Source organism: Labrus mixtus, chromosome 8 (genome assembly GCF_963584025.1).
Source record: "Labrus mixtus chromosome 8, fLabMix1.1, whole genome shotgun sequence".
In the NCBI taxonomy this organism is placed as follows: Eukaryota; Metazoa; Chordata; class Actinopteri; order Labriformes; family Labridae; genus Labrus; species Labrus mixtus.
In genome coordinates this window covers 3,969,790-4,041,878 of record NC_083619.1, presented here as the reverse complement: position 1 = coordinate 4,041,878, position 72,089 = coordinate 3,969,790, and the positions used below count along the sequence as shown (strand labels likewise).

General features: G+C 39.1%; 1 protein-coding gene and 2 long non-coding RNA genes across 3 annotated transcripts; all 3 read right to left on the bottom strand.

The window, feature by feature from the left end:
- Positions 1-3,960: 3,960 nt before the first annotated feature.
- LOC132978649 (uncharacterized) lies at positions 3,961-6,719 on the bottom strand. Its single transcript, XR_009673969.1, has 5 exons — positions 6,558-6,719; positions 5,528-6,023; positions 4,464-4,499; positions 4,182-4,256; positions 3,961-3,989 (listed from the first exon to the last, which is right to left on the bottom strand). It is a non-coding gene; the product is annotated as an uncharacterized LOC132978649 (long non-coding RNA).
- Positions 6,720-21,015: 14,296 nt separating this feature from the next.
- Positions 21,016-65,045, bottom strand: LOC132978648 (uncharacterized). The gene is made up of 11 exons (XM_061043899.1): positions 64,971-65,045; positions 44,992-45,027; positions 44,704-44,778; positions 24,727-24,762; positions 24,439-24,513; positions 24,165-24,246; positions 24,012-24,075; positions 22,821-22,934; positions 22,575-22,727; positions 21,552-21,842; positions 21,016-21,458 (listed from the first exon to the last, which is right to left on the bottom strand). Exons 8-11 carry the CDS (start codon positions 22,910-22,912, stop codon positions 21,191-21,193), a joined length of 804 nt encoding a protein of 267 aa, XP_060899882.1. The 5' UTR covers positions 22,913-22,934; positions 24,012-24,075; positions 24,165-24,246; positions 24,439-24,513; positions 24,727-24,762; positions 44,704-44,778; positions 44,992-45,027; positions 64,971-65,045; the 3' UTR covers positions 21,016-21,190.
- Positions 65,046-65,054: 9 nt separating this feature from the next.
- Positions 65,055-67,351, bottom strand: LOC132978650 (uncharacterized). The gene is made up of 3 exons (XR_009673970.1): positions 67,237-67,351; positions 66,324-66,820; positions 65,055-65,300 (listed from the first exon to the last, which is right to left on the bottom strand). It is a non-coding gene; the product is annotated as an uncharacterized LOC132978650 (long non-coding RNA).
- Between the last annotated feature and the right edge of the window lie 4,738 nt (positions 67,352-72,089).

Below are 72,089 nucleotides of genomic sequence, written 5' to 3'. Positions count from 1 at the left end.
AAATCATGAATTTTGCATGTGGGACTGTACAAACTGAACCTTCTGTGTGCCGTGTTCTGTGATATAAGGCTGAACAACACATCAGTTTTCAACAGTATAGGGTAACATTGGGCTGAACTATCTGTTACATGTTCTGACTCAGGTGTTAGACCAGCAGACAGGGTTAAAGGGGTAAAGGCAGTAGCCATAGATAGATAGATAGATACTTTATTGATCCCGAGGGAAATTCAAAAGCAAACAGTAGCAGTTTACAAAAAGACATGCACGACATGAAACATTTGTTACAAATAAAACAAACAACTGCTGTCCCCCCTCCCATAAATATATAGACAGTATTAACCCAAAACAAAGATTTAAGTAAGCCCCTACATGAATTAAAATTAAACCTGTGCCATTAATAATAGATTAATACAAAGAAAAATGTACAAAGTAGAGACAGAACTAGCTAGCTGTAGCTTGTTAGCCCTACTCCGTAGAGGTGTTCTTAGCGTGGTGAAGAGCATAAGAACTGAGGGATGACTGTGATGGCAGCTGTATTTATGTGCAGGCAGAGCCTCACATAGGTCATCACAGATCATCTGCCTTAAAGGCGTGATTAGAGGTGTCTTCAATAGGACACTAGGGGGCGTGATATCCCATACTATAAGTGTTGTACCGAGTGAATCGACTGAGAGGGAACAAGCTCTGATGACATGCCGTTTGATTATACAGTGGGCTGGTAGGTAGTGATAGGCTGGCAGAGAATGGCAGAGACCCCGAGGTGGCTGTGGCTGGAGGCACTGAGGTGGTAGATGAGGAAAGCCGTTTTGCCTAAGACGTTACACTCTATAAAAGGTTTCCTTCAATACTTAAAGAGGACATATTATCCCCCTTATATACCTTTTCAAACAGTCCCCCTGTGGTCTAAATGAAACATCTGTGTGTGCTTTGGTCAAAATATAACATGAATCAAGCACCAGAGGAGGTTTGTGACCCTGTATAAACCAGCTCTCTCAGAACGCTCCGTTTTGGTGTGTGTGTCTCTTTAAATGAAATGACCCCCCCGAGTTTCCCCGTAGACATCACTCCTCTGTAGCGAGAATAAAAATGGCAGACCTGCGCAAAAGTTTTGTTCTAGGCTGGGTGTGGAGTCCATGGGTGGAGATACCAGGGGAGGGGAGGGTATTTTTTTGTACCAGAATCCCACTGTGACATCACAAGGAGAGCAAATTAGAAACAGAGCATCTCTGTGTTGTAAGACTTATGCAGACCACAAACAAAGGACTGGATGGGTTTATTTCACATTTTGTGGGTCAGTAGACACTCAGGTTACCCAAATATATGTTCAAAAGCACTGTAAAAAGTGGATTTTTCATGATATGTCCCCTTTAAAACCTTGATTTTAATGTCTTTAAATTCAAATAATGTTTTTAATTAGCAACAAATAAAATGTGTAGCCTCACTGATTGTACATTAACACTATGAAGTACCATTTACAGCTCAGAGATCAGTTTGACCGTCAACATTAGTGTTTGATCAGAATCCTGCAGGTGGACTCCGCTCTCAGGGTCGGCATATTAAAACAGTGACATGCTCATGTTTGAAGATATTTGTGTTCTTTGTAAAGATTTATGGATTTAATTGTGTCTATAGAGGAAAGGGGTTTATAGCTGTCGGGGTTTTATCTAGTCAACTTTGGTTATATTCTTTAATAATTCTATTCAATTATTAATAATATAAATAAAAATATCATTAAACTATGTTTAATCAACTCTTGGGGCACCACCCTGAAATCAGGGAAATATAACCAAAATATTGCTAAAATCAGTCTCAAATTAGTTACGTAATTACTAATATTATTAATAATTAATAACTATATTTAATAAATTGAAGGTAGTAAAAATATGTCGTGGAAGTAGTCAGCTGAATCCTCTGATGCTTGAATTCAGCATCTGAAGAGCTACCTAGACTGAACAACCTCAGCTCTGGAGTTTCATCTATGTAAGCCAAGAGGAGGAAAGAGTTTGTCTCGAATGCTGGAGTCCATCTTGTTGGAGAGTGTGTCCTCTGATCACTTGAAGAGGAGGAAGCAATGCCTGGTGATTGCTTTTAAAGACTGGAACTGCCTGTGGGTTAACCTCAGGCCTCCTCCAATGAGGGTAGAGAATTAATTTTACCCATTATTGTGAAAAAAGAGGATCATCCTCGGGATCACCCTCCGGATCCCCCTCAGGATCGCCCTCCAGATCACCCCCATGATCGCATTTAGGATCCCCTTCAGGATCGCCGTTAGGATCGCACTCAGGATCATCTCCCTCTGGATGATCGCTCATTGGATCATGGCCCTCAGGATCACCATTAGGATCATGGCCCTCAGGATCATGACCCTCAGGATCATCGCCATCAGAGTCATGGCCCTCAGGATCATGGCCCTCAGGATCACCATCAGGATCGCCATAGGGATCCCAGCAGCCAACAATGGATGATTCAGACTCCACCTGCAAACAAGAGGAGAAAATGTCACTAACTCCGATCATTTAGGATAAACAGAAATCTCAAGACAGGAAATAAATTGATAATATAGTTTTTACACTCTTAAGGAATCTGTGACGAGTTGCCATGGAGCTGTTCTGGAGGCCATCAGGATCACCATCAGGATCACCATCAGGGTCACAGCAGCCATCAATAGATGATTCAGACTCCATCTGCAAACAAGAGGAGATAATGTCACTAAAACAGTCAGGTTCTAACTTCAATCATTTAGCATACAGACATCTCAAGACAGGAAATTAAGAGAATATATAGTGTTTACACACTATATCTTTGTCAAGTTGCCCTAGAGCTATTTTGGAGGCTTTTGAGACATAAAGGCTGAGTGTGTGCTGTTCTTTACACCAGAGATCAGAGTAGACTTCTTGTTGTTACACACAGTCTTTCTTCCAGTTGTTATGATGCTGCTCAAAGTACTCGACTTATACACTGTATCATAAGACAGTATTGTCATGATTCACATCATGGCAGCCCTCCCTTCTCCTTTTGTGTTTTGTTTATTTGTCCCTGTCTGTTTGATCCTCATGTATGTCCCCCTCTGTGTGTGTTATCAGATTCACCCGTCACCTGATCGTTTGGTCAGCTAGTTGGTACTAGTAGATCCTGGTCCCTGTAGTAACCTCTTCAGTTCATGCTTAACCCTCCGTGCCTTGCTGCCCTGCCTGCTTGTCTGCTTGCCCGCTCATCTGCCTGCCTGAACTGTGTTTGTGAGACGCCGTCTCAATCTGGACATTGCCGTGTGGAAAACACGAGGACACCACAGAAAGAACCACGTGAAGGATTCCACGGGTTGGACACTGCACTCACTGGGACGCTCGAGCACGCTCGCACTGAGCGAACGATCACACCACTCCCCCTCCCCTGCACACTTATATTGTGTATTAAATAAATTGTGAGTATCTGTGTTCTTGTCGTGCTTTTGGTTCCATAATCATATACAAACTGTAACAAGTATAATATGTTTGTATAAAATATGAAGGCGTTTTCGGACAGCAGGGACATTTTCAAAGTTCAAGGAAATGATGGAACCCTCCCCCTTTTTTATTGATTCTGCACCGCAGGAAGCATTTAGTTCCTAGAACATTTTCAGCTCCTGCTTCAGAGTAGGTACTCTCCCAGCACAAGAGGGACTTAAGTACACTTTGATCTTTTGTAACATAACATAAGAAAGAGTAAGGACTTTTACATCATTTGGATAGTATGTGACCTTAAAGACTGAAAGTACCTGGTCTGTGGTCCTCTGTTGGTGGTGTCACTATGGGAGTGTTCTCCCTGGTGAAGAACCTCCTCTGAAAACAGTTTAAATTATGATTTTAGAAATACAACTCACAAGTAGAACACATTTCATAGATTATAAAGATGAACTATCCATATTTACCTAAGGGTCTCTGCTGCTCCAACACTCCTCCCACGTTGGGTGAGTTGTCCACATGATTCTGCTGATTGTTCCCAATCAGAGGCTGCAGCAGCACAGGGGACAGAGAGGTAAAGTCAGAGGGTCTCTAGCACACAGGAAAAATGCTGAATAATAGGGACGGCCTTGCAAACGAGCTTAGTCTAAAAGTGCTGTAGTGTGGGCCAAAGGTTTGCTTGATTTATACTTCCCATTATTCCCAAATAAACATAAAATTCAAGAAGATGTACACACTTACATTAGGTAATGGATATGTTCTCTCTCCAAACACCACGACTCCAGTCAAACCAGTAGGGTCATCGACACACTGGACCTGTAGGAGATCAAACATGATTCATATGATAATGAGAGGACAGATATCTTTATACTGTTTTAATAATGTTTCATGATTAAGTATCAAATACAGTTGTTTATAATGTGAGAGTGTGTGTGTGTGTGTGTGTGTGTGTGTGTGTGTGTGTGCGTTTGCGTGCGTGTGTGTTTGCATCCATAAAGGAAGATACAAAATAATCATACTCACCGGAGTAGATGACTCCTCAGGTTTTATTGGTTGAACCTGAGTATAAAACAACAAGACAATTATTGTGATTTACAGTAAAATACTGTATTGTGGGGAAATTTGACTGAAATAATGACCGTACTAAGCAAAGCACATTAAGATCTTAATTCATGTTCAACAACTGCCTAACTTACTATCAATGAGCAGTCATTAGGAGGTATTGAGGGCAAACTCTTAGTATGCTACGAATTAGCATGCTAATAAAAACTAGTAAATGGTGAATATTGTGACATTAATCTGAAGAGTTACCAAATTATTAAGAAGTTATTTGATTAAACTTTTGACCTCTTCTATCCTTTTTAAACTCTACACAATTCAATGTCCAGTTATAAAAATATAAACACAGAACAAAAGTCAACTTTACAAAGCATGAACACAAGATCCAAATCCAAGAATGAAAAGCTAAAGAAAACACACTTTTCCACACCGACTGCTTCAATGAAAGTTATGTCATGGACTTCCCCTCCGACATGACAAAATGTCCGATCGGCAAGAAAAATATGACTCCAATCTAATTCACCGAGCCCAACAAACACGCTGCCCTCATTAAAAATGACAAGATGAAGCAGCTCCCTTTGTGAGGACGTGTTATATAAAAGATCGATAAAGTATATTACCACAGCTATCGTCGTTAACTCTATGCTAATGCTAATTATTATTAGCTAATGCTGCTTCCCCGGTAAGTTTACATACGTTCATTCACACAGTTCAATAACACCTATAATCTTACCATTTCTTCAGCTGAACAGGAACAATGCAGAGTCGTTTAGTCGTTTACTAAACAGGCCTTTGGCTTTTTAACTTCAAGAAATTTAAAAATAACTGTACCCACGAGAACTTTACCATAACAAGTGTGGCTTCCTGTCCCCCTCTAAAGGATGATCTCATTGGAATAGGACAGCCTCCATAAATGTGGCGCATTCGCTACGCTGCAAATTTCTTCTTTGTCTTAGGGTGGATATTTCTCACAACTTTGGTTCTTTTAAAGCTCCCCAATCATTTCCCACAATCAGATTTCAGCTTACCTTAGATGTTGAGCTGTACGTTTTATAAAACACATTATCTTCTGTGGTTTCAAAGGGATTGGAGATACATGGTCATGAAGAAAATGTGGCCACAAATCCAGACGTTGTTGAATGTTCCCATGACAGAAGTGACTGGGAAACACTTTCATTGTGTCTTCATCTTGATGTTTGATGTAACTTTGTGTCTTCGTCTCATCCATGATATTTAAAGTCTTTTTTCACTTTTTTTGTGATCACATCTGCTTCACTTCACTTCAGCCGAGCTGCTTTAACTGCAGTCCTGGTTTTAAAGATTTCTGATCATTTGTGTTCACACCAGTTTGTTTCATAAGTTTGATTCCTCATTGTATGATCATCATTCAGTGTCCACTTCCTCCTTTGAAGACCAGAAAATAAAGATGGTTTTTGTGGGAGAGTGAGTCAGTGGAAGTCCCCCAGAACACACTTGAAACTACAAGAGTATCCATATTTGTAGTCCTTAAGTTTGCTGATATGTCTGTAAGAAATAAAGAGAATATGATTTAGAAAAAGAGAGATTGAATGTTTAGTTTTCTCAAGCTGAACTTTGAGTGTCTGAACTTGAGTCACATGTTGACTTTAAAATCTTCATGGACCAACCCTTATATCTGATCCTCTTAAATATAAGTTATTAAAGAGAAGCACAAGTAACCACTTATCACATACGGCAAATTCACACACACACACACACACACACACACACTGAAACATGAAACATTTAAGGCACTAGTTTTGTACTATTTCTACTGGTTATGAGAATATTTCCTCATAATAATGTAATAATAATAATAATAATAATAATAATGTATAGCAAAAGAAATGAGAGACAACAGAACCCAATAGAAAAAATCACGAACACAAAAACAAAGGAAAGAAATCTGAATTTAATAAGGTATAATATTTTATTCTCTCTATTTTTCCTGCCATTAAAACATTTAAATATTAATCAATTAAATTATCCTGACAGTGGTTTAGAAAACAGACTTTGTACTGAAAAATGAAGATCATTTACCTCGTTCAAAAATCCCAGAGTCCTCGTCATGTTTACCGACGTTCCTTCAGTGCGATCTTAATGTTCCTCTCTGAGAGAAATCACATTGATAAAGAAGTCAGTGGAGGTATGTCGACAGATTTGTCAGGGATTTCAAACTGTTTGAACCACTTCCCTGTTCCAGATTTTAGAGAAGTTCATCATCATCATGAGTTCTTTTTCAGCTCTCAGAGGGAGTGTGTGCTGTGAAACCTCAAACTAAAAACAGTCTTCACTCAGATAGAGATATATAGATGGATACTTTATTCATCCTTTGCAGGAAATCACAACGCCACAGCAGCAACTGTAATCACAGTCAAGACACCACATAAAAACTGAACACAGACCATTCAGACATAAAAACAAGACATCAGAAAATCTGTTTTTAAAAACTAGACTAGAAATGTGATTCACCTTTAGTCCCTATGATGGAGCTGGCCTTCCTAATTAGCTTGTTTCTGTTTTAGTCTGCTGTGTGGGCTCCCTCTCTCCCAGCACACCACAGAACAAGACACGAGCAACATCAGTCTGATAAAAGGTGCACACAAGAGGACTCTTTATTAGTCATAGTAAACAGATCCCAGCACCCTTACAATACTGCTGTGTGTTTATTTTAAAGACAAGAATCAAGTCGTCTCTGTGGTTTGATGAGTTGTCTGTCAAGTTCTCTCCTTAAATGATCCTGACAGTATGGGACAATGAGAGGCAGTTCTATGGCAGGTCTTTGGTGTAGCATATGGGCATAATGTACTTTATTCTTTCTGTTTTCACTCACAGTCTCAAAAGGTAAAACTTGAATTCCTCTCATAGTGATTCACATCTTCATGACACCCATACCGAGCATACCAGCTGTTTAATCTGATCTCTGGTGTCATGCTGAAGTAATCCACTGTCTCTGTGGAGAACCACAGTCTCACCTTCAGAGGAAATAAGTGAAGTAATGCCAAACAAAATGCTGACATATCATTAAGTGAGTGAAACTGCTGGAGTTCTGCTTTTTATTTCCTTACAGGAAAGAAGTCAGAATCGGAGCTGGGCGGCCAGTCTCTAGGCGGCCAGTCTCTAGGCGATTGTTGTTTTTTTAAAACTTTATTACTGTGGAGGGGAATTCTGGTTTTACACTCTGTTGTTGAAAGACTTCTCAAACACATAGGCCTTAAACACACACATACACATGCTCGGTGGACCCTAATCCTAACGGTTAAAAGAGGGTAAGAGACATAAAAAGTGCTATTATGGAGATATCGACTACACTGAAGTCAACGGTGTTTAAAGACTTCTGATTGGAAAAGAAAAAAGAAAATGCCTCATACTCCGACAGTCAGGGAAGAACTGAGTTGGGTGCTGCTGTAATTCATGCAGACCTGTTCCTCTTTTCTCCTCGGTGCAAATATCCTGTTGAGAAATAACTGTTTTTATATTTTCCAAACCGACACAGCGTGAGCAACAGTTGTCTTATCTGCATAGTTTGCATAGTTAAGTTAACAGTCTGCAGAGAGTCAGACAGAGCGGAGCTCAGACAGTCAGTGATGAGAGATATAACCCCGGTGTTTAAAATGTTGTCTGTGTTTTCTGCTCTCTCTCGGTTTTTAAAAGTAACTAAAAAGTCTCTCCACTCGAAGCTCACCTGTTGTGATAACAGGACCTTTAGGGATTAGGCTAAACAACGTTATGAAACGGAGGGGAGGCGATCATATCAGCGAGGTCCGGACCTCGGCTGTTAACAGGGTTGCAAACTTGTCACCGTTCGATAAAATTCATGGAAAGGACTTCCTAGTGTTTCAGTCATTTGTTCATTTTAGAGAGATGTATGTGCACAAAGGGAAACACATGTGTCTCTGCTTTTAGCCTGTTTAGCCACAGGTCAGAAAAATAACTGAACTTAGTTTCCCATGTATTCATCTCACTATGTCCTTCCTGCTCCTGTTTGCTCATGAACAGTGTTTGAGTATTATGAGAAAATATTTCATGTTGTGTTATTGTGTTGGAAAAATACACTGAACCGAGCAAATGAATCAAATATAAATGAAAATATGAATCTTACTGCTTATCTCTGTAGAATCTGTTCAACAGAAACAGAAATCATCAAACTCAAATTGTAACTTTTTTTTTAATTCACATGTTTTTTCCAGTGTGAAATGAATACAGGAATTTTTATTAAATACTGTCGATCGTTTCCCCTCCCTCGAGGTCAAGAGCCTGAAACCACCAGTTCTCTTTTCTCACTCTACATGCAGTATCAGTTAAACACCAAGGCGGCGCTATAAGGACGTTTTCATAAATGTGAATTGTTAATAATGATAGTAAATGTAGAAATGAACAATTAAAGAGTAAACATATGCATCAGTGAACCTTTGCCTTGTTTAGTCAGTGTATGACCTGAAGATGTGGACGTGTTGCAACCTCATCACTTAATGAAAGTTTTTAATAATTAACAGTCCAGCTGCTCTGCGGGGGCGATGTCATCCCCCAGTAGAATATCATGTTTGTCTGATGAGGTCTGGAGCAGTCACATGTGGTGACCATCCCCTCTCAGCTTGACAAGAAACTGAAATGAAACCTCAAAGGGAAACAGGAAGTGAGGTATATGGATTCAAACATCTTTTAGTTTTGAATACCAGTTACATTGATAGTGTGCTAAATAATTACTTTGAAGCGGGTTGATAACACTTCATTGTCACACTTTCACAAAGTAGGGGTTAAGATTGAGTTCCGGTGCCGACTCTGAATCCTTCATTTCCCATCATGCAACTCAATAAAGGTCCAATCTGTACAATATCTCCTGAATGAAATGTTAAAGGTACCTTACTATATGATCAGACATTAAGGAAACATGCTATGTTGAAGTGCTGGCTTCTCTGACAACAATGCAGCAGTCAGTATGTCCTCCTTCTAACTTTAGATTCTGGTCCTGAATGGATTTGTTTGGACCAGAGAAGGTAGACGGTTTTAAGACACCCCACACGGCCGTTTTGGACACCCCTCGGTTTGCCAGATATGAGAGCAGTTATCAGGTCAACAGGTGTTGCAGCGATGGAAGCGGGCAAGAGAAGTGGTTCAGATAGAAGTGATTGTACCCGACCTAAAAAGCCTCTGCATGTTTCTAATAAGCTCCACGAGCAGAAACGTGCTCAAACTAGGATCAATATTGGAGATGTTTTTGAAAAATGGAGAGAGGTTAGAACACAGAAAGGTTTACAGACCCATGCAGAGCTGGATAAACACTGAAGCTTCAGTGTCCACCACATGGAAACCTGTGTGAGCATCGACTCTAGAGAGGGGGGGAGACAGCGCTCTACAATGTTTAGAATTTAGACTGCAGTACCCATTTTAAACACTAGGTGTCAGGGTTACATATGCCTTTTTACATTAAGCTTTGATGTTTTAAGCACAGATAATATCACCAGAGCTGCAAATGATACACTGAGCTGTAATCCCATGCCCAGGAAAGCTCAGACTTATTGTATGTCAACTGGTGTCAGCTTTAGTCATGGAAAATAAACACAAAGTTGACAATGAGGTCGATGATCCAATGATTGACAAAGTCATCCAGAAGAACATTCCAGTTTCAACATCTCTTCCTCTTGAGTTCTGTTCCTGTATTCAACGTAGGGCGTGGTATTTAAATGACGATCGTTTCCAGTCGCCACACTTATCAACACCCGGTCTTGCGTACGATGTGATCAGCCAGATACGCACGTTTCATAGGTCCCACGTGGACTGACATGATTTCTACACCCAAATCTGCGCTGGTTTCTACACCAGATTGATAAGTGAGGGCCACTGTGAGTAGACTGTGCACACGACTCACGACTGATCACTTAGATGTGCTCATCTGTCTAAATAAAAACCCCACTAGGCCGTACATATATTATGATAAGCAGAGACATGCACTCTCAACTCACTCCTGAACGTGTCAATATGCTAATTTACCTACAAAGCAGAATAATTCAGTGTATTGTGAAGAGGCTCAAATGGTTTTATTTCACTTTAATACAGAACTTTATGTTGATTTTAAAAAGGAGTTTCATTAGCTCAGCCTTGTTAGTCTAGAAACTGCAGTAGCGCCCGATTGGTATTGCTTTGTTAAATAAATAAATAAGGACAGTCATACGTTTAAAAGAGAGAAAGCCATGTTGTTTTATTAGTTCAAACTGATTTTATTTAATGAATTAATGTTAAAAGTAACTACTGTGGTGCTAAAATGGTTTCAATAAAACATAAACTGAGAAAAAGACATGCATGTGTGGCTCATTAATTATTAATGATTAATCGATTATTGATTGTTAAGTCGTTCAACTATTGGTTAAGAAAAATGACTGACATTTGATACCCTAGAAGTCCCCATGAAAAGAAAAAATATTTTTTTCTGGTTTTAATCCAGTGACCAGAGGTCTTCTTCAGGTGATTTTTCTCAGATAAAAATTAGAGCTCAACCAGCCTGCCAATAATATCCACAGATTAGCATTAGCATATCCAGTGACTATTGGTAGCAGCTAATTTTATTTCAGATATGCGCCGATATTATGAGAGTTATTCACCAATCAATTAGTTTTTTATTTGAGTTTCATTGAATTACACTAGCAGTTCTCTTTCTGGCGGTCACCAGCAGAGGGCGCCATATGCATTACAACAATCATTATCATCACTCTCCAGAGTGTCGAGCGGTGATGCACGTACATGCACAGTTAGTTTCCAGTCGAGTGACCATCTTCCCTTCATTATATATCTTTTCCACAAGTGTTTGATAACTGCATTCAAGGGATTAACAGAATATATATGCTACATCTATCTATCTATCTATTGATATCTTACCCACCTCACTCCTGAAAGAGGTTATTGGTACAATTGGCCCCAGCTTACTTAACATCATTAACTGTTCCCTCTCGTCAGGTCATGTTCTTAATTATTAAAAAAAAAAAAGAAAGCATCCAGCCCTTACTATTTTGACAATCAGTGTGTGGGCATCACCGGAACCGCACTCAAATGGTTTGAGTCATACCTGTCAAATAGAAGATTTTCTGTCTCAATTGGCAATTTTGTTTCTTCCTCTGCCTCCATGATGTATGGTCTGCCACAGGGCTCAATTCTTGGTCCAGTCTTGTTTTCCCTTTGTATGCTCCCACTAGGAAATATTCTGAATCACTCTGAGGGGGTCTCCTATCACTCTTATGCTGATGATACGCAAATATATCTGTCCTTCAAGTCAGACAATATCAGCCACTTAAACAATTTAGTGGAGTGCATGGCCACCATTGAGAAATGGATGAGCTGTCATTTTCTTCAGCTAAATACAGGGAAGACAGAGGTCATTTTCTTTGGCCCCGATCATATAGCAAGCAAATTCAAGCCGCTCTTTGGTCGTCTAGCAGCCAATATAAAATCTACAGGTATAAATCTGACCGTTACTTACTGGGTTGATTTTAAAATTCTCTTAACAACTTTTAAAACACAACATGTTCTAGTCAAATCGAATCTTGACTTTATTTAATAAAGTATTTTTGAAAAGTTCAGTTTCTTGGGGACTTTTGAAATGTCACCCTAAAACCTCCAGGGAAGAACCAGAAATAAAATGTACAGGACATGTTCTTGGTGATATTTAATTTTTTTTAATTTTTTTTAATTTTTTTTAATTATTATTTAACCTTTATTTAACCAGGAAAGTCTCACGGAGATTAAAAATCTATTTTACAAGAGTGTCCTGGCCAAGACAGGCAGCAGCACAATTACAGGCTTTCAGACATAAAACACTAAACAACAATGAACATAAATAAAAGAATCACAGTCAGAACCATTCATCAGAATCTGTCATAAGTCATCAGCAACAAAGCGATCAAAAAGGGCAATACGAGTTAGCTCAAACATCTACAGTCAGTTATTTCTGCCTCCAGATCATTAAGAAGACCTTTAAAAACATTCAAGGAAACCAGCTCCCGAAGTATCGTGCAATCGATTCCAAGAAGAGGGAGCAGCATACTTGAACGCCCTTTTTCCCAACTCAGTACGGGCTTTAGGGATGGTTAGAAGGTGTAAATCCTGCGAGCGAAGATGGTAACTTCCATTACTTTTTTGAAGTATGTAGCTCTGTAGGTAGGATGGAAGCAGACAGAGAATACCCTTATAAACAAAAATATGCCAGTGATTTAGTCTACGGGCAGACAAAGAGCAGTGGTGAGTAAGGGCTTTAAGATTAGTGATAAACCTCAGCGCCCCATGGACATTTTAATCATAATTATAAGCAGGTGTATTGGATGAACTTAAACATGCTATTGTATTTAGTGTTAATGGTTGTCCAGTACTGACATTATGTTAAATGAAATTCATGAAATCTATTTTTTTTCTTTTGGTGTAAGGATTTTATTTTATTTTTTTAGTAACTTGAGGTTTTAGCAGTGATTACAATATTCATCTACAACATCATCGTCCACATCATCACTATTATCGCCACCATCATTGTTAGGAAACAGTAAGGTTCATCTTCTTCATCTTCGTCTGTTTAGTAAATGAATTTGGACTGGTTTTCATGGAGAGAATAGAGAATGGGTTTAATCTGTGGTTACTGGGTTGTCTTGAGGTGCGCACAGAGCGGTGCTGTGTCGCTGTTAAATGATGTAATAAGACTCAGGTGAAGCGGCAGCTGGCAGAGGACCAGTATGGACGCTGACTTGCCGACCCACACCCATCAACTTGTTTTTGAAACCAGTCGTATCTCATGTGATCCAACTACAACAAAAAACCTGAACTCATAGACAATGCCGTCGCCTGGGCTCGTCGCTCATCACAAAGCCGCTCAGTGCGATCCGGGGACCCGGCAGACCAGCGTGTAGGTGAGGTGGCCTAGCCTTATGTTTTCCCTGTCCTGAGAACCAGTCCTTTCTGTCCCTGTCATCTCTTGACCGCTCTGTCACACTTCAGGTTAGGGCTAGCGTTTTGTTGTGTTTATATCTGCAGCCGGTGCTAGCTCGTAACATATCATCTCTACCATCAACAACAAATTTGCGGTATTATAATTTCATTTCATTTCATTTCAAACCTTTATTTATTCTCCAAAGGACACTGAGGTTTCCCTCATTTCCAACGCCGTAGAGATTACAAGCACAGTCAAACAAGCAAAAACACAACAAACACTCAGAATCAGTGACAAAAAAACACTGAGATCCATCCAATGTCAATGTGCCACAAACCCTCCTATAGAAAAACTTTATTTCAGAGCCTCTCAGAGAGCTGGGGCTCTAATTGACGAGACCAGCAAGATCACACGCGACCACTAATACGTGGAGTCGGGGACCGAACTCTTGAACCCTCCACTCGAGAGACCATCAACCTCACCCTTCAAGCCACATTGTCCCTGAGCAGCAGCGGGAGCAAAACCAGGTCCAGTTTCGTGACACAGGACACATCAGGAGCCGTGGACCGACATCATATCTACAGCAAATGTGATATTGTGTCTGACCAGGTGATCTCAACCAGGTAGAAAAGATTTCTGGGAATGACACTTTAATTATTATTATTACTATTATTTATTTTTTCACACAGACACACAGACACACACACACACACACACACACGCGCGCACACACACACATGCGCGCACACACACGCACACACACACATACACAGACACACACACGCACACTTTTTTTTTCTTTTTTTATTGTGATAAGGTGAACAAGTACAAAACAAAAATGTGCACATAGACATGACAATTAAAGCGACGGCAAATAAACAAAAACAGGCAAAACAGAAATAAACAAAACAAAATCAAAATACGCAAACATTAGCAAAGACAAATACAATTGAAGTAGATATAATAAAAGTCAAGTAGTAAGTTGAAGTAGTGTATAAGAAACGTGTGAATGTGTGTGTGGCAGTATAATACATTAAAGTGAGTGGCTGAATGGGAAGTAGCAAGAACAATAAATAGCAACAAAATTGAAGATAATTGAGAGGAAGAGAAAAGAGGGGAGAAAAACAAAAAAAAGATATATATGTGTCAACATTAAAGGAAAGAAGAACATTTTAAATTTTAATTTCAGTTTGAGGTATGATTTTTCTGAGATTTAGGTGAATTATGAATGGATTCCAGGTGTTATTAAGGGCTGATATATTGTTATTCTTGCAGGCTGCGATTCTTTCTATTACAATGTGTTCTGTGAGTAGGTTGGTCCAGTGAGTTATGTGGCAGTATCTTTTTGATTTCCAGTTCTGATAGATGATTTTCTTGGCGATAGTTAGAGAAATGAGTAGCGGGTTTTTGTAGTTATTTGGGATGGTGATTTGTGATGTGTCTCCAATTAAGCAAAGTAATGAGGACTTGAGGATTCTGCAGCCCAAGATAGTGGAGAGATTTTCAATGACTGTGATCCAAAATGAGTGAACTGGTTGACAGGCCCAAGTGGCGTGAAGATAGTCATCTGTGAAATCATGAGTGCATTGTGAACAGATGTCTGTGTTAGCTAAACCCATTGTGAACATTTTACCTTGAGTGATGTGTGTCCTGTGGATGGTTTTGTATTGTATAAGTTGTAAATTAGTATTATTGGTCATAGAAAAGATGTTTTTATTGATTTGTGTCCAGAAGTCAGGGTTGGGGGGCAGCGTCAGATCCTTTTCCCATTTTTTGGTGGGGAGTGTAATGGAGGTTGTTGATGTGGCTATAAGTTTATAAAGTTGATTGTGGTAGGAAGGGAAGGTCTGCAATTGAAGTGGTTTTACATTGGTCTTGTTCCAGTTCTAGCCATTGGTTGTTGTGTTTTTCTTTTTTTTGCGTCCATTTGAATAAATATTGTAATTGATTTGACAGATGGTAGTAGAGAAAGTTTGGTGCTTCGAGGCCGCCCTGTGACTTATGGTTTTGTAATGTTTTTAATGAAATTCTAGCTCTTTTGTTTTTCCAGTAAAATTGTGATGATAATGAATCTATTGTTTTAAACCATTTGTCAGTGGGAGTGATGGGGAGCATTGAGAATAAATAATTAATCTGTGGTAAGGTTTTCATTTTAACTGTGGCGATTTGTCCAATGAGAGTGAGTGGTAGTTTGGTCCAGCGCTTAAAGTCATCCTCTATTTTTTTTAGCAGGGGGGTGTAATTAAGGTGAAATAATTCTGACAGCCTGGCGGAAATGTTAATGCCTAGGTATTTTAAATTGCCAGTGTTAAATGGGAGGGTGAGATCTTGGGCTGCAGAATCCCAGGCTCCTTCTGATATTGGCAGGATGGTTGATTTATTCCAGTTTATGGTATAGTGAGAGACGGAAGAAAAATTTGTAATAATATTGAAGGTTTCTTGTAATGACGTTGAAGGGTTTTGTAGGTGTAATAATAGATCATCTGCGTAAAGGCTTATTTTATGCTCTGCTTGTTCAATGTAGATTCCTTTAATGTTATTGTTTTGTCTCATAGCTGCTGCGAGAGGTTCGATGAAAATTGCAAATAGGGATGGAGAGAGTGGGCATCCTTGTCTGGTCCCTTGGTGTAGTGTGAAGTTCGGTGAAGTGATCCCATTTGTGCTTTTTGTGGCCCTAGGTGATGTGTACAGTGTTCTTACCCAGTGGATGAACGACTCTCCAAAATCAAACTTGCGTAAGGCGTTGAATAAGAATGTACAGTTAACTTTATCAAAGGCCTTTTCTGCATCCAATGAGACGATCATGGTTTTGTCCTGTTTTTGTTGTGATATGTGGATTGAGTTGAAAAGCCTGCGGATGTTGTCTGAGGCGTGTCTGTTTTTGATAAAACCAGTTTGGTCAGGGTGGATTATCATTGGAATGACTGTCTCTATTCTTGTTGTTAGTGTTTTTGTAATAATTTTTAGATCAGGGTTGATAAGTGAGAGGGGGCGGTAGCTGGAGGTGTGGGTAGGGTCCTTATTGGGTTTCAAAAGTAGTGTCATTACAGCGGTGTTCATGTGTGTGGGTATGTTGGAGGTTGCTTTAATTTCTGTAATTACTCTATGGAATAGTGGTGATAATATGTCCCAAAAGTGTTTGTAGGTTATTTAGAAAGGTGCCTTATTTCTGATTGGTTGGGTTCATGATCGGGGAAGTACAGGTTGCTGTAAAATTTATAAAATACTTTATTTATATCTTCTGGGTTATGGGTGATGGTGCCATCAGTGTTAAGTATAGATGGAATTATTGCTTTTTCCTTTTTTAATTGTAGAAGATTAGCCAGGTATTTGCTTGATTTGTTACTATATTGAAAGTTCTCATATTTGAGCTGTTGGATAATGAACTGTGTTTTTTTTATGTATGATGCTTTCCAGTTGGCATTTAAGTTGAGTCAATTAATTTTGTGTTTGTTCACTGGGGTTATCGCTGTGTAGTCTTGTCAATTGTTTGATTTTTGTGTCTAGATCATTTTCATGTTTTTGTTGCTGTTTTTTCTTGTGTGATGAATATGATATTATTATTCCTCTTATTACTGTTTTGCCTGTTTCCCATAATAGTGACGGTGAAATGTTTGGCGAGTCGTTCATCTCCAGAAAGAAAGCCCACTCTCTCCTAATCAATGACATAAAATCAGGGTCTTGTAGAAGTGATGTATTAAAGCACCATCTTGTGGGCAGCTTGATGTGTGATTTGATGTTTATTGACAGGGAGACTGGAGCGTGATCACTGATTATGATGGGATGAATTGTATTTTCTCTAATATGTCGGGAGAGTGAATTACTTATGAGGAAGAAATCTATTCTGGAGGATGATTGGTGGAGGGGTGAAAAATACAAATATTCTCTGGATGATGGATTTCTCATTCTCCAACTATCGCCAAGTGAGGGTGACTGCATTGACTGCCTGAGGCTGTCTGTACAAACAGGTATAACATAAATACAGAGAGACATACACATCACAGGACATAAATGTGTTAAGAGTGAGGGGTGAAGAACAAAAACAAAGCAAAACATAAGCTTCTGCACAAATGACAGAAGGGAGAAAGTCTGAGGGGGTCATGGGTAGGTCAGGATGTCGGGTAAGAAGCTTAGAGTAAAATAGAGAGCGATATTTATTTTATTTTAGGAATGTTTGAATCAGATTAAGTCCGTTCATTTAGAAAAGCCATGGTGTGATTTTTGTGTTTCGGAATAATTGTCCTTCAATATACAGCTTGTCAACGACCAGAGATGCACGTTTGTTGTTGCTCCTGTTTTCTTTCAGAATGGGGTAAAGTATTTTCCGGCGTTTATTTATTTCTCTTGGGTATTGGTCATTCATTCCAAATGATGTTCCTTTGAGTTCCCTTCCTTTTCTTTTTGACCTGTTCTTTTTGCTGATAGTGTTCAAATTTTGCGATAATTGGTCTGGGTCCTTTGTCTGATGATCTGCAGAGGCTTTGAGCTCTGTGAAATGTTATGTTTTTGATGGTGTCGGCTGGTATTTTCAGTCGAGTTGTCATGAAGTTTTTGATGAGAGATTCAGGATTGTCGGGTGTTTGTTCGGGAATGCCGGAGAAGATGAGGTTGTCACGCATGGAACGGGTTTGTATGTCCAGCACGGTTTCTTTTAACAGTTTGTTTTCTTTAGTAACAGCATGCATTTGTTCATTGAGAGCTTCGATGGAGGTTACTAGTTCCTGGTTTGAGATCTGTAGTGTGACGATGTTTTGATGAGCGAACTCCAGGCTATTGCGAATGTCTTTAATTTCTTCGTGCAGTGATATCAGGAGGTCTAGTTTTTTATTGATGCTCGCCAGTACACTCACCTCTATTTCTGTTGTTTGTAGGTCGTCAGTGTCTGTAGAGGAGTCTGTCTTTTTGCGTTTGTTGGGGTTTGCTGTGTCCGGGTCCATGGTGGGTTGCAGCTGTTAGAAACAGTGATCGATGAAAGCCTCGAGGTCTGTTAAGTCCTCCACCGTAAGGGTCTTACGTTCTGGGTAGATGGGATGTTGATGATTTTAGATTGTCTTCGGATCCTTTAATTATGAAGTTGGATCATTCGTCTTTTAAAACTTTTTAGACAACAATATATTCCTATTCTGTTCAGTTTATAAATATATGTTTCTTTGACTACTGAAAGATGACATGACAGTTTGTTAGCGTAAGTCAGCACGTTTGCATTATTGGTGGCTAGGGGAAAGGATTATTTTCCCCCATTGGACGAAGATCTCTCAGCACTACGTGTTCTTGTGTCAGTTTGGAGTAACACTCCCATTCATGGAAAGTTCAATAACTAGTTTATCTTAAGTTTTCTCTTGCTTTTCCTGCTCGACTTTGCTAATCCACTTGAGAAGGCTGCAAGGGGCCGCAGAGCTGTCAACCATGACGTTACAATCCGGAGCGATGAACACTTACATAAATCAGCATTTTAATAAATAGCCATCATGACAGACTGTTGGTTTGAGAAAAAATAGATTTGACGTGTATTTTAAATTTATAGTTTGACCCATGTCCCGTCTGTTAACATGGAGGAGGCGGGGTTTATGACCTAGACTGCAGCCAGTCAGCAGGAGGATTTAAAACATATTTTGTGGGCTGTGAGCTTTTGGCCTTTTTGTTGTTTACTTGGTGTGATTGTTGATTACTGTGATTAAACGTGATAATTATGATGCATGAATTAAAGACCAGAAGCCAAATCATCATTCATTCATGGGAAAACTCACAAATATCCCTGTGAGCTGCGAGTGGGGACATGAGTCAGTTTGTTCTTTTTCTCTTTTGTTTTTACTTTTTAAAGTTAAAGAACATTAAAAACTTGAATGCGACATCTGTATGATGCTTCAATGTTAATAGTTACCGTGGATACAAACAGTGGACACAGAGAGGGTCAGTAAATGCCTCTTCTTAACATCTAGTGCCCGAGTTTGACCGCCCCAGTCAAAAACATCTGGACGCGATGCAGTGGCGCAGTGGGTTAATTGTGAGCCCCATGAGTCCTGGATGTGGGTTGCCCAGGTTCAAATCTAACCTGTTGCTCCCTTTCCCACATGTCATTCCTTCTTCTCTCAATCTACTGTCTTTTCTCTTGAATAAAGGCAGAAATAGCCCAAAAAGAAATCTTTAAAAAAGAAAACATCGGGCACACCCCTGGCTATGGGGCTACTTCAAAATGTAGTGGTGTATCATATCCAAAGTTTGACATTAAAGAGGACATATTATCAAATTATCAAAATCATCTTTTTCAAACAGTCCCCTGTGGTCTAAATGAAACATCTGTGCTGTGCTTTGGTCAAAATATAACATGAATCAAGCACCAGAGGAGGTTTGAGACCCTGTATAAACCAGCTCTCTCAGAACGCTCTATTTTGGTGTGTGTGTCTCTTTAAATGCAATGAGCCCCCCCTGAGTTTTCCCTGTAGACATCACTTCTCTGTAGAGAGAATAAAAATGGTGGACCTGCACAAAAGTTTTGCTCTAGGCTGGGGGTGGAGCCCATGGGTGGAGATATCAGGGGAGGGGAGGGTATATATTTTTTTTTCCAGAATCCCACTGTGACATCACAAGGAGAGCAAAAACGGAGCATTTTCTTCGGTGTTGTAAGACTTATGCAGACCACAAACAAAGGACTGGATGGGTTTATTTAACATTTTGTGGGTCAGTAGACACTCAGGTTACCAAAATATATGTTAAAAAAAAACCAGTGTAAAAGTGGATTTTTCATAATATGTCCCCTTTAAGAAAGTCCAGATCTATGCTTGAGGGAATTTTCTTGAAGAACTCTTTGAATTTGAATTGAATACCCCTCCTATGGCGTATATTGAACTACTGTATGTAATCAGTTCACATGGATTTCCACCCTGAACATCTGACCTTGAGGGTACCTCAGCTCAGTAGGTGAACTGGCCTCTCTCCAGCAGCCAGTCTCAACTCCACACTAACTCTGTACCAGGACATGAACTGGCAAACTTTTGGATAACAACCCAAATCCCTTTAGACTCAGCTACTGCTGCTCCATTTTGTTTTAATTATTGAGAATGAGAGAAGATTTTAAGATGCTGTCCTTTTGTCAACAAAGGTCAAAACACAGGAAAGAGCAACTGAACAGGATGAAAAAATCTTCAATCACATCTGCAGTTATACGACACACAGCACCAGGTCTGAGAATTTAAAATAATCCCTGACTTTTAAATCAGAGCACCAAAACTTTATTTTTACTACTGTGTTAAATTAAAACATTTAACCTTGATACTTATTGCAGATCCAGGAGAGGGTTGTGAGATGCCTTCCATAATTAAATAAAAAAGTTTAATGATTTAAAATTACATATTTTACCCATTATTGTGAAAAAACATACAAAAAAGGAGTTGACAGTTCTTGCATGTTGTAGCTTTACGATTTCTGCAAGCTGATATTCATTCAACACTTTTTGCAGTTATAGTCAGTCATAGTATTATTTTATATTATTTTAGTTATTATTACTACATTGTTATAAGTAGTAATAGCATAAAATGCATTTAATTATTTTTCTTTTCTTTATGTAGTTTAACATTGACACCAAATATACATGAGTCTGTTTTATGATGGTTTTATTGTCATTACAGGGTCAATGATATTAGTGACCAAGGTAGATGAAGATGAGTCATCCACAGGCACAAACACTTCACAAATACAGGTTGTTAAGTTAAAAATACATTTTGTACTGGACTTGTCTATCATCTAAAATCAATAAATAATAATAATAAGCCTAATCACCATCATCATCTTCATCATCATCAATCATCATCACCCTCAAGATCTCCCTCCAGATCTCCCCCATGATCAATCCCATGATCGCATTCAGGATCCACTTCAGGATCATCTCCCTCTGGATCATCGCCATCAGGATCATGGCCCTCAGGATCATGACCCTCAGGATCATGGCCATCCGGATCGCCATCAGGATCACCATCAGGATCACCATCAGGATCACCATCAGGATCCCAGCAGCCATCAATGGATGATTCAGACTCCACCTGCAAACAAGAGGAGAAAATGTCACTAACTCCGATCATTTAGGATAAACAGAAATCTCAAGACAGGAAATAAATTGATAATATAGTTTTTACACTCTTAAGGAATCTGTGACGAGTTGCCATGGAGCTGTTCTGGAGGCCATCAGGATCACCATCAGGATCATCATCGGGGTCACCCTCCGGATCCCCCTCCGGATCCCCCTCAGGATCGCCCTCCAGATCAACCCCATGATCGCATTTAGGATCCCCTTCAGGGTCTCCATCAGGATCGCCTTCAGGATCATCTCCCTCTGGATGATCGCTCTCTGGATCATGGCCCTCAGGATCACCATCAGGATCACCATCAGGATCCCAGCAGCCATCAATGGATGATTCACACTCCACCTGCAAACAAGAGAAGAAAATGTCACTAACTCCGATCATTTAGGATAAACAGAAATCTCAAGACAGGAAATAAATTGATAATATAGTTTTTACACTCTTAAAGTCTTTATATGTGATTTTTCACACATAAATGTAATATAAATCAAGTATATCCTCTGAAAATAACTCTGTGAGTCATGACTGTCTACAATGGGTGTAACACCCGAGTCCCACTGTCTGTGATGTTTTCAGAGTTTTCAGAGTCCTATCTTCAGTTTGTTTACATCGCCGGGATGGCCGGCTGACTCCTCCCCTCGTGTATAAAAGTTGTTTAATTGAGGGACTAGATAAAAGAAGAATAACATACTGTACTCACTGCTTAACTGTGTTTCTAGATCACGCTCATTTCAGGTAAATTTACATGCAGTGTGAAGATACGAGCATAATAAAGATCGCTAGCATTAGCATGCTAACACAACAATGCAGCGTGAGTTGTTTTGGTTTCATGCTGGTGCTCAAGGGCGACTTCTGCTGGATCAAAAAATCGCATATAAAGCCTTTAAGGAATCTTAATTATGATTGAATAATTATTTTTATTGTAAATGATTTACAGTTACAGTTGCAATGTGGGCGGAGCTTTTCAATTTCAATTTTCAATTAAAAAATTGTATTTGTATAGCGTCAACTCATAACAAGTGTTATCTAAAGACACTTGAGCCCTCATCATCAATCATCATCACCCTCAGGATTAACCTCAGAATCTCCCTCCAGATCGCCCCCATGATAGCATTTAGGATCATCTCCCACAGGATCACCATCAGGATCGCCATCAGGATCACCATCAGGATCACCATCAGGATCACCATCAGGATCCCAGCAGCCATCAATGGATGATTCAGACTCCACCTGCAAACAAGAGGAGAAAATGTCACTAACTCCGATCATTTAGGATAAACATAAATCTCAAGACAGGAAATAAATTGATAATATAGTTTTTACACTCTTAAGGAATCTGTGACGAGTTGCCATGGAGCTGTTCTGGAGGCCATCAGGATCACCATCAGGATCACCATCAGGGTCACAGCAGCCATCAATAGATGATTCAGACTCCATCTGCAAACAAGAGGAGATAATGTCACTAAAACAGTCAGGTTCTAACTTCAATCATTTAGCATACAGACAGCTCAAGACAGGAAATTAAGAGAATATATAGTGTTTACACACTATATCTTTGTCAAGTTGCCCTAGAGCTATTTTGGAGGCTTTTGAGACATAAAGGCTGAGTGTGTGCTGTTCTTTACACCAGAGATCAGAGTAGACTTCTTGTTGTTACACACAGTCTTTCTTCCAGTTGTTATGATGCTGCTCAAAGTACTCGACTTATACACTGTATCATAAGACAGTATTGTCATGATTCACATCATGGCAGCCCTCCCTTCTCCTTTTGTGTTTTGTTTATTTGTCCCTGTCTGTTTGATCCTCATGTATGTCCCCCTCTGTGCAGTGCTCTGTGTGTGTTATCAGATTCACCCGTCGCCTGATCGTTTGGTCAGCTAGTTGGTACTAGTAGATCCTGGTCCCTGTAGTAACCTCTTCAGTTCATGCTTAACCCTCCGTGCCTTGCTGCCCTGCCTGCTTGTCTGCTTGCCCGCTCATCTGCCTGCCTGAACTGTGTTTGTGAGACGCCTTCTCAATCTGGACATTGCCGTGTGGAAAACACGAGGACACCACAGAAAGAACCACGTGAAGGATTCCACGGGTTGGACACTGCACTCACTGGGACACTCGAGCACGCTCGCACTGAGCGAAGGATCACACCACTCCCCCTCCCCTGCACACTTATATTGTGTATTAAATAAATTGTGAGTATCTGTGTTCTTGTCGTGCTTTTGGTTCCATAATCATATACAAACTGTAACAAGTATAATATGTTTGTATAAAATATAAAGGCGCTTTCGGACAGCAGGAACATTTTCAAAGTTCAAGGAACTGATGGAACCCTCCCCCTTTTTTATTGATTCTGCACCGCAGGAAGCATTTAGTTCCTAGAACCTTTTCAGCTCCTGCTTCAGAGTAGGTACTCTCCCAGCACAAGAGGGACTTAAGTACACTTTGATCTTTTGTAACATAAGAAAGAGTAAGGACTTTTACATCATTTGGATAGTATGTGACCTTAAAGACTGAAAGTACCTGGTCTGTGGTCCTCTGTTGGTGGTGTCACTATGGGAGTGTTCTCCCTGGTGAAGAACCTCCTCTGAAAACAGTTTAAATTATGATTTTAGAAATACAACTCACAAGTAGAACACATTTCATAGATTATAAAGATGAACTATCCATATTTACCTAAGGGTCTCTGCTGCTCCAACACTCCTCCCACGTTGGGTGAGTTGTCCACATGATTCTGCTGATTGTTCCCAATCAGAGGCTGCAGCAGCACAGGGGACAGAGAGGTAAAGTCAGAGGGTCTCTAGCACACAGGAAAAATGCTGAATAATAGGGACGGCCTTGCAAACGAGCTTAGTCTAAAAGTGCTGTAGTGTGGGCCAAAGGTTTGCTTGATTTATACTTCCCATTATTCCCAAATAAACATAAAATTCAAGAAGATGTACACACTTACATTAGGTAATGGATATGTTCTCTCTCCAAACACCACGACTCCAGTCAAACCAGTAGGGTCATCGACACACTGGACCTGTAGGAGATCAAACATGATTCATATGATAATGAGAGGACAGATATCTTTATACTGTTTTAATAATGTTTCATGATTAAGTATCAAATACAGTTGTTTATAATGTGAGAGTGTGTGTGTGTGTGTGTGTGTGTGTGTGTGTGTGTGTGTGTGTGCGTTTGCGTGCGTGTGTGTTTGCATCCATAAAGGAAGATACAAAATAATCATACTCACCGGAGTAGATGACTCCTCAGGTTTTATTGGTTGAACCTGAGTATAAAACAACAAGACAATTATTGTGATTTACAGTAAAATACTGTATTGTGGGGAAATTTGACTGAAATAATGACCGTACTAAGCAAAGCACATTAAGATCTTAATTCATGTTCAACAACTGCCTAACTTACTATCAATGAGCAGTCATTAGGAGGTATTGAGGGCAAACTCTTAGTATGCTACGAATTAGCATGCTAATAAAAACTAGTAAATGGTGAATATTGTGACATTAATCTGAAGAGTTACCAAATTATTAAGAAGTTATTTGATTAAACTTTTGACCTCTTCTATCCTTTTTAAACTCTACACAATTCAATGTCCAGTTATAAAAATATAAACACAGAACAAAAGTCAACTTTACAAAGCATGAACACAAGATCCAAATCCAAGAATGAAAAGCTAAAGAAAACACACTTTTCCACACCGACTGCTTCAATGAAAGTTATGTCATGGACTTCCCCTCCGACATGACAAAATGTCCGATCGGCAAGAAAAATATGACTCCAATCTAATTCACCGAGCCCAACAAACACGCTGCCCTCATTAAAAATGACAAGATGAAGCAGCTCCCTTTGTGAGGACGTGTTATATAAAAGATCGATAAAGTATATTACCACAGCTATCGTCGTTAACTCTATGCTAATGCTAATTATTATTAGCTAATGCTGCTTCCCCGGTAAGTTTACATACGTTCATTCACACAGTTCAATAACACCTATAATCTTACCATTTCTTCAGCTGAACAGGAACAATGCAGAGTCGTTTAGTCGTTTACTAAACAGGCCTTTGGCTTTTTAACTTCAAGAAATTTAAAAATAACTGTACCCACGAGAACTTTACCATAACAAGTGTGGCTTCCTGTCCCCCTCTAAAGGATGATCTCATTGGAATAGGACAGCCTCCGTAAATGTGGCGCATTCGCTACGCTGCAAATTTCTTCTTTGTCTTAGGGTGGATATTTCTCACAACTTTGGTTCTTTTAAAGCTCCCCAATCATTTCCCACAATCAGATTTCAGCTTACCTTAGATGTTGAGCTGTACGTTTTATAAAACACATTATCTTCTGTGGTTTCAAAGGGATTGGAGATACATGGTCATGAAGAAAATGTGGCCACAAATCCAGACGTTGTTGAATGTTCCCATGACAGAAGTGACTGGGAAACACTTTCATTGTGTCTTCATCTTGATGTTTGATGTAACTTTGTGTCTTCGTCTCATCCATGATATTTAAAGTCTTTTTTCACTTTTTTTGTGATCACATCTGCTTCACTTCACTTCAGCCGAGCTGCTTTAACTGCAGTCCTGGTTTTAAAGATTTCTGATCATTTGTGTTCACACCAGTTTGTTTCATAAGTTTGATTCCTCATTGTATGATCATCATTCAGTGTCCACTTCCTCCTTTGAAGACCAGAAAATAAAGATGGTTTTTGTGGGAGAGTGAGTCAGTGGAAGTCCCCCAGAACACACTTGAAACTACAAGAGTATCCATATTTGTAGTCCTTAAGTTTGCTGATATGTCTGTAAGAAATAAAGAGAATATGATTTAGAAAAAGAGAGATTGAATGTTTAGTTTTCTCAAGCTGAACTTTGAGTGTCTGAACTTGAGTCACATGTTGACTTTAAAATCTTCATGGACCAACCCTTATATCTGATCCTCTTAAATATAAGTTATTAAAGAGAAGCACAAGTAACCACTTATCACATACGGCAAATTCACACACACACACACACACACACACACACACTGAAACATGAAACATTTAAGGCACTAGTTTTGTACTATTTCTACTGGTTATGAGAATATTTCCTCATAATAATGTAATAATAATAATAATAATAATAATAATGTATAGCAAAAGAAATGAGAGACAACAGAACCCAATAGAAAAAATCACGAACACAAAAACAAAGGAAAGAAATCTGAATTTAATAAGGTATAATATTTTATTCTCTCTATTTTTCCTGCCATTAAAACATTTAAATATTAATCAATTAAATTATCCTGACAGTGGTTTAGAAAACAGACTTTGTACTGAAAAATGAAGATCATTTACCTCGTTCAAAAATCCCAGAGTCCTCGTCATGTTTACCGACGTTCCTTCAGTGCGATCTTAATGTTCCTCTCTGAGAGAAATCACATTGATAAAGAAGTCAGTGGAGGTATGTCGACAGATTTGTCAGGGATTTCAAACTGTTTGAACCACTTCCCTGTTCCAGATTTTAGAGAAGTTCATCATCATCATGAGTTCTTTTTCAGCTCTCAGAGGGAGTGTGTGCTGTGAAACCTCAAACTAAAAACAGTCTTCACTCAGATAGAGATATATAGATGGATACTTTATTCATCCTTTGCAGGAAATCACAACGCCACAGCAGCAACTGTAATCACAGTCAAGACACCACATAAAAACTGAACACAGACCATTCAGACATAAAAACAAGACATCAGAAAATCTGTTTTTAAAAACTAGACTAGAAATGTGATTCACCTTTAGTCCCTATGATGGAGCTGGCCTTCCTAATTAGCTTGTTTCTGTTTTAGTCTGCTGTGTGGGCTCCCTCTCTCCCAGCACACCACAGAACAAGACACGAGCAACATCAGTCTGATAAAAGGTGCACACAAGAGGACTCTTTATTAGTCATAGTAAACAGATCCCAGCACCCTTACAATACTGCTGTGTGTTTATTTTAAAGACAAGAATCAAGTCGTCTCTGTGGTTTGATGAGTTGTCTGTCAAGTTCTCTCCTTAAATGATCCTGACAGTATGGGACAATGAGAGGCAGTTCTATGGCAGGTCTTTGGTGTAGCATATGGGCATAATGTACTTTATTCTTTCTGTTTTCACTCACAGTCTCAAAAGGTAAAACTTGAATTCCTCTCATAGTGATTCACATCTTCATGACACCCATACCGAGCATACCAGCTGTTTAATCTGATCTCTGGTGTCATGCTGAAGTAATCCACTGTCTCTGTGGAGAACCACAGTCTCACCTTCAGAGGAAATAAGTGAAGTAATGCCAAACAAAATGCTGACATATCATTAAGTGAGTGAAACTGCTGGAGTTCTGCTTTTTATTTCCTTACAGGAAAGAAGTCAGAATCGGAGCTGGGCGGCCAGTCTCTAGGCGGCCAGTCTCTAGGCGATTGTTGTTTTTTTAAAACTTTATTACTGTGGAGGGGAATTCTGGTTTTACACTCTGTTGTTGAAAGACTTCTCAAACACATAGGCCTTAAACACACACATACACATGCTCGGTGGACCCTAATCCTAACGGTTAAAAGAGGGTAAGAGACATAAAAAGTGCTATTATGGAGATATCGACTACACTGAAGTCAACGGTGTTTAAAGACTTCTGATTGGAAAAGAAAAAAGAAAATGCCTCATACTCCGACAGTCAGGGAAGAACTGAGTTGGGTGCTGCTGTAATTCATGCAGACCTGTTCCTCTTTTCTCCTCGGTGCAAATATCCTGTTGAGAAATAACTGTTTTTATATTTTCCAAACCGACACAGCGTGAGCAACAGTTGTCTTATCTGCATAGTTTGCATAGTTAAGTTAACAGTCTGCAGAGAGTCAGACAGAGCGGAGCTCAGACAGTCAGTGATGAGAGATATAACCCCGGTGTTTAAAATGTTGTCTGTGTTTTCTGCTCTCTCTCGGTTTTTAAAAGTAACTAAAAAGTCTCTCCACTCGAAGCTCACCTGTTGTGATAACAGGACCTTTAGGGATTAGGCTAAACAACGTTATGAAACGGAGGGGAGGCGATCATATCAGCGAGGTCCGGACCTCGGCTGTTAACAGGGTTGCAAACTTGTCACCGTTCGATAAAATTCATGGAAAGGACTTCCTAGTGTTTCAGTCATTTGTTCATTTTAGAGAGATGTATGTGCACAAAGGGAAACACATGTGTCTCTGCTTTTAGCCTGTTTAGCCACAGGTCAGAAAAATAACTGAACTTAGTTTCCCATGTATTCATCTCACTATGTCCTTCCTGCTCCTGTTTGCTCATGAACAGTGTTTGAGTATTATGAGAAAATATTTCATGTTGTGTTATTGTGTTGGAAAAATACACTGAACCGAGCAAATGAATCAAATATAAATGAAAATATGAATCTTACTGCTTATCTCTGTAGAATCTGTTCAACAGAAACAGAAATCATCAAACTCAAATTGTAACTTTTTTTTTAATTCACATGTTTTTTCCAGTGTGAAATGAATACAGGAATTTTTATTAAATACTGTCGATCGTTTCCCCTCCCTCGAGGTCAAGAGCCTGAAACCACCAGTTCTCTTTTCTCACTCTACATGCAGTATCAGTTAAACACCAAGGCGGCGCTATAAGGACGTTTTCATAAATGTGAATTGTTAATAATGATAGTAAATGTAGAAATGAACAATTAAAGAGTAAACATATGCATCAGTGAACCTTTGCCTTGTTTAGTCAGTGTATGACCTGAAGATGTGGACGTGTTGCAACCTCATCACTTAATGAAAGTTTTTAATAATTAACAGTCCAGCTGCTCTGCGGGGGCGATGTCATCCCCCAGTAGAATATCATGTTTGTCTGATGAGGTCTGGAGCAGTCACATGTGGTGACCATCCCCTCTCAGCTTGACAAGAAACTGAAATGAAACCTCAAAGGGAAACAGGAAGTGAGGTATATGGATTCAAACATCTTTTAGTTTTGAATACCAGTTACATTGATAGTGTGCTAAATAATTACTTTGAAGCGGGTTGATAACACTTCATTGTCACACTTTCACAAAGTAGGGGTTAAGATTGAGTTCCGGTGCCGACTCTGAATCCTTCATTTCCCATCATGCAACTCAATAAAGGTCCAATCTGTACAATATCTCCTGAATGAAATGTTAAAGGTACCTTACTATATGATCAGACATTAAGGAAACATGCTATGTTGAAGTGCTGGCTTCTCTGACAACAATGCAGCAGTCAGTATGTCCTCCTTCTAACTTTAGATTCTGGTCCTGAATGGATTTGTTTGGACCAGAGAAGGTAGACGGTTTTAAGACACCCCACACGGCCGTTTTGGACACCCCTCGGTTTGCCAGATATGAGAGCAGTTATCAGGTCAACAGGTGTTGCAGCGATGGAAGCGGGCAAGAGAAGTGGTTCAGATAGAAGTGATTGTACCCGACCTAAAAAGCCTCTGCATGTTTCTAATAAGCTCCACGAGCAGAAACGTGCTCAAACTAGGATCAATATTGGAGATGTTTTTGAAAAATGGAGAGAGGTTAGAACACAGAAAGGTTTACAGACCCATGCAGAGCTGGATAAACACTGAAGCTTCAGTGTCCACCACATGGAAACCTGTGTGAGCATCGACTCTAGAGAGGGGGGGAGACAGCGCTCTACAATGTTTAGAATTTAGACTGCAGTACCCATTTTAAACACTAGGTGTCAGGGTTACATATGCCTTTTTACATTAAGCTTTGATGTTTTAAGCACAGATAATATCACCAGAGCTGCAAATGATACACTGAGCTGTAATCCCATGCCCAGGAAAGCTCAGACTTATTGTATGTCAACTGGTGTCAGCTTTAGTCATGGAAAATAAACACAAAGTTGACAATGAGGTCGATGATCCAATGATTGACAAAGTCATCCAGAAGAACATTCCAGTTTCAACATCTCTTCCTCTTGAGTTCTGTTCCTGTATTCAACGTAGGGCGTGGTATTTAAATGACGATCGTTTCCAGTCGCCACACTTATCAACACCCGGTCTTGCGTACGATGTGATCAGCCAGATACGCACGTTTCATAGGTCCCACGTGGACTGACATGATTTCTACACCCAAATCTGCGCTGGTTTCTACACCAGATTGATAAGTGAGGGCCACTGTGAGTAGACTGTGCACACGACTCACGACTGATCACTTAGATGTGCTCATCTGTCTAAATAAAAACCCCACTAGGCCGTACATATATTATGATAAGCAGAGACATGCACTCTCAACTCACTCCTGAACGTGTCAATATGCTAATTTACCTACAAAGCAGAATAATTCAGTGTATTGTGAAGAGGCTCAAATGGTTTTATTTCACTTTAATACAGAACTTTATGTTGATTTTAAAAAGGAGTTTCATTAGCTCAGCCTTGTTAGTCTAGAAACTGCAGTAGCGCCCGATTGGTATTGCTTTGTTAAATAAATAAATAAGGACAGTCATACGTTTAAAAGAGAGAAAGCCATGTTGTTTTATTAGTTCAAACTGATTTTATTTAATGAATTAATGTTAAAAGTAACTACTGTGGTGCTAAAATGGTTTCAATAAAACATAAACTGAGAAAAAGACATGCATGTGTGGCTCATTAATTATTAATGATTAATCGATTATTGATTGTTAAGTCGTTCAACTATTGGTTAAGAAAAATGACTGACATTTGATACCCTAGAAGTCCCCATGAAAAGAAAAAATATTTTTTTCTGGTTTTAATCCAGTGACCAGAGGTCTTCTTCAGGTGATTTTTCTCAGATAAAAATTAGAGCTCAACCAGCCTGCCAATAATATCCACAGATTAGCATTAGCATATCCAGTGACTATTGGTAGCAGCTAATTTTATTTCAGATATGCGCCGATATTATGAGAGTTATTCACCAATCAATTAGTTTTTTATTTGAGTTTCATTGAATTACACTAGCAGTTCTCTTTCTGGCGGTCACCAGCAGAGGGCGCCATATGCATTACAACAATCATTATCATCACTCTCCAGAGTGTCGAGCGGTGATGCACGTACATGCACAGTTAGTTTCCAGTCGAGTGACCATCTTCCCTTCATTATATATCTTTTCCACAAGTGTTTGATAACTGCATTCAAGGGATTAACAGAATATATATGCTACATCTATCTATCTATCTATTGATATCTTACCCACCTCACTCCTGAAAGAGGTTATTGGTACAATTGGCCCCAGCTTACTTAACATCATTAACTGTTCCCTCTCGTCAGGTCATGTTCTTAATTATTAAAAAAAAAAAAGAAAGCATCCAGCCCTTACTATTTTGACAATCAGTGTGTGGGCATCACCGGAACCGCACTCAAATGGTTTGAGTCATACCTGTCAAATAGAAGATTTTCTGTCTCAATTGGCAATTTTGTTTCTTCCTCTGCCTCCATGATGTATGGTCTGCCACAGGGCTCAATTCTTGGTCCAGTCTTGTTTTCCCTTTGTATGCTCCCACTAGGAAATATTCTGAATCACTCTGAGGGGGTCTCCTATCACTCTTATGCTGATGATACGCAAATATATCTGTCCTTCAAGTCAGACAATATCAGCCACTTAAACAATTTAGTGGAGTGCATGGCCACCATTGAGAAATGGATGAGCTGTCATTTTCTTCAGCTAAATACAGGGAAGACAGAGGTCATTTTCTTTGGCCCCGATCATATAGCAAGCAAATTCAAGCCGCTCTTTGGTCGTCTAGCAGCCAATATAAAATCTACAGGTATAAATCTGACCGTTACTTACTGGGTTGATTTTAAAATTCTCTTAACAACTTTTAAAACACAACATGTTCTAGTCAAATCGAATCTTGACTTTATTTAATAAAGTATTTTTGAAAAGTTCAGTTTCTTGGGGACTTTTGAAATGTCACCCTAAAACCTCCAGGGAAGAACCAGAAATAAAATGTACAGGACATGTTCTTGGTGATATTTAATTTTTTTTAATTTTTTTTAATTTTTTTTAATTATTATTTAACCTTTATTTAACCAGGAAAGTCTCACGGAGATTAAAAATCTATTTTACAAGAGTGTCCTGGCCAAGACAGGCAGCAGCACAATTACAGGCTTTCAGACATAAAACACTAAACAACAATGAACATAAATAAAAGAATCACAGTCAGAACCATTCATCAGAATCTGTCATAAGTCATCAGCAACAAAGCGATCAAAAAGGGCAATACGAGTTAGCTCAAACATCTACAGTCAGTTATTTCTGCCTCCAGATCATTAAGAAGACCTTTAAAAACATTCAAGGAAACCAGCTCCCGAAGTATCGTGCAATCGATTCCAAGAAGAGGGAGCAGCATACTTGAACGCCCTTTTTCCCAACTCAGTACGGGCTTTAGGGATGGTTAGAAGGTGTAAATCCTGCGAGCGAAGATGGTAACTTCCATTACTTTTTTGAAGTATGTAGCTCTGTAGGTAGGATGGAAGCAGACAGAGAATACCCTTATAAACAAAAATATGCCAGTGATTTAGTCTACGGGCAGACAAAGAGCAGTGGTGAGTAAGGGCTTTAAGATTAGTGATAAACCTCAGCGCCCCATGGACATTTTAATCATAATTATAAGCAGGTGTATTGGATGAACTTAAACATGCTATTGTATTTAGTGTTAATGGTTGTCCAGTACTGACATTATGTTAAATGAAATTCATGAAATCTATTTTTTTTCTTTTGGTGTAAGGATTTTATTTTATTTTTTTAGTAACTTGAGGTTTTAGCAGTGATTACAATATTCATCTACAACATCATCGTCCACATCATCACTATTATCGCCACCATCATTGTTAGGAAACAGTAAGGTTCATCTTCTTCATCTTCGTCTGTTTAGTAAATGAATTTGGACTGGTTTTCATGGAGAGAATAGAGAATGGGTTTAATCTGTGGTTACTGGGTTGTCTTGAGGTGCGCACAGAGCGGTGCTGTGTCGCTGTTAAATGATGTAATAAGACTCAGGTGAAGCGGCAGCTGGCAGAGGACCAGTATGGACGCTGACTTGCCGACCCACACCCATCAACTTGTTTTTGAAACCAGTCGTATCTCATGTGATCCAACTACAACAAAAAACCTGAACTCATAGACAATGCCGTCGCCTGGGCTCGTCGCTCATCACAAAGCCGCTCAGTGCGATCCGGGGACCCGGCAGACCAGCGTGTAGGTGAGGTGGCCTAGCCTTATGTTTTCCCTGTCCTGAGAACCAGTCCTTTCTGTCCCTGTCATCTCTTGACCGCTCTGTCACACTTCAGGTTAGGGCTAGCGTTTTGTTGTGTTTATATCTGCAGCCGGTGCTAGCTCGTAACATATCATCTCTACCATCAACAACAAATTTGCGGTATTATAATTTCATTTCATTTCATTTCAAACCTTTATTTATTCTCCAAAGGACACTGAGGTTTCCCTCATTTCCAACGCCGTAGAGATTACAAGCACAGTCAAACAAGCAAAAACACAACAAACACTCAGAATCAGTGACAAAAAAACACTGAGATCCATCCAATGTCAATGTGCCACAAACCCTCCTATAGAAAAACTTTATTTCAGAGCCTCTCAGAGAGCTGGGGCTCTAATTGACGAGACCAGCAAGATCACACGCGACCACTAATACGTGGAGTCGGGGACCGAACTCTTGAACCCTCCACTCGAGAGACCATCAACCTCACCCTTCAAGCCACATTGTCCCTGAGCAGCAGCGGGAGCAAAACCAGGTCCAGTTTCGTGACACAGGACACATCAGGAGCCGTGGACCGACATCATATCTACAGCAAATGTGATATTGTGTCTGACCAGGTGATCTCAACCAGGTAGAAAAGATTTCTGGGAATGACACTTTAATTATTATTATTACTATTATTTATTTTTTCACACAGACACACAGACACACACACACACACACACACACGCGCGCACACACACACATGCGCGCACACACACGCACACACACACATACACAGACACACACACGCACACTTTTTTTTTCTTTTTTTATTGTGATAAGGTGAACAAGTACAAAACAAAAATGTGCACATAGACATGACAATTAAAGCGACGGCAAATAAACAAAAACAGGCAAAACAGAAATAAACAAAACAAAATCAAAATACGCAAACATTAGCAAAGACAAATACAATTGAAGTAGATATAATAAAAGTCAAGTAGTAAGTTGAAGTAGTGTATAAGAAACGTGTGAATGTGTGTGTGGCAGTATAATACATTAAAGTGAGTGGCTGAATGGGAAGTAGCAAGAACAATAAATAGCAACAAAATTGAAGATAATTGAGAGGAAGAGAAAAGAGGGGAGAAAAACAAAAAAAAGATATATATGTGTCAACATTAAAGGAAAGAAGAACATTTTAAATTTTAATTTCAGTTTGAGGTATGATTTTTCTGAGATTTAGGTGAATTATGAATGGATTCCAGGTGTTATTAAGGGCTGATATATTGTTATTCTTGCAGGCTGCGATTCTTTCTATTACAATGTGTTCTGTGAGTAGGTTGGTCCAGTGAGTTATGTGGCAGTATCTTTTTGATTTCCAGTTCTGATAGATGATTTTCTTGGCGATAGTTAGAGAAATGAGTAGCGGGTTTTTGTAGTTATTTGGGATGGTGATTTGTGATGTGTCTCCAATTAAGCAAAGTAATGAGGACTTGAGGATTCTGCAGCCCAAGATAGTGGAGAGATTTTCAATGACTGTGATCCAAAATGAGTGAACTGGTTGACAGGCCCAAGTGGCGTGAAGATAGTCATCTGTGAAATCATGAGTGCATTGTGAACAGATGTCTGTGTTAGCTAAACCCATTGTGAACATTTTACCTTGAGTGATGTGTGTCCTGTGGATGGTTTTGTATTGTATAAGTTGTAAATTAGTATTATTGGTCATAGAAAAGATGTTTTTATTGATTTGTGTCCAGAAGTCAGGGTTGGGGGGCAGCGTCAGATCCTTTTCCCATTTTTTGGTGGGGAGTGTAATGGAGGTTGTTGATGTGGCTATAAGTTTATAAAGTTGATTGTGGTAGGAAGGGAAGGTCTGCAATTGAAGTGGTTTTACATTGGTCTTGTTCCAGTTCTAGCCATTGGTTGTTGTGTTTTTCTTTTTTTTGCGTCCATTTGAATAAATATTGTAATTGATTTGACAGATGGTAGTAGAGAAAGTTTGGTGCTTCGAGGCCGCCCTGTGACTTATGGTTTTGTAATGTTTTTAATGAAATTCTAGCTCTTTTGTTTTTCCAGTAAAATTGTGATGATAATGAATCTATTGTTTTAAACCATTTGTCAGTGGGAGTGATGGGGAGCATTGAGAATAAATAATTAATCTGTGGTAAGGTTTTCATTTTAACTGTGGCGATTTGTCCAATGAGAGTGAGTGGTAGTTTGGTCCAGCGCTTAAAGTCATCCTCTATTTTTTTTAGCAGGGGGGTGTAATTAAGGTGAAATAATTCTGACAGCCTGGCGGAAATGTTAATGCCTAGGTATTTTAAATTGCCAGTGTTAAATGGGAGGGTGAGATCTTGGGCTGCAGAATCCCAGGCTCCTTCTGATATTGGCAGGATGGTTGATTTATTCCAGTTTATGGTATAGTGAGAGACGGAAGAAAAATTTGTAATAATATTGAAGGTTTCTTGTAATGACGTTGAAGGGTTTTGTAGGTGTAATAATAGATCATCTGCGTAAAGGCTTATTTTATGCTCTGCTTGTTCAATGTAGATTCCTTTAATGTTATTGTTTTGTCTCATAGCTGCTGCGAGAGGTTCGATGAAAATTGCAAATAGGGATGGAGAGAGTGGGCATCCTTGTCTGGTCCCTTGGTGTAGTGTGAAGTTCGGTGAAGTGATCCCATTTGTGCTTTTTGTGGCCCTAGGTGATGTGTACAGTGTTCTTACCCAGTGGATGAACGACTCTCCAAAATCAAACTTGCGTAAGGCGTTGAATAAGAATGTACAGTTAACTTTATCAAAGGCCTTTTCTGCATCCAATGAGACGATCATGGTTTTGTCCTGTTTTTGTTGTGATATGTGGATTGAGTTGAAAAGCCTGCGGATGTTGTCTGAGGCGTGTCTGTTTTTGATAAAACCAGTTTGGTCAGGGTGGATTATCATTGGAATGACTGTCTCTATTCTTGTTGTTAGTGTTTTTGTAATAATTTTTAGATCAGGGTTGATAAGTGAGAGGGGGCGGTAGCTGGAGGTGTGGGTAGGGTCCTTATTGGGTTTCAAAAGTAGTGTCATTACAGCGGTGTTCATGTGTGTGGGTATGTTGGAGGTTGCTTTAATTTCTGTAATTACTCTATGGAATAGTGGTGATAATATGTCCCAAAAGTGTTTGTAGGTTATTTAGAAAGGTGCCTTATTTCTGATTGGTTGGGTTCATGATCGGGGAAGTACAGGTTGCTGTAAAATTTATAAAATACTTTATTTATATCTTCTGGGTTATGGGTGATGGTGCCATCAGTGTTAAGTATAGATGGAATTATTGCTTTTTCCTTTTTTAATTGTAGAAGATTAGCCAGGTATTTGCTTGATTTGTTACTATATTGAAAGTTCTCATATTTGAGCTGTTGGATAATGAACTGTGTTTTTTTTATGTATGATGCTTTCCAGTTGGCATTTAAGTTGAGTCAATTAATTTTGTGTTTGTTCACTGGGGTTATCGCTGTGTAGTCTTGTCAATTGTTTGATTTTTGTGTCTAGATCATTTTCATGTTTTTGTTGCTGTTTTTTCTTGTGTGATGAATATGATATTATTATTCCTCTTATTACTGTTTTGCCTGTTTCCCATAATAGTGACGGTGAAATGTTTGGCGAGTCGTTCATCTCCAGAAAGAAAGCCCACTCTCTCCTAATCAATGACATAAAATCAGGGTCTTGTAGAAGTGATGTATTAAAGCACCATCTTGTGGGCAGCTTGATGTGTGATTTGATGTTTATTGACAGGGAGACTGGAGCGTGATCACTGATTATGATGGGATGAATTGTATTTTCTCTAATATGTCGGGAGAGTGAATTACTTATGAGGAAGAAATCTATTCTGGAGGATGATTGGTGGAGGGGTGAAAAATACAAATATTCTCTGGATGATGGATTTCTCATTCTCCAACTATCGCCAAGTGAGGGTGACTGCATTGACTGCCTGAGGCTGTCTGTACAAACAGGTATAACATAAATACAGAGAGACATACACATCACAGGACATAAATGTGTTAAGAGTGAGGGGTGAAGAACAAAAACAAAGCAAAACATAAGCTTCTGCACAAATGACAGAAGGGAGAAAGTCTGAGGGGGTCATGGGTAGGTCAGGATGTCGGGTAAGAAGCTTAGAGTAAAATAGAGAGCGATATTTATTTTATTTTAGGAATGTTTGAATCAGATTAAGTCCGTTCATTTAGAAAAGCCATGGTGTGATTTTTGTGTTTCGGAATAATTGTCCTTCAATATACAGCTTGTCAACGACCAGAGATGCACGTTTGTTGTTGCTCCTGTTTTCTTTCAGAATGGGGTAAAGTATTTTCCGGCGTTTATTTATTTCTCTTGGGTATTGGTCATTCATTCCAAATGATGTTCCTTTGAGTTCCCTTCCTTTTCTTTTTGACCTGTTCTTTTTGCTGATAGTGTTCAAATTTTGCGATAATTGGTCTGGGTCCTTTGTCTGATGATCTGCAGAGGCTTTGAGCTCTGTGAAATGTTATGTTTTTGATGGTGTCGGCTGGTATTTTCAGTCGAGTTGTCATGAAGTTTTTGATGAGAGATTCAGGATTGTCGGGTGTTTGTTCGGGAATGCCGGAGAAGATGAGGTTGTCACGCATGGAACGGGTTTGTATGTCCAGCACGGTTTCTTTTAACAGTTTGTTTTCTTTAGTAACAGCATGCATTTGTTCATTGAGAGCTTCGATGGAGGTTACTAGTTCCTGGTTTGAGATCTGTAGTGTGACGATGTTTTGATGAGCGAACTCCAGGCTATTGCGAATGTCTTTAATTTCTTCGTGCAGTGATATCAGGAGGTCTAGTTTTTTATTGATGCTCGCCAGTACACTCACCTCTATTTCTGTTGTTTGTAGGTCGTCAGTGTCTGTAGAGGAGTCTGTCTTTTTGCGTTTGTTGGGGTTTGCTGTGTCCGGGTCCATGGTGGGTTGCAGCTGTTAGAAACAGTGATCGATGAAAGCCTCGAGGTCTGTTAAGTCCTCCACCGTAAGGGTCTTACGTTCTGGGTAGATGGGATGTTGATGATTTTAGATTGTCTTCGGATCCTTTAATTATGAAGTTGGATCATTCGTCTTTTAAAACTTTTTAGACAACAATATATTCCTATTCTGTTCAGTTTATAAATATATGTTTCTTTGACTACTGAAAGATGACATGACAGTTTGTTAGCGTAAGTCAGCACGTTTGCATTATTGGTGGCTAGGGGAAAGGATTATTTTCCCCCATTGGACGAAGATCTCTCAGCACTACGTGTTCTTGTGTCAGTTTGGAGTAACACTCCCATTCATGGAAAGTTCAATAACTAGTTTATCTTAAGTTTTCTCTTGCTTTTCCTGCTCGACTTTGCTAATCCACTTGAGAAGGCTGCAAGGGGCCGCAGAGCTGTCAACCATGACGTTACAATCCGGAGCGATGAACACTTACATAAATCAGCATTTTAATAAATAGCCATCATGACAGACTGTTGGTTTGAGAAAAAATAGATTTGACGTGTATTTTAAATTTATAGTTTGACCCATGTCCCGTCTGTTAACATGGAGGAGGCGGGGTTTATGACCTAGACTGCAGCCAGTCAGCAGGAGGATTTAAAACATATTTTGTGGGCTGTGAGCTTTTGGCCTTTTTGTTGTTTACTTGGTGTGATTGTTGATTACTGTGATTAAACGTGATAATTATGATGCATGAATTAAAGACCAGAAGCCAAATCATCATTCATTCATGGGAAAACTCACAAATATCCCTGTGAGCTGCGAGTGGGGACATGAGTCAGTTTGTTCTTTTTCTCTTTTGTTTTTACTTTTTAAAGTTAAAGAACATTAAAAACTTGAATGCGACATCTGTATGATGCTTCAATGTTAATAGTTACCGTGGATACAAACAGTGGACACAGAGAGGGTCAGTAAATGCCTCTTCTTAACATCTAGTGCCCGAGTTTGACCGCCCCAGTCAAAAACATCTGGACGCGATGCAGTGGCGCAGTGGGTTAATTGTGAGCCCCATGAGTCCTGGATGTGGGTTGCCCAGGTTCAAATCTAACCTGTTGCTCCCTTTCCCACATGTCATTCCTTCTTCTCTCAATCTACTGTCTTTTCTCTTGAATAAAGGCAGAAATAGCCCAAAAAGAAATCTTTAAAAAAGAAAACATCGGGCACACCCCTGGCTATGGGGCTACTTCAAAATGTAGTGGTGTATCATATCCAAAGTTTGACATTAAAGAGGACATATTATCAAATTATCAAAATCATCTTTTTCAAACAGTCCCCTGTGGTCTAAATGAAACATCTGTGCTGTGCTTTGGTCAAAATATAACATGAATCAAGCACCAGAGGAGGTTTGAGACCCTGTATAAACCAGCTCTCTCAGAACGCTCTATTTTGGTGTGTGTGTCTCTTTAAATGCAATGAGCCCCCCCTGAGTTTTCCCTGTAGACATCACTTCTCTGTAGAGAGAATAAAAATGGTGGACCTGCACAAAAGTTTTGCTCTAGGCTGGGGGTGGAGCCCATGGGTGGAGATATCAGGGGAGGGGAGGGTATATATTTTTTTTTCCAGAATCCCACTGTGACATCACAAGGAGAGCAAAAACGGAGCATTTTCTTCGGTGTTGTAAGACTTATGCAGACCACAAACAAAGGACTGGATGGGTTTATTTAACATTTTGTGGGTCAGTAGACACTCAGGTTACCAAAATATATGTTAAAAAAAAACCAGTGTAAAAGTGGATTTTTCATAATATGTCCCCTTTAAGAAAGTCCAGATCTATGCTTGAGGGAATTTTCTTGAAGAACTCTTTGAATTTGAATTGAATACCCCTCCTATGGCGTATATTGAACTACTGTATGTAATCAGTTCACATGGATTTCCACCCTGAACATCTGACCTTGAGGGTACCTCAGCTCAGTAGGTGAACTGGCCTCTCTCCAGCAGCCAGTCTCAACTCCACACTAACTCTGTACCAGGACATGAACTGGCAAACTTTTGGATAACAACCCAAATCCCTTTAGACTCAGCTACTGCTGCTCCATTTTGTTTTAATTATTGAGAATGAGAGAAGATTTTAAGATGCTGTCCTTTTGTCAACAAAGGTCAAAACACAGGAAAGAGCAACTGAACAGGATGAAAAAATCTTCAATCACATCTGCAGTTATACGACACACAGCACCAGGTCTGAGAATTTAAAATAATCCCTGACTTTTAAATCAGAGCACCAAAACTTTATTTTTACTACTGTGTTAAATTAAAACATTTAACCTTGATACTTATTGCAGATCCAGGAGAGGGTTGTGAGATGCCTTCCATAATTAAATAAAAAAGTTTAATGATTTAAAATTACATATTTTACCCATTATTGTGAAAAAACATACAAAAAAGGAGTTGACAGTTCTTGCATGTTGTAGCTTTACGATTTCTGCAAGCTGATATTCATTCAACACTTTTTGCAGTTATAGTCAGTCATAGTATTATTTTATATTATTTTAGTTATTATTACTACATTGTTATAAGTAGTAATAGCATAAAATGCATTTAATTATTTTTCTTTTCTTTATGTAGTTTAACATTGACACCAAATATACATGAGTCTGTTTTATGATGGTTTTATTGTCATTACAGGGTCAATGATATTAGTGACCAAGGTAGATGAAGATGAGTCATCCACAGGCACAAACACTTCACAAATACAGGTTGTTAAGTTAAAAATACATTTTGTACTGGACTTGTCTATCATCTAAAATCAATAAATAATAATAATAAGCCTAATCACCATCATCATCTTCATCATCATCAATCATCATCACCCTCAAGATCTCCCTCCAGATCTCCCCCATGATCAATCCCATGATCGCATTCAGGATCCACTTCAGGATCATCTCCCTCTGGATCATCGCCATCAGGATCATGGCCCTCAGGATCATGACCCTCAGGATCATGGCCATCCGGATCGCCATCAGGATCACCATCAGGATCACCATCAGGATCACCATCAGGATCCCAGCAGCCATCAATGGATGATTCAGACTCCACCTGCAAACAAGAGGAGAAAATGTCACTAACTCCGATCATTTAGGATAAACAGAAATCTCAAGACAGGAAATAAATTGATAATATAGTTTTTACACTCTTAAGGAATCTGTGACGAGTTGCCATGGAGCTGTTCTGGAGGCCATCAGGATCACCATCAGGATCATCATCGGGGTCACCCTCCGGATCCCCCTCCGGATCCCCCTCAGGATCGCCCTCCAGATCAACCCCATGATCGCATTTAGGATCCCCTTCAGGGTCTCCATCAGGATCGCCTTCAGGATCATCTCCCTCTGGATGATCGCTCTCTGGATCATGGCCCTCAGGATCACCATCAGGATCACCATCAGGATCCCAGCAGCCATCAATGGATGATTCACACTCCACCTGCAAACAAGAGAAGAAAATGTCACTAACTCCGATCATTTAGGATAAACAGAAATCTCAAGACAGGAAATAAATTGATAATATAGTTTTTACACTCTTAAAGTCTTTATATGTGATTTTTCACACATAAATGTAATATAAATCAAGTATATCCTCTGAAAATAACTCTGTGAGTCATGACTGTCTACAATGGGTGTAACACCCGAGTCCCACTGTCTGTGATGTTTTCAGAGTTTTCAGAGTCCTATCTTCAGTTTGTTTACATCGCCGGGATGGCCGGCTGACTCCTCCCCTCGTGTATAAAAGTTGTTTAATTGAGGGACTAGATAAAAGAAGAATAACATACTGTACTCACTGCTTAACTGTGTTTCTAGATCACGCTCATTTCAGGTAAATTTACATGCAGTGTGAAGATACGAGCATAATAAAGATCGCTAGCATTAGCATGCTAACACAACAATGCAGCGTGAGTTGTTTTGGTTTCATGCTGGTGCTCAAGGGCGACTTCTGCTGGATCAAAAAATCGCATATAAAGCCTTTAAGGAATCTTAATTATGATTGAATAATTATTTTTATTGTAAATGATTTACAGTTACAGTTGCAATGTGGGCGGAGCTTTTCAATTTCAATTTTCAATTAAAAAATTGTATTTGTATAGCGTCAACTCATAACAAGTGTTATCTAAAGACACTTGAGCCCTCATCATCAATCATCATCACCCTCAGGATTAACCTCAGAATCTCCCTCCAGATCGCCCCCATGATAGCATTTAGGATCATCTCCCACAGGATCACCATCAGGATCGCCATCAGGATCACCATCAGGATCACCATCAGGATCACCATCAGGATCCCAGCAGCCATCAATGGATGATTCAGACTCCACCTGCAAACAAGAGGAGAAAATGTCACTAACTCCGATCATTTAGGATAAACATAAATCTCAAGACAGGAAATAAATTGATAATATAGTTTTTACACTCTTAAGGAATCTGTGACGAGTTGCCATGGAGCTGTTCTGGAGGCCATCAGGATCACCATCAGGATCACCATCAGGGTCACAGCAGCCATCAATAGATGATTCAGACTCCATCTGCAAACAAGAGGAGATAATGTCACTAAAACAGTCAGGTTCTAACTTCAATCATTTAGCATACAGACAGCTCAAGACAGGAAATTAAGAGAATATATAGTGTTTACACACTATATCTTTGTCAAGTTGCCCTAGAGCTATTTTGGAGGCTTTTGAGACATAAAGGCTGAGTGTGTGCTGTTCTTTACACCAGAGATCAGAGTAGACTTCTTGTTGTTACACACAGTCTTTCTTCCAGTTGTTATGATGCTGCTCAAAGTACTCGACTTATACACTGTATCATAAGACAGTATTGTCATGATTCACATCATGGCAGCCCTCCCTTCTCCTTTTGTGTTTTGTTTATTTGTCCCTGTCTGTTTGATCCTCATGTATGTCCCCCTCTGTGCAGTGCTCTGTGTGTGTTATCAGATTCACCCGTCGCCTGATCGTTTGGTCAGCTAGTTGGTACTAGTAGATCCTGGTCCCTGTAGTAACCTCTTCAGTTCATGCTTAACCCTCCGTGCCTTGCTGCCCTGCCTGCTTGTCTGCTTGCCCGCTCATCTGCCTGCCTGAACTGTGTTTGTGAGACGCCTTCTCAATCTGGACATTGCCGTGTGGAAAACACGAGGACACCACAGAAAGAACCACGTGAAGGATTCCACGGGTTGGACACTGCACTCACTGGGACACTCGAGCACGCTCGCACTGAGCGAAGGATCACACCACTCCCCCTCCCCTGCACACTTATATTGTGTATTAAATAAATTGTGAGTATCTGTGTTCTTGTCGTGCTTTTGGTTCCATAATCATATACAAACTGTAACAAGTATAATATGTTTGTATAAAATATAAAGGCGCTTTCGGACAGCAGGAACATTTTCAAAGTTCAAGGAACTGATGGAACCCTCCCCCTTTTTTATTGATTCTGCACCGCAGGAAGCATTTAGTTCCTAGAACCTTTTCAGCTCCTGCTTCAGAGTAGGTACTCTCCCAGCACAAGAGGGACTTAAGTACACTTTGATCTTTTGTAACATAAGAAAGAGTAAGGACTTTTACATCATTTGGATAGTATGTGACCTTAAAGACTGAAAGTACCTGGTCTGTGGTCCTCTGTTGGTGGTGTCACTATGGGAGTGTTCTCCCTGGTGAAGAACCTCCTCTGAAAACAGTTTAAATTATGATTTTAGAAATACAACTCACAAGTAGAACACATTTCATAGATTATAAAGATGAACTATCCATATTTACCTAAGGGTCTCTGCTGCTCCAACACTCCTCCCACGTTGGGTGAGTTGTCCACATGATTCTGCTGATTGTTCCCAATCAGAGGCTGCAGCAGCACAGGGGACAGAGAGGTAAAGTCAGAGGGTCTCTAGCACACAGGAAAAATGCTGAATAATAGGGACGGCCTTGCAAACGAGCTTAGTCTAAAAGTGCTGTAGTGTGGGCCAAAGGTTTGCTTGATTTATACTTCCCATTATTCCCAAATAAACATAAAATTCAAGAAGATGTACACACTTACATTAGGTAATGGATATGTTCTCTCTCCAAACACCACGACTCCAGTCAAACCAGTAGGGTCATCGACACACTGGACCTGTAGGAGATCAAACATGATTCATATGATAATGAGAGGACAGATATCTTTATACTGTTTTAATAATGTTTCATGATTAAGTATCAAATACAGTTGTTTATAATGTGAGAGTGTGTGTGTGTGTGTGTGTGTGTGTGTGTGTGTGTGTGTGTGTGCGTTTGCGTGCGTGTGTGTTTGCATCCATAAAGGAAGATACAAAATAATCATACTCACCGGAGTAGATGACTCCTCAGGTTTTATTGGTTGAACCTGAGTATAAAACAACAAGACAATTATTGTGATTTACAGTAAAATACTGTATTGTGGGGAAATTTGACTGAAATAATGACCGTACTAAGCAAAGCACATTAAGATCTTAATTCATGTTCAACAACTGCCTAACTTACTATCAATGAGCAGTCATTAGGAGGTATTGAGGGCAAACTCTTAGTATGCTACGAATTAGCATGCTAATAAAAACTAGTAAATGGTGAATATTGTGACATTAATCTGAAGAGTTACCAAATTATTAAGAAGTTATTTGATTAAACTTTTGACCTCTTCTATCCTTTTTAAACTCTACACAATTCAATGTCCAGTTATAAAAATATAAACACAGAACAAAAGTCAACTTTACAAAGCATGAACACAAGATCCAAATCCAAGAATGAAAAGCTAAAGAAAACACACTTTTCCACACCGACTGCTTCAATGAAAGTTATGTCATGGACTTCCCCTCCGACATGACAAAATGTCCGATCGGCAAGAAAAATATGACTCCAATCTAATTCACCGAGCCCAACAAACACGCTGCCCTCATTAAAAATGACAAGATGAAGCAGCTCCCTTTGTGAGGACGTGTTATATAAAAGATCGATAAAGTATATTACCACAGCTATCGTCGTTAACTCTATGCTAATGCTAATTATTATTAGCTAATGCTGCTTCCCCGGTAAGTTTACATACGTTCATTCACACAGTTCAATAACACCTATAATCTTACCATTTCTTCAGCTGAACAGGAACAATGCAGAGTCGTTTAGTCGTTTACTAAACAGGCCTTTGGCTTTTTAACTTCAAGAAATTTAAAAATAACTGTACCCACGAGAACTTTACCATAACAAGTGTGGCTTCCTGTCCCCCTCTAAAGGATGATCTCATTGGAATAGGACAGCCTCCGTAAATGTGGCGCATTCGCTACGCTGCAAATTTCTTCTTTGTCTTAGGGTGGATATTTCTCACAACTTTGGTTCTTTTAAAGCTCCCCAATCATTTCCCACAATCAGATTTCAGCTTACCTTAGATGTTGAGCTGTACGTTTTATAAAACACATTATCTTCTGTGGTTTCAAAGGGATTGGAGATACATGGTCATGAAGAAAATGTGGCCACAAATCCAGACGTTGTTGAATGTTCCCATGACAGAAGTGACTGGGAAACACTTTCATTGTGTCTTCATCTTGATGTTTGATGTAACTTTGTGTCTTCGTCTCATCCATGATATTTAAAGTCTTTTTTCACTTTTTTTGTGATCACATCTGCTTCACTTCACTTCAGCCGAGCTGCTTTAACTGCAGTCCTGGTTTTAAAGATTTCTGATCATTTGTGTTCACACCAGTTTGTTTCATAAGTTTGATTCCTCATTGTATGATCATCATTCAGTGTCCACTTCCTCCTTTGAAGACCAGAAAATAAAGATGGTTTTTGTGGGAGAGTGAGTCAGTGGAAGTCCCCCAGAACACACTTGAAACTACAAGAGTATCCATATTTGTAGTCCTTAAGTTTGCTGATATGTCTGTAAGAAATAAAGAGAATATGATTTAGAAAAAGAGAGATTGAATGTTTAGTTTTCTCAAGCTGAACTTTGAGTGTCTGAACTTGAGTCACATGTTGACTTTAAAATCTTCATGGACCAACCCTTATATCTGATCCTCTTAAATATAAGTTATTAAAGAGAAGCACAAGTAACCACTTATCACATACGGCAAATTCACACACACACACACACACACACACACACACTGAAACATGAAACATTTAAGGCACTAGTTTTGTACTATTTCTACTGGTTATGAGAATATTTCCTCATAATAATGTAATAATAATAATAATAATAATAATAATGTATAGCAAAAGAAATGAGAGACAACAGAACCCAATAGAAAAAATCACGAACACAAAAACAAAGGAAAGAAATCTGAATTTAATAAGGTATAATATTTTATTCTCTCTATTTTTCCTGCCATTAAAACATTTAAATATTAATCAATTAAATTATCCTGACAGTGGTTTAGAAAACAGACTTTGTACTGAAAAATGAAGATCATTTACCTCGTTCAAAAATCCCAGAGTCCTCGTCATGTTTACCGACGTTCCTTCAGTGCGATCTTAATGTTCCTCTCTGAGAGAAATCACATTGATAAAGAAGTCAGTGGAGGTATGTCGACAGATTTGTCAGGGATTTCAAACTGTTTGAACCACTTCCCTGTTCCAGATTTTAGAGAAGTTCATCATCATCATGAGTTCTTTTTCAGCTCTCAGAGGGAGTGTGTGCTGTGAAACCTCAAACTAAAAACAGTCTTCACTCAGATAGAGATATATAGATGGATACTTTATTCATCCTTTGCAGGAAATCACAACGCCACAGCAGCAACTGTAATCACAGTCAAGACACCACATAAAAACTGAACACAGACCATTCAGACATAAAAACAAGACATCAGAAAATCTGTTTTTAAAAACTAGACTAGAAATGTGATTCACCTTTAGTCCCTATGATGGAGCTGGCCTTCCTAATTAGCTTGTTTCTGTTTTAGTCTGCTGTGTGGGCTCCCTCTCTCCCAGCACACCACAGAACAAGACACGAGCAACATCAGTCTGATAAAAGGTGCACACAAGAGGACTCTTTATTAGTCATAGTAAACAGATCCCAGCACCCTTACAATACTGCTGTGTGTTTATTTTAAAGACAAGAATCAAGTCGTCTCTGTGGTTTGATGAGTTGTCTGTCAAGTTCTCTCCTTAAATGATCCTGACAGTATGGGACAATGAGAGGCAGTTCTATGGCAGGTCTTTGGTGTAGCATATGGGCATAATGTACTTTATTCTTTCTGTTTTCACTCACAGTCTCAAAAGGTAAAACTTGAATTCCTCTCATAGTGATTCACATCTTCATGACACCCATACCGAGCATACCAGCTGTTTAATCTGATCTCTGGTGTCATGCTGAAGTAATCCACTGTCTCTGTGGAGAACCACAGTCTCACCTTCAGAGGAAATAAGTGAAGTAATGCCAAACAAAATGCTGACATATCATTAAGTGAGTGAAACTGCTGGAGTTCTGCTTTTTATTTCCTTACAGGAAAGAAGTCAGAATCGGAGCTGGGCGGCCAGTCTCTAGGCGGCCAGTCTCTAGGCGATTGTTGTTTTTTTAAAACTTTATTACTGTGGAGGGGAATTCTGGTTTTACACTCTGTTGTTGAAAGACTTCTCAAACACATAGGCCTTAAACACACACATACACATGCTCGGTGGACCCTAATCCTAACGGTTAAAAGAGGGTAAGAGACATAAAAAGTGCTATTATGGAGATATCGACTACACTGAAGTCAACGGTGTTTAAAGACTTCTGATTGGAAAAGAAAAAAGAAAATGCCTCATACTCCGACAGTCAGGGAAGAACTGAGTTGGGTGCTGCTGTAATTCATGCAGACCTGTTCCTCTTTTCTCCTCGGTGCAAATATCCTGTTGAGAAATAACTGTTTTTATATTTTCCAAACCGACACAGCGTGAGCAACAGTTGTCTTATCTGCATAGTTTGCATAGTTAAGTTAACAGTCTGCAGAGAGTCAGACAGAGCGGAGCTCAGACAGTCAGTGATGAGAGATATAACCCCGGTGTTTAAAATGTTGTCTGTGTTTTCTGCTCTCTCTCGGTTTTTAAAAGTAACTAAAAAGTCTCTCCACTCGAAGCTCACCTGTTGTGATAACAGGACCTTTAGGGATTAGGCTAAACAACGTTATGAAACGGAGGGGAGGCGATCATATCAGCGAGGTCCGGACCTCGGCTGTTAACAGGGTTGCAAACTTGTCACCGTTCGATAAAATTCATGGAAAGGACTTCCTAGTGTTTCAGTCATTTGTTCATTTTAGAGAGATGTATGTGCACAAAGGGAAACACATGTGTCTCTGCTTTTAGCCTGTTTAGCCACAGGTCAGAAAAATAACTGAACTTAGTTTCCCATGTATTCATCTCACTATGTCCTTCCTGCTCCTGTTTGCTCATGAACAGTGTTTGAGTATTATGAGAAAATATTTCATGTTGTGTTATTGTGTTGGAAAAATACACTGAACCGAGCAAATGAATCAAATATAAATGAAAATATGAATCTTACTGCTTATCTCTGTAGAATCTGTTCAACAGAAACAGAAATCATCAAACTCAAATTGTAACTTTTTTTTTAATTCACATGTTTTTTCCAGTGTGAAATGAATACAGGAATTTTTATTAAATACTGTCGATCGTTTCCCCTCCCTCGAGGTCAAGAGCCTGAAACCACCAGTTCTCTTTTCTCACTCTACATGCAGTATCAGTTAAACACCAAGGCGGCGCTATAAGGACGTTTTCATAAATGTGAATTGTTAATAATGATAGTAAATGTAGAAATGAACAATTAAAGAGTAAACATATGCATCAGTGAACCTTTGCCTTGTTTAGTCAGTGTATGACCTGAAGATGTGGACGTGTTGCAACCTCATCACTTAATGAAAGTTTTTAATAATTAACAGTCCAGCTGCTCTGCGGGGGCGATGTCATCCCCCAGTAGAATATCATGTTTGTCTGATGAGGTCTGGAGCAGTCACATGTGGTGACCATCCCCTCTCAGCTTGACAAGAAACTGAAATGAAACCTCAAAGGGAAACAGGAAGTGAGGTATATGGATTCAAACATCTTTTAGTTTTGAATACCAGTTACATTGATAGTGTGCTAAATAATTACTTTGAAGCGGGTTGATAACACTTCATTGTCACACTTTCACAAAGTAGGGGTTAAGATTGAGTTCCGGTGCCGACTCTGAATCCTTCATTTCCCATCATGCAACTCAATAAAGGTCCAATCTGTACAATATCTCCTGAATGAAATGTTAAAGGTACCTTACTATATGATCAGACATTAAGGAAACATGCTATGTTGAAGTGCTGGCTTCTCTGACAACAATGCAGCAGTCAGTATGTCCTCCTTCTAACTTTAGATTCTGGTCCTGAATGGATTTGTTTGGACCAGAGAAGGTAGACGGTTTTAAGACACCCCACACGGCCGTTTTGGACACCCCTCGGTTTGCCAGATATGAGAGCAGTTATCAGGTCAACAGGTGTTGCAGCGATGGAAGCGGGCAAGAGAAGTGGTTCAGATAGAAGTGATTGTACCCGACCTAAAAAGCCTCTGCATGTTTCTAATAAGCTCCACGAGCAGAAACGTGCTCAAACTAGGATCAATATTGGAGATGTTTTTGAAAAATGGAGAGAGGTTAGAACACAGAAAGGTTTACAGACCCATGCAGAGCTGGATAAACACTGAAGCTTCAGTGTCCACCACATGGAAACCTGTGTGAGCATCGACTCTAGAGAGGGGGGGAGACAGCGCTCTACAATGTTTAGAATTTAGACTGCAGTACCCATTTTAAACACTAGGTGTCAGGGTTACATATGCCTTTTTACATTAAGCTTTGATGTTTTAAGCACAGATAATATCACCAGAGCTGCAAATGATACACTGAGCTGTAATCCCATGCCCAGGAAAGCTCAGACTTATTGTATGTCAACTGGTGTCAGCTTTAGTCATGGAAAATAAACACAAAGTTGACAATGAGGTCGATGATCCAATGATTGACAAAGTCATCCAGAAGAACATTCCAGTTTCAACATCTCTTCCTCTTGAGTTCTGTTCCTGTATTCAACGTAGGGCGTGGTATTTAAATGACGATCGTTTCCAGTCGCCACACTTATCAACACCCGGTCTTGCGTACGATGTGATCAGCCAGATACGCACGTTTCATAGGTCCCACGTGGACTGACATGATTTCTACACCCAAATCTGCGCTGGTTTCTACACCAGATTGATAAGTGAGGGCCACTGTGAGTAGACTGTGCACACGACTCACGACTGATCACTTAGATGTGCTCATCTGTCTAAATAAAAACCCCACTAGGCCGTACATATATTATGATAAGCAGAGACATGCACTCTCAACTCACTCCTGAACGTGTCAATATGCTAATTTACCTACAAAGCAGAATAATTCAGTGTATTGTGAAGAGGCTCAAATGGTTTTATTTCACTTTAATACAGAACTTTATGTTGATTTTAAAAAGGAGTTTCATTAGCTCAGCCTTGTTAGTCTAGAAACTGCAGTAGCGCCCGATTGGTATTGCTTTGTTAAATAAATAAATAAGGACAGTCATACGTTTAAAAGAGAGAAAGCCATGTTGTTTTATTAGTTCAAACTGATTTTATTTAATGAATTAATGTTAAAAGTAACTACTGTGGTGCTAAAATGGTTTCAATAAAACATAAACTGAGAAAAAGACATGCATGTGTGGCTCATTAATTATTAATGATTAATCGATTATTGATTGTTAAGTCGTTCAACTATTGGTTAAGAAAAATGACTGACATTTGATACCCTAGAAGTCCCCATGAAAAGAAAAAATATTTTTTTCTGGTTTTAATCCAGTGACCAGAGGTCTTCTTCAGGTGATTTTTCTCAGATAAAAATTAGAGCTCAACCAGCCTGCCAATAATATCCACAGATTAGCATTAGCATATCCAGTGACTATTGGTAGCAGCTAATTTTATTTCAGATATGCGCCGATATTATGAGAGTTATTCACCAATCAATTAGTTTTTTATTTGAGTTTCATTGAATTACACTAGCAGTTCTCTTTCTGGCGGTCACCAGCAGAGGGCGCCATATGCATTACAACAATCATTATCATCACTCTCCAGAGTGTCGAGCGGTGATGCACGTACATGCACAGTTAGTTTCCAGTCGAGTGACCATCTTCCCTTCATTATATATCTTTTCCACAAGTGTTTGATAACTGCATTCAAGGGATTAACAGAATATATATGCTACATCTATCTATCTATCTATTGATATCTTACCCACCTCACTCCTGAAAGAGGTTATTGGTACAATTGGCCCCAGCTTACTTAACATCATTAACTGTTCCCTCTCGTCAGGTCATGTTCTTAATTATTAAAAAAAAAAAAGAAAGCATCCAGCCCTTACTATTTTGACAATCAGTGTGTGGGCATCACCGGAACCGCACTCAAATGGTTTGAGTCATACCTGTCAAATAGAAGATTTTCTGTCTCAATTGGCAATTTTGTTTCTTCCTCTGCCTCCATGATGTATGGTCTGCCACAGGGCTCAATTCTTGGTCCAGTCTTGTTTTCCCTTTGTATGCTCCCACTAGGAAATATTCTGAATCACTCTGAGGGGGTCTCCTATCACTCTTATGCTGATGATACGCAAATATATCTGTCCTTCAAGTCAGACAATATCAGCCACTTAAACAATTTAGTGGAGTGCATGGCCACCATTGAGAAATGGATGAGCTGTCATTTTCTTCAGCTAAATACAGGGAAGACAGAGGTCATTTTCTTTGGCCCCGATCATATAGCAAGCAAATTCAAGCCGCTCTTTGGTCGTCTAGCAGCCAATATAAAATCTACAGGTATAAATCTGACCGTTACTTACTGGGTTGATTTTAAAATTCTCTTAACAACTTTTAAAACACAACATGTTCTAGTCAAATCGAATCTTGACTTTATTTAATAAAGTATTTTTGAAAAGTTCAGTTTCTTGGGGACTTTTGAAATGTCACCCTAAAACCTCCAGGGAAGAACCAGAAATAAAATGTACAGGACATGTTCTTGGTGATATTTAATTTTTTTTAATTTTTTTTAATTTTTTTTAATTATTATTTAACCTTTATTTAACCAGGAAAGTCTCACGGAGATTAAAAATCTATTTTACAAGAGTGTCCTGGCCAAGACAGGCAGCAGCACAATTACAGGCTTTCAGACATAAAACACTAAACAACAATGAACATAAATAAAAGAATCACAGTCAGAACCATTCATCAGAATCTGTCATAAGTCATCAGCAACAAAGCGATCAAAAAGGGCAATACGAGTTAGCTCAAACATCTACAGTCAGTTATTTCTGCCTCCAGATCATTAAGAAGACCTTTAAAAACATTCAAGGAAACCAGCTCCCGAAGTATCGTGCAATCGATTCCAAGAAGAGGGAGCAGCATACTTGAACGCCCTTTTTCCCAACTCAGTACGGGCTTTAGGGATGGTTAGAAGGTGTAAATCCTGCGAGCGAAGATGGTAACTTCCATTACTTTTTTGAAGTATGTAGCTCTGTAGGTAGGATGGAAGCAGACAGAGAATACCCTTATAAACAAAAATATGCCAGTGATTTAGTCTACGGGCAGACAAAGAGCAGTGGTGAGTAAGGGCTTTAAGATTAGTGATAAACCTCAGCGCCCCATGGACATTTTAATCATAATTATAAGCAGGTGTATTGGATGAACTTAAACATGCTATTGTATTTAGTGTTAATGGTTGTCCAGTACTGACATTATGTTAAATGAAATTCATGAAATCTATTTTTTTTCTTTTGGTGTAAGGATTTTATTTTATTTTTTTAGTAACTTGAGGTTTTAGCAGTGATTACAATATTCATCTACAACATCATCGTCCACATCATCACTATTATCGCCACCATCATTGTTAGGAAACAGTAAGGTTCATCTTCTTCATCTTCGTCTGTTTAGTAAATGAATTTGGACTGGTTTTCATGGAGAGAATAGAGAATGGGTTTAATCTGTGGTTACTGGGTTGTCTTGAGGTGCGCATAGAGCGGTGCTGTGTCGCTGTTAAATGATGTAATAAGACTCAGGTGAAGCGGCAGCTGGCAGAGGACCAGTATGGACGCTGACTTGCCGACCCACACCCATCAACTTGTTTTTGAAACCAGTCGTATCTCATGTGATCCAACTACAACAAAAAACCTGAACTCATAGACAATGCCGTCGCCTGGGCTCGTCGCTCATCACAAAGCCGCTCAGTGCGATCCGGGGACCCGGCAGACCAGCGTGTAGGTGAGGTGGCCTAGCCTTATGTTTTCCCTGTCCTGAGAACCAGTCCTTTCTGTCCCTGTCATCTCTTGACCGCTCTGTCACACTTCAGGTTAGGGCTAGCGTTTTGTTGTGTTTATATCTGCAGCCGGTGCTAGCTCATAACATATCATCTCTACCATCAACAACAAATTTGCGGTATTATAATTTCATTTCATTTCATTTCAAACCTTTATTTATTCTCCAAAGGACACTGAGGTTTCCCTCATTTCCAACGCCGTAGAGATTACAAGCACAGTCAAACAAGCAAAAACACAACAAACACTCAGAATCAGTGACAAAAAAACACTGAGATCCATCCAATGTCAATGTGCCACAAACCCTCCTATAGAAAAACTTTATTTCAGAGCCTCTCAGAGAGCTGGGGCTCTAATTGACGAGACCAGCAAGATCACACGCGACCACTAATACGTGGAGTCGGGGACCGAACTCTTGAACCCTCCACTCGAGAGACCATCAACCTCACCCTTCAAGCCACATTGTCCCTGAGCAGCAGCGGGAGCAAAACCAGGTCCAGTTTCGTGACACAGGACACATCAGGAGCCGTGGACCGACATCATATCTACAGCAAATGTGATATTGTGTCTGACCAGGTGATCTCAACCAGGTAGAAAAGATTTCTGGGAATGACACTTTAATTATTATTATTACTATTATTTATTTTTTCACACAGACACACAGACACACACACACACACACACACACACGCGCGCACACACACACATGCGCGCACACACACGCACACACACACATACACAGACACACACACGCACACTTTTTTTTTCTTTTTTTATTGTGATAAGGTGAACAAGTACAAAACAAAAATGTGCACATAGACATGACAATTAAAGCGACGGCAAATAAACAAAAACAGGCAAAACAGAAATAAACAAAACAAAATCAAAATACGCAAACATTAGCAAAGACAAATACAATTGAAGTAGATATAATAAAAGTCAAGTAGTAAGTTGAAGTAGTGTATAAGAAACGTGTGAATGTGTGTGTGGCAGTATAATACATTAAAGTGAGTGGCTGAATGGGAAGTAGCAAGAACAATAAATAGCAACAAAATTGAAGATAATTGAGAGGAAGAGAAAAGAGGGGAGAAAAACAAAAAAAAGATATATATGTGTCAACATTAAAGGAAAGAAGAACATTTTAAATTTTAATTTCAGTTTGAGGTATGATTTTTCTGAGATTTAGGTGAATTATGAATGGATTCCAGGTGTTATTAAGGGCTGATATATTGTTATTCTTGCAGGCTGCGATTCTTTCTATTACAATGTGTTCTGTGAGTAGGTTGGTCCAGTGAGTTATGTGGCAGTATCTTTTTGATTTCCAGTTCTGATAGATGATTTTCTTGGCGATAGTTAGAGAAATGAGTAGCGGGTTTTTGTAGTTATTTGGGATGGTGATTTGTGATGTGTCTCCAATTAAGCAAAGTAATGAGGACTTGAGGATTCTGCAGCCCAAGATAGTGGAGAGATTTTCAATGACTGTGATCCAAAATGAGTGAACTGGTTGACAGGCCCAAGTGGCGTGAAGATAGTCATCTGTGAAATCATGAGTGCATTGTGAACAGATGTCTGTGTTAGCTAAACCCATTGTGAACATTTTACCTTGAGTGATGTGTGTCCTGTGGATGGTTTTGTATTGTATAAGTTGTAAATTAGTATTATTGGTCATAGAAAAGATGTTTTTATTGATTTGTGTCCAGAAGTCAGGGTTGGGGGGCAGCGTCAGATCCTTTTCCCATTTTTTGGTGGGGAGTGTAATGGAGGTTGTTGATGTGGCTATAAGTTTATAAAGTTGATTGTGGTAGGAAGGGAACTCAAAGGAACATCATTTGGAATGAATGACCAATACCCAAGAGAAATAAATAAACGCCGGAAAATACTTTACCCCATTCTGAAAGAAAACAGGAGCAACAACAAACGTGCATCTCTGGTCGTTGACAAGCTGTATATTGAAGGACAATTATTCCGAAACACAAAAATCACACCATGGCTTTTCTAAATGAACGGACTTAATCTGATTTAAACATTCCTAAAATAAAATAAATATCGCTCTCTATTTTACTCTAAGCTTCTTACCCGACATCCTGACCTACCCATGACCCCCTCAGACTTTCTCCCTTCTGTCATTTGTGCAGAAGCTTATGTTTTGCTTTGTTTTTGTTCTTCACCCCTCACTCTTAACACATTTATGTCCTGTGATGTGTATGTCTCTCTGTATTTATGTTATACCTGTTTGTACAGACAGCCTCAGGCAGTCAATGCAGTCACCCTCACTTGGCGATAGTTGGAGAATGAGAAATCCATCATCCAGAGAATATTTGTATTTTTCACCCCTCCACCAATCATCCTCCAGAATAGATTTCTTCCTCATAAGTAATTCACTCTCCCGACATATTAGAGAAAATACAATTCATCCCATCATAATCAGTGATCACGCTCCAGTCTCCCTGTCAATAAACATCAAATCACACATCAAGCTGCCCACAAGATGGTGCTTTAATACATCACTTCTACAAGACCCTGATTTTATGTCATTGATTAGGAGAGAGTGGGCTTTCTTTCTGGAGATGAACGACTCGCCAAACATTTCACCGTCACTATTATGGGAAACAGGCAAAACAGTAATAAGAGGAATAATAATATCATATTCATCACACAAGAAAAAACAGCAACAAAAACATGAAAATGATCTAGACACAAAAATCAAACAATTGACAAGACTACACAGCGATAACCCCAGTGAACAAACACAAAATTAATTGACTCAACTTAAATGCCAACTGGAAAGCATCATACATAAAAAAAACACAGTTCATTATCCAACAGCTCAAATATGAGAACTTTCAATATAGTAACAAATCAAGCAAATACCTGGCTAATCTTCTACAATTAAAAAAGGAAAAAGCAATAATTCCATCTATACTTAACACTGATGGCACCATCACCCATAACCCAGAAGATATAAATAAAGTATTTTATAAATTTTACAGCAACCTGTACTTCCCCGATCATGAACCCAACCAATCAGAAATAAGGCACCTTTCTAAATAACCTACAAACACTTTTGGGACATATTATCACCACTATTCCATAGAGTAATTACAGAAATTAAAGCAACCTCCAACATACCCACACACATGAACACCGCTGTAATGACACTACTTTTGAAACCCAATAAGGACCCTACCCACACCTCCAGCTACCGCCCCCTCTCACTTATCAACCCTGATCTAAAAATTATTACAAAAACACTAACAACAAGAATAGAGACAGTCATTCCAATGATAATCCACCCTGACCAAACTGGTTTTATCAAAAACAGACACGCCTCAGACAACATCCGCAGGCTTTTCAACTCAATCCACATATCACAACAAAAACAGGACAAAACCATGATCGTCTCATTGGATGCAGAAAAGGCCTTTGATAAAGTTAACTGTACATTCTTATTCAACGCCTTACGCAAGTTTGATTTTGGAGAGTCGTTCATCCACTGGGTAAGAACACTGTACACATCACCTAGGGCCACAAAAAGCACAAATGGGATCACTTCACCGAACTTCACACTACACCAAGGGACCAGACAAGGATGCCCACTCTCTCCATCCCTATTTGCAATTTTCATCGAACCTCTCGCAGCAGCTATGAGACAAAACAATAACATTAAAGGAATCTACATTGAACAAGCAGAGCATAAAATAAGCCTTTACGCAGATGATCTATTATTACACCTACAAAACCCTTCAACGTCATTACAAGAAACCTTCAATATTATTACAAATTTTTCTTCCGTCTCTCACTATACCATAAACTGGAATAAATCAACCATCCTGCCAATATCAGAAGGAGCCTGGGATTCTGCAGCCCAAGATCTCACCCTCCCATTTAACACTGGCAATTTAAAATACCTAGGCATTAACATTTCCGCCAGGCTGTCAGAATTATTTCACCTTAATTACACCCCCCTGCTAAAAAAAATAGAGGATGACTTTAAGCGCTGGACCAAACTACCACTCACTCTCATTGGACAAATCGCCACAGTTAAAATGAAAACCTTACCACAGATTAATTATTTATTCTCAATGCTCCCCATCACTCCCACTGACAAATGGTTTAAAACAATAGATTCATTATCATCACAATTTTACTGGAAAAACAAAAGAGCTAGAATTTCATTAAAAACATTACAAAACCATAAGTCACAGGGCGGCCTCGAAGCACCAAACTTTCTCTACTACCATCTGTCAAATCAATTACAATATTTATTCAAATGGACGCAAAAAAAAGAAAAACACAACAACCAATGGCTAGAACTGGAACAAGACCAATGTAAAACCACTTCAATTGCAGACCTTCCCTTCCTTTTCTTTTTGACCTGTTCTTTTTGCTGATAGTGTTCAAATTTTGCGATAATTGGTCTGGGTCCTTTGTCTGATGATCTGCAGAGGCTTTGAGCTCTGTGAAATGTTATGTTTTTGATGGTGTCGGCTGGTATTTTCAGTCGAGTTGTCATGAAGTTTTTGATGAGAGATTCAGGATTGTCGGGTGTTTGTTCGGGAATGCCGGAGAAGATGAGGTTGTCACGCATGGAACGGGTTTGTATGTCCAGCACGGTTTCTTTTAACAGTTTGTTTTCTTTAGTAACAGCATGCATTTGTTCATTGAGAGCTTCGATGGAGGTTACTAGTTCCTGGTTTGAGATCTGTAGTGTGACGATGTTTTGATGAGCGAACTCCAGGCTATTGCGAATGTCTTTAATTTCTTCGTGCAGTGATATCAGGAGGTCTAGTTTTTTATTGATGCTCGCCAGTACACTCACCTCTATTTCTGTTGTTTGTAGGTCGTCAGTGTCTGTAGAGGAGTCTGTCTTTTTGCGTTTGTTGGGGTTTGCTGTGTCCGGGTCCATGGTGGGTTGCAGCTGTTAGAAACAGTGATCGATGAAAGCCTCGAGGTCTGTTAAGTCCTCCACCGTAAGGGTCTTACGTTCTGGGTAGATGGGATGTTGATGATTTTAGATTGTCTTCGGATCCTTTAATTATGAAGTTGGATCATTCGTCTTTTAAAACTTTTTAGACAACAATATATTCCTATTCTGTTCAGTTTATAAATATATGTTTCTTTGACTACTGAAAGATGACATGACAGTTTGTTAGCGTAAGTCAGCACGTTTGCATTATTGGTGGCTAGGGGAAAGGATTATTTTCCCCCATTGGACGAAGATCTCTCAGCACTACGTGTTCTTGTGTCAGTTTGGAGTAACACTCCCATTCATGGAAAGTTCAATAACTAGTTTATCTTAAGTTTTCTCTTGCTTTTCCTGCTCGACTTTGCTAATCCACTTGAGAAGGCTGCAAGGGGCCGCAGAGCTGTCAACCATGACGTTACAATCCGGAGCGATGAACACTTACATAAATCAGCATTTTAATAAATAGCCATCATGACAGACTGTTGGTTTGAGAAAAAATAGATTTGACGTGTATTTTAAATTTATAGTTTGACCCATGTCCCGTCTGTTAACATGGAGGAGGCGGGGTTTATGACCTAGACTGCAGCCAGTCAGCAGGAGGATTTAAAACATATTTTGTGGGCTGTGAGCTTTTGGCCTTTTTGTTGTTTACTTGGTGTGATTGTTGATTACTGTGATTAAACGTGATAATTATGATGCATGAATTAAAGACCAGAAGCCAAATCATCATTCATTCATGGGAAAACTCACAAATATCCCTGTGAGCTGCGAGTGGGGACATGAGTCAGTTTGTTCTTTTTCTCTTTTGTTTTTACTTTTTAAAGTTAAAGAACATTAAAAACTTGAATGCGACATCTGTATGATGCTTCAATGTTAATAGTTACCGTGGATACAAACAGTGGACACAGAGAGGGTCAGTAAATGCCTCTTCTTAACATCTAGTGCCCGAGTTTGACCGCCCCAGTCAAAAACATCTGGACGCGATGCAGTGGCGCAGTGGGTTAATTGTGAGCCCCATGAGTCCTGGATGTGGGTTGCCCAGGTTCAAATCTAACCTGTTGCTCCCTTTCCCACATGTCATTCCTTCTTCTCTCAATCTACTGTCTTTTCTCTTGAATAAAGGCAGAAATAGCCCAAAAAGAAATCTTTAAAAAAGAAAACATCGGGCACACCCCTGGCTATGGGGCTACTTCAAAATGTAGTGGTGTATCATATCCAAAGTTTGACATTAAAGAGGACATATTATCAAATTATCAAAATCATCTTTTTCAAACAGTCCCCTGTGGTCTAAATGAAACATCTGTGCTGTGCTTTGGTCAAAATATAACATGAATCAAGCACCAGAGGAGGTTTGAGACCCTGTATAAACCAGCTCTCTCAGAACGCTCTATTTTGGTGTGTGTGTCTCTTTAAATGCAATGAGCCCCCCCTGAGTTTTCCCTGTAGACATCACTCCTCTGTAGAGAGAATAAAAATGGTGGACCTGCACAAAAGTTTTGCTCTAGGCTGGGGGTGGAGCCCATGGGTGGAGATATCAGGGGAGGGGAGGGTATATATTTTTTTTTCCAGAATCCCACTGTGACATCACAAGGAGAGCAAAAACGGAGCATTTTCTTCGGTGTTGTAAGACTTATGCAGACCACAAACAAAGGACTGGATGGGTTTATTTAACATTTTGTGGGTCAGTAGACACTCAGGTTACCAAAATATATGTTAAAAAAAAACCAGTGTAAAAGTGGATTTTTCATAATATGTCCCCTTTAAGAAAGTCCAGATCTATGCTTGAGGGAATTTTCTTGAAGAACTCTTTGAATTTGAATTGAATACCCCTCCTATGGCGTATATTGAACTACTGTATGTAATCAGTTCACATGGATTTCCACCCTGAACATCTGACCTTGAGGGTACCTCAGCTCAGTAGGTGAACTGGCCTCTCTCCAGCAGCCAGTCTCAACTCCACACTAACTCTGTACCAGGACATGAACTGGCAAACTTTTGGATAACAACCCAAATCCCTTTAGACTCAGCTACTGCTGCTCCATTTTGTTTTAATTATTGAGAATGAGAGAAGATTTTAAGATGCTGTCCTTTTGTCAACAAAGGTCAAAACACAGGAAAGAGCAACTGAACAGGATGAAAAAATCTTCAATCACATCTGCAGTTATACGACACACAGCACCAGGTCTGAGAATTTAAAATAATCCCTGACTTTTAAATCAGAGCACCAAAACTTTATTTTTACTACTGTGTTAAATTAAAACATTTAACCTTGATACTTATTGCAGATCCAGGAGAGGGTTGTGAGATGCCTTCCATAATTAAATAAAAAAGTTTAATGATTTAAAATTACATATTTTACCCATTATTGTGAAAAAACATACAAAAAAGGAGTTGACAGTTCTTGCATGTTGTAGCTTTACGATTTCTGCAAGCTGATATTCATTCAACACTTTTTGCAGTTATAGTCAGTCATAGTATTATTTTATATTATTTTAGTTATTATTACTACATTGTTATAAGTAGTAATAGCATAAAATGCATTTAATTATTTTTCTTTTCTTTATGTAGTTTAACATTGACACCAAATATACATGAGTCTGTTTTATGATGGTTTTATTGTCATTACAGGGTCAATGATATTAGTGACCAAGGTAGATGAAGATGAGTCATCCACAGGCACAAACACTTCACAAATACAGGTTGTTAAGTTAAAAATACATTTTGTACTGGACTTGTCTATCATCTAAAATCAATAAATAATAATAATAAGCCTAATCACCATCATCATCTTCATCATCATCAATCATCATCACCCTCAAGATCTCCCTCCAGATCTCCCCCATGATCAATCCCATGATCGCATTCAGGATCCACTTCAGGATCATCTCCCTCTGGATCATCGCCATCAGGATCATGGCCCTCAGGATCATGACCCTCAGGATCATGGCCATCCGGATCGCCATCAGGATCACCATCAGGATCACCATCAGGATCACCATCAGGATCCCAGCAGCCATCAATGGATGATTCAGACTCCACCTGCAAACAAGAGGAGAAAATGTCACTAACTCCGATCATTTAGGATAAACAGAAATCTCAAGACAGGAAATAAATTGATAATATAGTTTTTACACTCTTAAGGAATCTGTGACGAGTTGCCATGGAGCTGTTCTGGAGGCCATCAGGATCACCATCAGGATCATCATCGGGGTCACCCTCCGGATCCCCCTCCGGATCCCCCTCAGGATCGCCCTCCAGATCAACCCCATGATCGCATTTAGGATCCCCTTCAGGGTCTCCATCAGGATCGCCTTCAGGATCATCTCCCTCTGGATGATCGCTCTCTGGATCATGGCCCTCAGGATCACCATCAGGATCACCATCAGGATCCCAGCAGCCATCAATGGATGATTCACACTCCACCTGCAAACAAGAGAAGAAAATGTCACTAACTCCGATCATTTAGGATAAACAGAAATCTCAAGACAGGAAATAAATTGATAATATAGTTTTTACACTCTTAAAGTCTTTATATGTGATTTTTCACACATAAATGTAATATAAATCAAGTATATCCTCTGAAAATAACTCTGTGAGTCATGACTGTCTACAATGGGTGTAACACCCGAGTCCCACTGTCTGTGATGTTTTCAGAGTTTTCAGAGTCCTATCTTCAGTTTGTTTACATCGCCGGGATGGCCGGCTGACTCCTCCCCTCGTGTATAAAAGTTGTTTAATTGAGGGACTAGATAAAAGAAGAATAACATACTGTACTCACTGCTTAACTGTGTTTCTAGATCACGCTCATTTCAGGTAAATTTACATGCAGTGTGAAGATACGAGCATAATAAAGATCGCTAGCATTAGCATGCTAACACAACAATGCAGCGTGAGTTGTTTTGGTTTCATGCTGGTGCTCAAGGGCGACTTCTGCTGGATCAAAAAATCGCATATAAAGCCTTTAAGGAATCTTAATTATGATTGAATAATTATTTTTATTGTAAATGATTTACAGTTACAGTTGCAATGTGGGCGGAGCTTTTCAATTTCAATTTTCAATTAAAAAATTGTATTTGTATAGCGTCAACTCATAACAAGTGTTATCTAAAGACACTTGAGCCCTCATCATCAATCATCATCACCCTCAGGATTAACCTCAGAATCTCCCTCCAGATCGCCCCCATGATAGCATTTAGGATCATCTCCCACAGGATCACCATCAGGATCGCCATCAGGATCACCATCAGGATCACCATCAGGATCACCATCAGGATCCCAGCAGCCATCAATGGATGATTCAGACTCCACCTGCAAACAAGAGGAGAAAATGTCACTAACTCCGATCATTTAGGATAAACATAAATCTCAAGACAGGAAATAAATTGATAATATAGTTTTTACACTCTTAAGGAATCTGTGACGAGTTGCCATGGAGCTGTTCTGGAGGCCATCAGGATCACCATCAGGATCACCATCAGGGTCACAGCAGCCATCAATAGATGATTCAGACTCCATCTGCAAACAAGAGGAGATAATGTCACTAAAACAGTCAGGTTCTAACTTCAATCATTTAGCATACAGACATCTCAAGACAGGAAATTAAGAGAATATATAGTGTTTACACACTATATCTTTGTCAAGTTGCCCTAGAGCTATTTTGGAGGCTTTTGAGACATAAAGGCTGAGTGTGTGCTGTTCTTTACACCAGAGATCAGAGTAGACTTCTTGTTGTTACACACAGTCTTTCTTCCAGTTGTTATGATGCTGCTCAAAGTACTCGACTTATACACTGTATCATAAGACAGTATTGTCATGATTCACATCATGGCAGCCCTCCCTTCTCCTTTTGTGTTTTGTTTATTTGTCCCTGTCTGTTTGATCCTCATGTATGTCCCCCTCTGTGCAGTGCTCTGTGTGTGTTATCAGATTCACCCGTCGCCTGATCGTTTGGTCAGCTAGTTGGTACTAGTAGATCCTGGTCCCTGTAGTAACCTCTTCAGTTCATGCTTAACCCTCCGTGCCTTGCTGCCCTGCCTGCTTGTCTGCTTGCCCGCTCATCTGCCTGCCTGAACTGTGTTTGTGAGACGCCTTCTCAATCTGGACATTGCCGTGTGGAAAACACGAGGACACCACAGAAAGAACCACGTGAAGGATTCCACGGGTTGGACACTGCACTCACTGGGACACTCGAGCACGCTCGCACTGAGCGAAGGATCACACCACTCCCCCTCCCCTGCACACTTATATTGTGTATTAAATAAATTGTGAGTATCTGTGTTCTTGTCGTGCTTTTGGTTCCATAATCATATACAAACTGTAACAAGTATAATATGTTTGTATAAAATATAAAGGCGCTTTCGGACAGCAGGAACATTTTCAAAGTTCAAGGAACTGATGGAACCCTCCCCCTTTTTTATTGATTCTGCACCGCAGGAAGCATTTAGTTCCTAGAACCTTTTCAGCTCCTGCTTCAGAGTAGGTACTCTCCCAGCACAAGAGGGACTTAAGTACACTTTGATCTTTTGTAACATAAGAAAGAGTAAGGACTTTTACATCATTTGGATAGTATGTGACCTTAAAGACTGAAAGTACCTGGTCTGTGGTCCTCTGTTGGTGGTGTCACTATGGGAGTGTTCTCCCTGGTGAAGAACCTCCTCTGAAAACAGTTTAAATTATGATTTTAGAAATACAACTCACAAGTAGAACACATTTCATAGATTATAAAGATGAACTATCCATATTTACCTAAGGGTCTCTGCTGCTCCAACACTCCTCCCACGTTGGGTGAGTTGTCCACATGATTCTGCTGATTGTTCCCAATCAGAGGCTGCAGCAGCACAGGGGACAGAGAGGTAAAGTCACAGGGTCTCTAGCACACAGGAAAAATGCTGAATAATAGGGACGGCCTTGCAAACGAGCTTAGTCTAAAAGTGCTGTAGTGTGGGCCAAAGGTTTGCTTGATTTATACTTCCCATTATTCCCAAATAAACATCAATTTCAAGAAGATGTACACACTTACATTAGGTAATGGATATGTTCTCTCTCCAAACACCACGACTCCAGTCAAACCAGTAGGGTCATCGACACACTGGACCTGTAGGAGATCAAACATGATTCATATGATAATGAGAGGACAGATATCTTTATACTGTTTTAATAATGTTTCATGATTAAGTATCAAATACAGTTGTTTATAATGTGAGAGTGTGTGTGTGTGTGTGTGTGTATGTGTGTGTGTGTGTGTGTGTGTGTGTGTGTGTGTGTGTGTGTGTGTTTGCATCCATAAAGGAAGATACAAAATAATCATACTCACTGGAGTAGATGACTCCTCAGGTTTTATTGGTTGAACCTGAGTATAAAACAACAAGACAATTATTGTGATTTACAGTAAAATACTGTATTGTGGGGAAATTTGACTGCAATAATGACCGTACTAAGCAAAGCACATTAAGATCTTAATTCATGTTCAACAACTGCCTAACTTACTATCAATGAGCAGTCATTAGGAGGTATTGAGGGCAAACTCTTAGTATGCTACGAATTAGCATGCTAATAAAAACTAGTAAATGGTGAATATTGTGACATTAATCTGAAGAGTTACCAAATTATTAAGAAGTTATTTGATTAAACTTTTGACCTCTTCTATCCTTTTTAAACTCTACACAATTCAATGTCCAGTTATAAAAATATAAACACAGAACAAAAGTCAACTTTACAAAGCATGAACACAAGATCCAAATCCAAGAATGAAAAGCTAAAGAAAACACACTTTTCCACACCGACTGCTTCAATGAAAGTTATGTCATGGACTTCCCCTCCGACATGACAAAATGTCGCCAAGAAAAATATGACTCCAATCTAATTCACCGAGCCCAACAAACACGCTGCCCTCATTAAATATGTTACCGGACGTTGTGATATGTTGTGAGGACGTGTTATATAAAAGATCGATAAAGTATATTACCACAGCTATCGTCGTTAACTCTATGCTAATGCTAATTATTATTAGCTAATGCTGCTTCCCCGGTAAGTTTACATACGTTCATTCACACAGTTCAATAACACCTATAATCTTACCATTTCTTCAGCTGAACAGGAACAATGCAGAGTCGTTTAGTCGTTTACTAAACAGGCCTTTGGCTTTTTAACTTCAAGAAATTTAAAAATAACTGTACCCACGAGAATTTTACCGTAACAAGTGTGGCTTCCTGTCCCCCTCTAAAGGATGATCTCATTGGAATAGGACAGCCTCCGTAAATGTGGCGCATGCGCTACGCTGCAAATTTCTTCTTTGTCTTAGGGTGGATATTTCTCACAACTTTGGTTCTTTTAAAGCTCCACAATCATTTCCCACAATCAGATTTCAGCTTACCTTAGATGTTGAGCTGTACGTTTTATAAAACACATAATCTTCTGTGGTTTCAAAGGGATTGGAGATACATGGTCATGAAGAAAATGTGGCCACAAATCCAGACGTTGTTGAATGTTCCCATGACAGAAGTGACTGGGAAACACTTTCATTGTGTCTTCATCTTGATGTTTGATGTAACTTTGTGTCTTCGTCTCATCCATGATATTTAAAGTCTTTTTTCACTTTTTTTGTGATCCCATCTGCTTCACTTCACTTCAGCCGAGCTGCTTTAACTGCAGTCCTGGTTTTAAAGATTTCTGATCATTTGTGTTCACACCAGTTTGTTTCATAAGTTTGATTCCTCGTTGTATGATCATCATTCAGTGTCCACTTCCTCCTTTGAAGACCAGAAAATAAAGATGGTTTTTGTGGGAGAGTGAGTCAGTGAAAGCCCCCCAGAACACACTTGAAACTGCAAGAGTATCCATATTTGTAGTCCGTTCAGTTTGCTCCTTTCTCTGTAAGAAATAAAGAGAACATGATTTAGAAAAAGAGAGATTGATTGATTAGAAATGTCCACCTGCTGAGAGATTTATTTGAAGTGAAGTAGTCAGTAGATGTGCTGTCCACAGATGGGTCAGCTGGTTGAACCATGCAAATCATGCAAATGATCCTGACAGGTGTATCTGTATTTGTATAAGTTTTATTCCCCTCTGATGTACGTCCAGTATTGAATCTCTTTCTATCTCACTGCATGAAAAGTGGGATTTCTGACAGTAACTGTCACAGGTAAAAATCACGATAAAATCTGAATCTGAATCAGCTCATTCTCTCTATTTTTCCTGCCATTAAAACATTTAAATATTAATCAGTTAAATTATCCTGACAGTGGTTTAGAAAACAGACTTTGAATTGAAAAATGAAGATCATTTACCTCGTTCAAAAATCCCAGAGTCCTCGTCATGTTTACCGACGTTCCTTCAGGTGGTTAATGTCTTGCTGAGAGAAATCACATTGATAAAGATGTGCTGTTGACAGATTCGTTAGGGTGTTCCAACTGGTTGAACAACAAACGAACAAATCAGAGTTTTGTGACTCCACCCTGTAATCTTGCTTTATTCTCCATGAAACAGTCTGATGGCAGTTAAGAGAAAAGATTTCCTGTAACCTTCAGTTTCTGCACCTCGAGGTGATCAACCTGTGACTAAACGGTGTCTGTTGGATCACATCCAGGGTGTGTAGTGGGTGTACAGGGTTTCTCAGGATGGTCTTTGGTTTTGAGAGCACTCTTGCCTCTGTGACCTGCTGAAGGGTTTCAGTCCCTATGATGGAGCTGGCCTTCCTAATTAGCTTGTTTCTGTTTTAGTCTGCTGTGTGGGCTCCCTCTCTCCCAGCACACCACAGAACAAGACACGAGCAACATCAGTCTGATAAAAGGTTCACACAAAAGGACTCTTTATTAGTCATAGTAAACAGATCCCAGCACCCTTACAATACTGCTGTGTGTTTATTTTAAAGACAAGAATCAACTCGTCTGTGTGGTTTGATGAGTTGTCTGTCAAGTTCTCTACTTAAATGATCCTGACAGTATGGGACAATGAGAGGCAGTTCTATGGCAGGTCTTTGGTGTAGCATATGGGCATAATGTACTTTATTCTTTCTGTTTTCACTCACAGTCTCAAAAGGTGAAACTTGAATTCCTCTCATAGTGATTCACATCTTCATGACACCCATACCGAGCATACCAGCTGTTTAATCTGATCTCTGGTGTCATGCTGAAGTAATCCACTGTCTCTGTCTGTCTAACCTTCAGAGGAACAGGGTTTGATGGTGACAAATATTTATGATGGCTATTTCAGTAAGTTAGGTAACGGAAACAAAATGGTGAAATATCATTTAGTGAATGAAACTTGTTGAAGCCCAAGGACACATCAGACATGTTGTTGCAGGAGCTGGGGATCGAACCTGAATGACGACTCTACCAACTACACCACAGCCGCCCCACTCTGTGGTTGAGAGACATGCTTCTTAAACACACACGCCTTAAACACACACATACTCCAACAGGACCGGTGGACATGCGCTAGAGCTGATGGAGGATCGGAGCCTTACTCATGGGCACCTCGCCTGACTAGAATGAATTTTAAATGATTTTAATGTATGCAGCGCGTTCGCACCCTTAGTCTTTGAATTAAATGTTAATGTCAAGTTTATAAATATCAAACATGATTGATATTTACAATTCCAGATTGGGGAGGCTCCAACTTGATCAGTCAAATAATCATGTTGACACCACACACTTATTTGGACAAAGCCTTGAATCTGGCCACGGCTCCCTCGACAGTTGTTTCAATCAGGAGAGACTCAATTAAGAGTGAACGATGATTTAGCAATTTAGGAAAAATCTAAATATTCAATGTCTTTGATGCTTAGACTCCGTCAACTCATTAGCCAATGGGGACGCATTCCTCAAAAAGCCCACCCACTCGAGAGGTTTGTACCCGAAAGGTGACATTGAGAGCAAAAGTCTGATCAGTGAGAAAGAGGGAACTGTAAACAAAAGGACTGATGTGAAGAAAAGTAAAAGGCTGACTATTTACACGATTACACCAATATTTTAATTGCAAGTAATTTTTTTTTGCTTCAGTGAGATTATATATCTCTCAAAGTCTTATATTTGTTTGCAATTTAAGAAGTTTTGTTTGATTTTTTTTTGACACAAATATGATTCCATAGTGGTGTGGCTTTGTATGTAGACAACAACTTTAATTACAAGGTGGTGGAAAAAATGTCAACAGTGATAGATAACCTGCTGGAATGTGTTACAATTGAAATAGCCCATCAATGGAGAGAAAGAAAAATGTTATTGTCAGTTGCATATACAGAACACCAGGTTCTAAAATAGACACATTTAGGTACTGGATGGAGAAAATGTTTACACAAACAAGCCAAAAAGTGATGTTTATTTGTGGTGACTTCAACATTGATCTACTAAATCCAAGTAATCACAAAATGACAGAAGAATTTATCAGCACTGTGTATAAACCTCTATCCAAAAATAACCAGACCTAGTCGAATTACTAACCATTGTGCAACTTCAATCCACAACATATTTACAAATGAAATAGGATAACAATACAATGAGTGGAATACTAATAAATTATATAAGTGACCACCTGCTAGTTTTTGCGGTTTATGACAGCAACTACAGAAAAGGTAAAGAGGCAAATAAACCACACCACAAACGGCTCAGGACAGAGAAGTCCATGGATGCATTAAAACATGACTTACTCAGATATGACTGGGGTGGAGTACTTAAAGAAAATAACACTGATAAAGCATACGACGAATTTTTAAGAATATTTAAATTATTATATGATAAAAATGTTCCAATCAAACAATATAGCAGAAAAGATAACTATAAAGATAATCAACGGATGTGGGATTACGAAATACTTGTAAAAAGAAAAATATACCATATAAAGAACTCATAAAACGTAGAACTAAGGAGGCAGAAAATAAATATAAGAAATATAAAAATAAGTTAACTAATATTATGGGAACCGTGAAGAAGGAAGATTAAAGTAAATTATCAGACAATAATGAAAATAATATAAAAGGAATATGGAATATACTTAATGGCGTTATCAGGAATAACTCTAGACGCTCAATATTTTATTGAAAATGATGACAAAATTAGTAATATGGTTGATGTGGTGAACAAGTTTAATAGATTTTTTGTAAGTGTTGGACCTAACTTAGCTGAAGAAATTCCTGAGCAAAAATAAAGATGAATATATAAATATTTTTAATATCGATAGCAATCCTAGCTCAATGTTTCTCAAAGCAACAGATGAAAACTGTAAATTAATGCAAAAATAAAACATCCACTGATTGTTACTGAATTGATATGAAAATAATAAAACTGGTGATAAATGGGATTTCCAAACCATTAACTCACATATTTAACTTATCGTTTCAAACTGGACAATTTCCAAATCAAATGAAAGTAGCAAAGGTCATACTGTACAGTTGTACAAGACTGGACACAAACACCAATTAACAAATAACAGACCTGTTTCGCCTCTCCCACGATTCTCAAAAATTATAGAAAAACTTTTCATTAGCAGACTGGAAACATCCGAGAGTCAGTATGGATTCAGAAAAAAATCAGTCAACATCCCTACAAAAGCTCTAGCAGAACTCATTGAAGCATTAACTAATTCCCTGGACAATAAGAAACTTGCAGTTGATGTATTTATTGACCTACAAAAAGCATTTGACAAACTCAATCATGCGATATTAATCAATAAACTAAAGATATGGGATGATGTGCAGTATCACAGTGGGTCAGAAGCTATTTAAAAAAAAAATAGAAAGCAATTTGTGAATGCGGTAGAGTTTGACTCTGATTGTATGGGCATTTCGTGTGGTGTCCCCCAGGGGTCAGTGTTGGGCCCAATATTATTCATCATGTACATCAGGGCTTTTCAAGTATATTGTTCAGGGGGCCAAATTTACCCGGGGGCAAGACAAGCAAGCCCACCACAGCAGCCGTTTTTTCTTTTCATCAACAACACAAGCTTGTGATAGGCTGCGAGCACAGGACCAAAAGATGTCCTATTAAACGGGAGCGCTGAGCTGTTTTTAACACTTTACTGTGGCAACAATGACAGGCGTTCACAAGTTTTACCCCTGTTCATGAATGTATTTTTTAATTGTAAATAGAAATGATCGGCGGGCCAGTCTGATCTCAACCACATTAGGCCAGTTTTAATAGGCCTAATGTACATCAATGACTTGTGTAAAATAACAGATGCACTTAAGCTTATATTATTCGCTGATGATACAAACATTCTTGCTACATGGGAGAATTTACAGCAACTTTTGGAAGTGATCAACTCAGTACTCAACAAAATAAAAAAATGGTTTGATTACAACAAATTATCATTAAATCTGAACAAGACCAAATTCATGGTATTTGGAAACAATAAGACAAACAGTGAAATACAAGTGTGCATTGAAAGAGTACATGAAACAAAATCTCTTGGTGTGATCATCGATGACAAAATTTGTTGGAAACCTCACATTAAACATGTCCATAACTAAATAATTATCTAGAAGCATTTCAGTCCAGGCAAAAGCAAAACAATCCTGAATCTTAAATCACTTCATATTCTTTACTTCTCACTCTGTTTACCAAATCTTAACAACTGTTCAGAAATCTGGGGAAATACCTATAAAAGCTATCTACAACCACTTAATATATTAAAAAAAGAGCCATCAGAATAGTACACAATGTTGGATTTCACAACCACACCAACCCATTATTCTTACAGTCCAAATTATTAAAATTTATGAATGTAGTCCAACTAAAAACTGCACAGATAGTGTTTAAAGTGTGGAATAATCTTCTTCCTCGCAACATTCAGGAATTGTTTTGAGACAGACAGGGGGTTATGAATTAAGGGGGCTTTTCAACTTTAGGACACGTAGTACATGCACTACACATAAAAGTCTTAGTTTGTTTATTTCTTCAGTGAAGACCTGAAGCTGGCTAGTAATGTCATACAATTCAAAAATAAATGTAAATACATAGCCTAGTTTTTATAAATGTAGCCCTGGGTAATTTAAATGATTGTAAATATATAAAAAAGGGATTTGTTGTTCATTAAGAGGTTCAAATAAAGTTATTGTGAATAAATGTGTTTTGATGTTATCTTGGTTATTTTAATGTGAACCTTATACTGCCTCTTTAAAAAGTTTGTCTGCAGTGTACCTGGCTAA

Bases quoted from the DNA above. Each gene is read 5' to 3' on its own strand.
- LOC132978648 (XM_061043899.1), bottom strand. From the start codon at position 22,912: ATGGCTGCTGTGACCCTGATGGTGATCCTGATGGTGATCCTGATGGCC. The intron at 22,728-22,820 runs GTAAAAACTATA...TCTTGTTTGCAG, and splicing joins GTCACAGATTCCTTAAGAGT to GTGGAGTCTGAATCATCCAT. The intron at 21,459-21,551 runs GTAAAAACTATA...TCTTGTTTGCAG, and splicing joins GTCACAGATTCCTTAAGAGT to GTGGAGTCTGAATCATCCAT.